Raw genomic sequence first — 67,331 nt, forward strand, 5'->3', positions numbered from 1 at the left:
GGGGTGGGGAGGATGACTATTCTGTATTACCTGGCATTAGTTTCCCCTGTCAACCCAACTGTGTCCTCAGTGAGGACAAGCCCACTCCTGCTTGTGGGCAGTTACGTCTCCAGAACCTAGGCTCCTGGCTGGCATGGGCTTCTTTAAGAAATGCAAGAATTAGCCTTGAAGTCACCACGTCAAGAAGCAGCCCCTGCTGGGTGTGGGGGCTCACGCCTGTGATCCCAGCACTTTGGGAGGCCAAAGCAAGGGATCACGAGGTCAGGAGATGGAGACCAGCCTGGTCAACCCGGTGAAACCCCGTCTCTACTAAAAATACAAAAATTAGCCAGGCATGGTGGCTCACACCTGCAATCCCAGCTACTCGGGAGGCTGAGGCAAGAGAATTGCTTGAGCCCGGGAGGCAGAGGTTGCAGTGAGCCGAGATCGCACCACTGCACTCCGGCCTGGTGAGAGCGAGACTTCATCTCAAAAAAAAAAAAAAAAGAAAGAAATGGCCCCTGAGGCCAAGCACCATGTCAGTGGTGCCCAGCCTCTTCTGGGGTTGTGCGTGCACAGCCCTGAGCTGCTTGCACAGCTGGGACCCCCAAGCTAACCCCCTAGTGCTACTTCACCCCTCCTTGAGCGGAAATGTCAATGAACTCAGCCACATTTACGCAGAAGCCACAGGCGGCCTCTCCAGAACTGGGGCTTCCTGCATCAGAGCACTCACCCAGTGAGAGGGCGGAGAGCGCGGTGGCCACACTGAGTGGAGACAAGAGCACATTGGCCGTGGGGCTCATGCTGGATTGCACCCGGTACAAGTCATAGCCAAAGTTGGAGACTGCTGCTGCCAGCTTGTTCACAGGGACCTTGAAGAAGGGATCCTCCTCTTCCACCGGCACCCCTGTGCTGTCGGGGTCTGGGGAGTCCTGGCAGAAGACGGGAAGTCTTGGGTTTGAGGACAAGGACACGTGGAGATAAACAGTGAATGACCACCTCCTCGTGGCTTTCTGTAGGGTGGTGGTTCTGGCCCCTTGGACCGTCCTTCTTAATTTTTCTGTGTTGGCCTAGTACTGGAATGAGTGTACTCTGATTGTGCATGAGCTCTCTGCGGGGTGAGGGAGCCCAGAAGAGAGATTGGCTGGCCAGGTTCTTTGTCTTTTTTTTTTTTTTTTTTCTGAGATGGAGTCTTACTCTGTGGCCCGGGCTGGAGTGCCATGGCATGATCTCGGCTCACTGTAACCTCCGTCTCCAGGTTCAAGCGATTCTCCTGCCTCAGCCTCAAGTGGCTAGGATTATAGGCCTGAGCCACTGTGCCTGGCCTGATGGCCAGGTTTTAACACTTGTGACCTGTAAGCCACAAACCTATGACACACTTTTTAAAAACTGGCAGCCAAGTGACTCACACCTATAATCCCAGCACTTTGGGAGGCTGAGGTGGGTGAACCACTTGAGGCCAAGAGTTCGAGACCATCCTGGGCAACACAGTGAAACCCATCTCTACTAAAAACACAAAAAAACTGCTGGGCACAGTGTCTCATGCCTGTAATCCCAGCACTTTGGGAGGCTGAGGCAGGCAGATCACAAGTTCAGGAGTTTGAGACCAGCCTGGGCAAAACAGTGAAACCCCACTGTTTCACTGTTTTATATTTTAATTTTATATAAAATATAAAATTTATATTTTAATTTTATAAAAATATAAAATTTATATTTTAATTTTATAAAAATATAAATAATTAGCCAGACATGGCAGTGTGTGCCTGTAGTCCCAGCTATTTGGGAGGCAGAGGTTGCAGTGAACCAAGATTGCACCACTGCACTCCAGCCTGGGCAACAGAGTGAGACTCTGTCTCAAAAAAATAACTGGGAGTGTTGGCACACACCTGTGGTCCCAGCCTCTTGAGAGGCTGAGGCACAAGTATCGCTTGAGCCTGGGAGGCAGAGGTTGCAGTGAGCTGAGATCGTGCCACTGTACTCCAGCCTGGGTGACAGACTGACACCCTGTCTCAAAAAATAAATAATAGACCAGGCGCAGTGGCTCATGCCTGTAATCCCAGCGCTTTGGGAGGCCAAGGTGGGCAGATCACCTGAGATCATGAGTTCAAGACCAGCCTGACAAACATGGAGAAATACCGTCTCTACTAAAAATACAAAAGTAGCTGGATGTGGTGGCACAAGCCTGTAATCTCAGCTACTTGGGATCTCAGCTACTTGGGAAGCTGAGGCAGGAGAATCGCTTGAATTCGGCAGAGGTTGAGGTGAGCTGAGATCACGCCATTGCATAAATAAATAAATATGAAAATAAAAATCGGGAGCTGGGTGCAATGGCTCATGCCTCTAATCCCAGCACTTTGGCCAAGATAGGTGGATCGCTTGAGCTCAGGAGTTTGAGACCAGCCTGAGCAACATGGTGAGGACTTGTTTCTACAAAAGATACACAAAAAAAGTAGCTGGGCATGGTGGCATGTGCCTGTGGTCCCAACTACTTGGGAGGCTGAGGTGGGAGGATCACTTGAGCCAGGAGGCGAAGGTTGCAGTGAGCCATTATTGTACAACTGCACTTCAGCATGGACAAAAGAGTGAGACCCTAGCTCAAAAAAAAAAAAAAAAAAAAAAAAAAAATTGGTAAGGAACCCTCCATCCCAAGCCCACAAAAACCCTGTGTTCAGGCCTCTGCCTCACCCTCCTCTCAAGCCCTCCCTGTCTTCCATGCCCTGGTGTCTCCTCCATCCTGAAGGGACCGTTGGGGTTTCTGACCTTATTGCAGAGTCAACCACACTTACTAAGCGCCCACCATGTGCCTGGCTCTTTGCTAGTTTTCTTTATTTGAAGTTGCTTCATTTTATATTTGTTGATGCATTTGTCCAATACCCCAAAAGACTAATATCTCAGAAGACTGAGTTCCTTGAAGAAGGCAAAAAGTGAGGTCGGGCGCAGTGGTTCACGCCTGTAATCCCAGCACTTTAGGAGGCTGAGGCAGGCAGATCACTTGAGGTCAGGAGTGTAAGACCTGCCCAGCCAACATGAAGAAACCCTATCTCTACTAAAAATACAAAAATTACACAGGCATGGTGGAACACGTCTGTAGTCCCAGCTACTCGAGAGGCTGAGGTAGGAGAAATGCTCGAACCCAGAAGGCCAAGGTTGCAGTGAGCCGAGATCGTGCCACTGCACTCCAGCCTGGGTGACAGAGCGAGATTCTCTTAAAAAAAAAAAAAAAAAAAAAAGTTTAAAAAAAGAACCGAGTTTCTCTGAGACAGGGTCTGGCTCTGTCAACCAGACTGGACTACTGTGGCACAATCATGGCTCACGGCAGTCTCTTTTTTTTTTTTAAAGACAGAGTCTGGCGATGGTACAATCTCAGCTCACCACAACCTCCACTGCCCTGGTTCAAGTGATTCTCCTGCCTCAGACTCCCGAGTAGCTGGGATTACAAACACATGCCACCACACTCAGCTAATTTTTTGTATTTTTAGTAGAGATGGGGTTTCACCAAGTTGGCCAGGCTGGTCTTGAACTCCTGACCTCATGATCCACCCTCCTTGGCCTCCCAGAGTGCTGGGATTACAGGCATGAGCCACCACACCAGGCCAAGAAAAGATCTTGACTGAAGGGAGCAGCCCTGGGCTTGTTGAAGTGCTTTGGATTTTCACTTTTTTGGGATCTTACTCTTGTCTCCACTCCGTCCCATGAAAGGTGAGGCAAAACATTTTCTTTGTTTTGCTGCTGGAGAAACTCCGACCCTGGAGAAGTAAAGGCCAACCCTGGCCTGGAACCCAGGACTCGGTTCCCTGTCCTGTCTCCATGCTGCCTGCCAAGGAGTGGCCAGGAATGTTGAGCACGCCCTTCCCACCCGCCTACTGACCTCCTCCGGGCGGCCCGAGGGGTTCTGGCAGCTGCTGTGCCCGAGGAGGGCTCCAATCCAGAGGAGAAGCACCAGGGCCTGCATCCTGGGGCCTGCAGGAAAAGCTCGAGGCAGCAGCCTGGCTCTCACCTTCTGCGCTGGCCACTCCAGGCAGGGCACAGACAGTGGGCAGGGGGGAAGGCACTTTCCCCTGTCATGCCCCCCACCTGGAAGTGGACCCCCAGCAAGTTTCTCCCACCCTCCCCCCCACCTCGGGGCCCATAGTCACACCACAAGCTTGGGCTTTTGTCACACTGTCTGCATCAGGGGACCCTCCTTTGAACCTAAAGCTTTTATTTATTTATTTTTGAGATGGAGTCTTGTTCCATTGCCCAGGTTGGAGTGCAGTGGAGTGATCTCAGCTCACTACAACCTCCGCCTCCTGGGGTCAAGCAATTCTCCTGCCTCAGCCTTTCGAGTACCTGGGATTACGGGCATGTGCCACCATGCCTGGCTAATTTTTCATATTTTAGTAGCAATAGGGTTTCACCATATTGCCTAGTCTGGTCTCAAACTCCTGACCGCAGGCATTCTGCTCACCTCAGCTTCCCAAAGTGCTGGGATTACAGGTGTGAGCCACTGCACCCAGCCCCTGAACTGAAAGCTTTTAAAGATCCAGAGCAGGCCAGGTCCAGTGGCTCACGCCTATAATCCCAGCACTTTGGGAGGCCGAGGCAGGTAGGTCACGAGGTCAGGAGTTCGAGACCAGCCTGACCAACATGATGAAACCCCATCTCTACTAAAAATACAAAAATTAGCCAAGCGTGGTAGTGTGCGCCTGTAATCCATGCTACTTGGGAGGCTGAGGCAGGAGAATCAAGTGAACCCATGAGGCAGAGATTGCAGTGAGCCAAGATGGTACCACTGCACTCCAGCCTGGTCTACAGAGTGAGACTCTGTCTCAAAAAAAAAACATCCAGAGCAGTGGGGCCTCACCCCAGCAGGGCTGCTCTGCGTGGAGTGTGGCCGGGCACAAATGTGTACCAAGGCTTGGCCCTGGAGGCAGCCAACCTGCTCCAGTGATCAGACTTGGGGCAGCCGCTCCCAGGAGAAAGGGGCAGAACCCAGATCTCCTCCATGGAATCACAGGACACCAAGAATGGAGGCATCCAGTCTGGCACCTGCTAGCCCTCCACACTCTCAGACTGCCTTTGGAATTCTCCAGTCTGGAACCTGCGGCCTCATGGGAAGCTCATTCCCTTCTCCAACAGTTCCCTTTCAAAAGCTCTTCCTCCCTTGGCTGTGTGCGGTGGCTCACGCCTGTAATCCCAGCACTTTGGGAGGCTGAGGCAGGTGGGTCACAAGGTCAGGAGTTTGAGAACAGCCTGGCCAAGATGTTGAAACCCCGTCTCTACTAAAAATACAAAAATTAGCTGGGCATGGTGGCACACACCTGTAATCCCAGCTACTCAGGAGGCTGAGGCAGGAGAATCTCTTGAACCTACGAGGCGGAGGTTGCAGTGAACCGAGATCATGCCATTGTACTCCAGCCTGGGTGACAGAGTGAGACTCCACCTCAAAAAAAAAAAAAAAATTCTTCCTCCCAAGGTTAGGAGTACAGGGCCTAGGGTCTGAGAGCCTGGGTGCACATTTCAATTGTGTCCTTTTTTTTTTTTTTGGAGTCAAGGTCTTGCTGTGGTGCCCAGGCTGGAATGCAGTGGCTATTCACAGGCACAGCCATAGCACACCACAGCCTGGAGCTCCCACCCCACATGATCCTCCTGCCTCAGCCTCCTGAGTAGCTGGGACTGCAGGCACATGCCACCACACACCATCTCAGTTCTGTGTCTTAGTAGCTCTCTAAATCACCATTTTTTCTCTTATTAAATGGAAATAAAATAACCTACTGTTAAAATAACTGCTGGGCACAGTGGCTCTTGCCTGTAATCCCAGCACTTTTGGAGGCTAAGGCAGGCAGATCACCTGAGGTCAGGAGTTCAAGACCAGCCTGGCCAACATGGTGAAAGAAAGCCCATCTCTACTAAAAATGAAAAAATTAGCTGGGTGTGGTGGTGCGCGCCTGTAATCCCAGCTATTCAGGAGGCTGAGGCAGGAGAATCACTTGAACCTAGAAGGCAGAGGTTGGCAGTGAGCTGAGATCATGTCACTGCACTGCACCCTGGTGACAGAATGAGACTCCATCTCAAAAAGAAAAAGTATAATCTGAATGACCTTGTGTCCCCTGCCCTCACCACCCATGCAGCACGCATGATCCTTCACACGTGCTGGGATTACAGGCATGAGCCACCACACGAACATCCGTCCACATGGCACAGACTTTTTGACTTCCCAGAACAAACTAGATCAGAAAATTGGGGAGGACATTGTGTGACTGTTGGCTCTAGTCCTTAAAATTAAATCTGATAATCCACTGGACAAAATTGCAGGATGAAGATTGTCTGAGTTTGCTGAGCTTCAGCCTGGCTTGCTTTCTAAACCCGACCTCGAGCCACGTCTCTGGCGAGAGTTCTGCAGACCCCGTGTTCCCAGCCAGCTGCTCTTGCACGAGCTGCGCTGACATGCAGGGAGAAGGCTTTCATGAAGACAACAGGAAAAGCTTTCTGCCAAGCAAGATAGAGGCTCTGCCACCACCCAGGCCTGCAGCCAGCCCCACCCAGCTGGCAGGAGCCTTCCCACCCCAGCCTCTGTAGACTGCTTTATTGGAGACCAAAAATGCAGTGAGGCATGTAGGAGGCAAGACGAGAGGAAACGCTGTTCGCTCTAGTTCCTCTGGCCGAACTAAGGAATTGAGGGAGGAGACAGGCTCCTTGGCAATTGTTTTGTTTTGTTTTTGAGACGGAGTCTTGCTCTTGTTGCCCAGGCTGGAGTGCAGTGGCGCGATCTCGGCTCACTGCAACCTTCACCTCCTGGGTTCAAGCAATTCTCCCACCTCAGCCTCGAGTAGCTGGTATTACAGGTGCCTACCACCACGCCTGGCTAATTTTTGTGTTTTAGTAGAGACAGGGTTTCACCATGTCGGCCAGGCTGGTCTCAAACTCTTGACCTCAGGTGATCTGCCCACTTCAGCCTCCCACAGTGCTGGGATGACAGGTGTGAGCCATTGTGCCCGTCCATTATCCTGGCATAGTATTTAAGGATACTAAAGTGACAAGGACTTGAAGGTGGGACTTTAGCCTACAGTCTAAGCCCAAACCCCAGATCAGGGGACAGATCATTGTTACAATGTGGGTAGGCTGAGGTGAGGTGAGGGAACGTGGCAGGGAAGGGACATGGGTGCAAAGGTGGCCTGGAGCTCAACACAGGGGCTGGAGTGTGAATGACAGGCCGCATCCTCCACCTGAAGCCATCTAGATAAGGGACGAGGAGAGATGACTGAAAACACTGCAAGGCGGTGAGAGGCAGAGGGTCGGGTCTGCACGGGGGGCCTCGGCACACTCGAAATACGCTTCCACGGTGGCCATTCATGGCTGAGCAGGCGACTTGGCTGGCTGCGGCCACAGGCAATGATGCCACCCTGTCCAAAGGGCACTATCCAAGCCCGACTCCTGTCCTCACCAGTTGGGGAGGGCTCAGGGAGAGGCAGGTCCCCGGATGCTGCACCAAGGTCAGGCCTTATTTTCTGACAATTGCCCAAATCAGGAAACCGAGAAACTGGGATTTTTGCGACCTTGCCTCCAAGTTAGGCGGATAACAGGCAGACAAGCTCAAGCCAAGACATGTGTTTCAGATTAAAGCCAGTTCCCAGAGAAACCCCTCCACTGCCGCCTCCTCCTTCCCAGAACCACACAGCCCTCACGCCACATGGCAGTGGGCCTGGTAGACAATGCAGGGAGGGCACCTCCCCCTTTCCCTAGCTCTCTGGGGGGATTCTGAGGGGTCTTCTCTGGCCTACCACCTGGGGACCGGCTGCAAACAATGTTTCCTGCAGTCTCGGAACCTGAACACATCCGTCAGCCCAGGGCCCCGTGGAGTTGCACCTCCCACACCCCAGAAGAACCAGCCCCCAGAACAGGACTCCCCGCCCCCAACCCCACTGAACCTGGGGGGTCACTCCGGGTGGAGGGCCTCCGCTGGGCAGTGGTGGTGTTTCTGAGAAACCTGCAGCTTTTCTTTTTGGCTTAGACCACCCCTCCCGGGGCTCGCCACGGGAAGCAGGAAGGGTGCCCCCAGCACTGCCCCTCCCTGCAGCGCCTGAGACCGGGTCCCCTGCCCTGCACACCTACATAGTGGGCACTGTTTGCCAGAGGCCATAGCCTCATCGTCTCCCAGCCTTTACTCACGGCTCATGTGGCCAAGGAGAGTGGTGGGGGCCGTCCAGAAGGACCCAGCTGTCCTGCATCCCAGCCTCAGGCAGGGCGCCGAGGCCAGCTGCTGGGTGGTGCTGGGAAGTTGCTTTTGCCGTCAGCACCCGTTGATTTTGAGAAGGCAGCAGGGAGCCCAGGGAGCAGAGGCCAGGGCTGGGTGGCAGGGGACGCCTTCCTGACTGCCTTTGCTGGAAGCAGCTGCCTGAAAGCCCCCTTCCCTCGCGGCTCCAGCCCCTCCGGGTGCCGCTCAGACCTGACCCCACAGCTTAGCTCCCCTTTCTTCCCATGACCGCCCCCTCCGCTGTTTCCCACTCACTTAATTAAAAAGTCCTTCCAGCCTCTTCCATAGGTGCAGTGGGATTTGGGGATCACTGGGTCCCAGCCTTTTGCCTTGCCCCCACTCCCTCTGCCCTTGCTCATCCACTCAGCCCCATGCCCAGAATTCAGGGGCTGCCATCTCCCCACTTCTGTCCTTTGCACCCCTCTTTTCTGTTCCCTGGGGTGCCCCTGCCTCTCCCGTGTCCCCCCAGCCCAGGGGAGGCTCTCCCGTCTTCCCCAGCATCGGAGCAACCAGGGAGCGACTTTACCTGCGGACGCTGCAACTCCACTCCCAGCCCTGTCCCTCTGAGCCTGCACGCAGAGGGGCTGCAGCCAGCACAAGAGCTTTTTTGCTGCTTTCTAATCCAGCGTCCAGCAGGCTTCAGATTACAGCTACTCCTTTCTTAAAGCGACCTGCACTCAGTTTGGATTCTGTGATTGCATCACTATCTGGTGTTAACTTTAACCCGCTACTGCACTGCCATCCCGTACCCCAAGGCATACGCATTTCCACACCTTCCTCTTCCATTAGATTTTCCTTAAGGAGCCAGGTGCGGTGGCTCACACCTGTAATCCCAGCACTTTGGGAGGCCAAGGTGAGCGTATCAAGAGGTCAGCAGATCAAGACCAGCCTGGCCAACATGGTGAAACCCCATCTCTACTAAAAATACAAAAAAATTAGCCAAGTATAGCGGTGGGAGCCTGCAATCCCAGCTGCTCCAGAGGCTTCGTTGATGTAGGAAGTGTTCCTTCGTGATTCTTCATGGCTGTTGACTGTTTCCCACTCCTCATCTGGTCTCCAGCTGATGGATATTCAGGGAGCCTCCATTATTTGACACTACCAACGATGCCCCTCTGACGTTCTTGTATTCACTTCCCTGGGCACATATGTGGGAGTCTTTTGAGCTGGCATTGTTAGACGTGGAATTGCTGAGTTCCATTTTGGGGCTTGTCCATATTTATCTTCCAGGGCTGTATGTCATATGCAACTCTGCACAACCTTGACACTCATTGCCAGATTGTTCTTCAAAGTGGCTGTATTAGCCGGGTGCGGTGGCTCTCGCTTGTCAACCCAGCACTTTGGGAGGCTGAGGCGGGCGAACTAACTGAGGTCAGGAGTTCGAGACCAGCCTGACCAACATGGAGAAACTCTGTCTCTACTGAAAATACAAAATTAGCCAGGCATGGTAGCACATGCCTGTAACCCCAGCTACTCCAGAGGCTGAGGCAGGAGAATTGCTTAAAACTGGGAGGTGGAGGTTGCAGTGAGCTGAGATTGCACCATTGCACTCCAGTCTGACAACAGTGAAACTCTGTCTCCCAAACTAAATTAATTAAAAAAATAAAAAGTGGCTCGGTGAGGTGGCTCATGCCTGTAATCCTAGCACTTTGGGGAGGCTGAGGCAGGAGGATCACCTGAGGTTGGGCGTTGGAGACCAGCCTGACCAACATGGAGAAACCCCGTCTCTACTAAAAATACAAAATCAGCTGGGCGTGGTGGCACATGCCTGTAGTCCCAGCTACTCGAGAGGCTAAGGCAGGTGAATTGATTGAACCTGGGAGGTGGAGGTTGCAGTGAGCCGAGATCGCGACACTGCACTCCAGCCTGGGCAACAAGAGCAAAACTCTGTCTCAAAAAAAAAAAAAAAGAAAATTAAATTAAAAACACAAAAAGTGGCTGTGTCAGTAGATGCCGGTAGGGCAAGAGACTCACTGCTTCTGTCCTCACCCGCGCTCGCTGTATTGTCAGACATTTAAATGTTGCCCACCTGATGCGTGTGAAATAGATGTCTTGTCCTTATGGTTTTAATTTGCATTTCCTTGATTACTAGTGGGGGTGAAACATATGTTCATAGTTTATTGGCCGCTTAGGGTTCTCCTTCCGTGAATTACCTGGGCCTGTTCTTCTGTTGTGCTGCTTTTTCTCACTGACTTCTAGTCCTTTCTGGATTGCAATTGGTGATCTTTATCAGCTGTCTGCATTGCAAACATTCTCTCCCAGCGTGAGGCTTGTCTTCTCATTTTGTTTTATGGCGGGGTGTTCAACGTCTCGGCTTCCCTGAGCCACACTGGAAGAATTGTCTTGGGCCACACATAAAATACACTAACACTAATGATACCTTATGAGCTAAAAAAAAAAAAAACTCAATGTTTTAAGAAAGCTTTTTACGAATTTCTGTTGGGCTGCATTCCAAGCCATCCTAGGCTGCATGGGGTCTGTGGGTCGTGGGTCACACAAGCTTGTTTTATGGTGTATTTTCATGGAAACAAATGTTTAATTTTAATGCCAGCAGGGTCAGTCTTTTCTTTTATAATTTTTGCTTCTTTTGGTATTTTTTTTATCTTTTTATTCTTTTTTATTCACCTGGGTACAGGTGGACTAAGGCCGAAAAGGGCGTTAGCCTCTTTCGGTATCTTTTAAAAAAAAAAAAAAAAAAATCTCTTCTTCCCCAAGATCACAAAGAGATTCTATACTTTATTCTAAAATGTTTACAATTTTAGCCCAGGTGCGGTGGCTCAGGCCTGTAATCCTAACACTGGGAGGCTGTGGTGGGCTGATCACCTGAGGTCAGGAGTATGAAACAAGCTTAGCCAACATGGTGAAACCATGTCTTTGCTAAAAATATTAAAAATAAAATAAAATGTTTACAATGTTGCCTATTGTATATGTATGTTTGTATTAGCCCTTTTTTTTTTTTTGAGACGGAGTTTCACTCTTGTTACCCAGGCTGGAGTGCAATGGCATGATCTCCGCTCACCACAACCTCCGCCTCCTGGGGTCAAGCAATTCTCCTGCCTCAGCCTCTTGAGTAGCTGGGATTACAGGCACACACCACCATGCCCAGCTAATTTTTTGTATTTTTAGTAGAGACGGGGTTTCACCATGTTGACCAGGATGGTCTCGATCTCTTGACTTCGTGATCCACCCGCCTTGGCCTCCCAAAGTGCTGGGATTACAGGCATGAGCCACTGCACCCGGCCAAAAAAAAATTTTTTTTTTAATCAACAAGAGCTTGTTATGTTGCTCAGGTTGGCCTTGAACTCATAGCCTCGCCTCCTCAAGCGCCAGGACAACTGGCCGGAGCCACCGTGGCTCCCTTCTTTTTTTTTTTTTTTTTTTTTTGAGACAGTCTCGCTCTGTCGCCCAGGCTGGAGTGCAGTGGTGCCATCTCAGCTCACTGCAACCTCTGCCTCCTAGGTTCAAGCAATTCTCTTGCCTCAGCCTCCTCAGTAGCTGGGATTCCAGGCACCTGCCACTAGGCCCAGCTAATTTTTTTTTTTTTTTTTTTTTTTTTGAGACGGAGTTTCGCGCTTGTTACCCAGGCTGGAGTGCAATGGCGCGATCTCGGCTCACCGCAACCTCTGCCTCCTGGGTTCAGGCAATTCTCCTGCCTCAGCCTCCCGAGTAGCTGGGATTACAGGCACGCGCCACCATGCCCAGCTAATTTTTTGTATATTTTTTAGTAGAGACGGGGGTTTCACCACGTTGACCAGGATGGTCTCGATCTCTTGACCTTGTGATCCACCCGCCTTGGCCTCCCAAAGTGCTGGGATTACAGGCTTGAGCCACCGCGCTCGGCCAATTTTTTTTTTTTTTTTTAAGTACAGACAGGGTTTGACCATATTGGCCAGGCTGGTCTCAAACTCCTGACCTTAGGTGAGCCCCTGCTTCAGCTTCCAAAGTGCTGGAATTACAGGCGTGAGCCACCACACCTGGCCTATATTTGCTTTTTAAAGTATAACACTATCTCGAAAAGGAGACAAGGAAGAGATTAAAAAACGCTGTATCCCAAGAGTGGAATCCGGTGACTGGAAATCAGAATGAGAGGAAAGCTTTGCTGCATTTGAGTTGTGAACCAGGTGAACAAAATATTCACAAATAAGTATACAATTTAAATAAATCCTTAGTAAGGGTTCTGGGCCAGGTGTGGTGGCTCATGCCTATAATCCCAGCACTCTTAGCCCAGGAGTTGGAAATCAGCCTGGGCAACATGGTGAAACACTTGTCTCTATAAAAAATAATAAATACAAATTTTAAAATAACATAAAGAAGATTTCTCTTTTGTTCAGCTGCATCCTGTTCCTGGCAGGGGCTTCACCCCTGCAGGCAGCCCCTCTCCTGCATGACCAGCATGTCTGCCCTGAAGGCTCCTTCCTCAGCCCTCAAACTTCCTCCATTCCCCAATTTTTTTTTTTTTTTTTTTTTTTTTGAGACAGAGTCTCACTCTGTTGCCCAGGCTGGAGTGCAGTGGCATATTCTCGGCTCACTGCAACCTCTGCCTCCCGAATTCAAGGGATTCTCCTGCCTCAGCCTGCCAGGTAGCTGGGATCACAGGCATGCACCACCATGCTCAGCTCATGTTTGTATTTTTAGGAGAGACGGGGTTTCACCATGTCAGTCAGGCTGGTCTTGAACTCCTGACCTCAAGTGATCCGCCCGCCCCAGGCTCCCAAGGTGCTGGGATGACAGGAGTGAGCCACGCGCCTGGCCCCCTGCTTCTTTAACAGACACTTCCCTGATGCTGCACCCCCTAAAGCCCTGCCCATTCCCAGTGCTCCTCGGGGCTGCTCTGGAAGGAGCAGTTAGTTTCCTCTTTGGTTGACGCTGCCTTGGCTCCCATCCCCACCAAGCCCAGACTTGTGTCTGTACCACTTCTCCCCTGAAATCGCTGTCTCCAAGTTCATGGGTGACCTCATGTGGACTGGCAGTGGACGCCTCCGTCCTTGGCAGGAGGCAGGGGTGTCCCTCCCTGACACCCTGGCTCTCCACACTCTACCCCTTTTCTGCCAGCTCGCACACCTTACCTTTCCTGTCTCCTTTGCTGGCTTGATCTTGGGACCCCTCTTCTCTTCTATGCCACCCCTTCGGTGATTTCCACCAGTTCCATGACTTCGAGTGTGTCTATGTACCCCACGTAGACAATTCTATCCCTGGTCGGAATATTCAGCTGCCTACTTGGCATTAAAGATGAATAGATGCCAAGCACAGCGGCTCATGCCTGTAATCCCAGCATGCGGGAGGCCAAGGCAGGAAGAGGGCTTGAGCCCAGGATGTCAAGGCTGCCGTGAGCTGTGATTGCACCACTGCCCTCCATCCAGCCTGGGCGGCAGAGCAAGACCTTGTCTCTTAAAAAAAAAAAAAAAAAAAGTGGCCAGGCACCGTGGCTCATGCCTGTCATCCCAGCACTTTGGGAGGCTGAGGTGGGCAGATCATGAGGTCAGGAAATTGAGACCATCCTGGCTAACACGGTGAAACCCTTCTACCAAAAATACAACAATTAGCCAGGTGTGGTGGTGGGCACCTGTAATCCCAGCTACTAGGGAGGCTGAAGGCAGGAGAATTGCTTGAACCTGGGAGGCAGAGGTTGCAATAAGCTGAGATCACACCACTGCACTCCAGCCTGGGTGACAGGGAGACTCCATCTCAAAAAAAAAAAAAAAGCCCAAACCCATAACTCTGGCCATTCTCCTCCTACCATTTGACATGGATGCCAAACAGGGAGGATAAACCTATAAATTATCACCCAAATATGAAGATTTCTTCTTTCTTTTAATAGAAACCGAGTCTTGCTCTGTTTCCAGGCTGGTCTCCAGTCCTCCCCGCTCAGCCTCCCAAAGTGCTGGGATTACAGGCATGAGCCACCCCACCTGGCTAACACAGACATGTCTAAGAGCTAAAAGGAGGGTTGTTGGTTTTTTTTTTTTTTTTTTTTTGAGACAGGGTTTTGCTCTGTCACCAAGACTGGAGTGTGGTGATGTAATCACGGCCCACTGCAGCCTCAACTTCCCAGGCTCAAACGATTCTTCCTCCTTAGCCTCCTGAGTAGCTAGGACCACAGGCATGCGCCACCATGCCCACCTAATGTTTTTGTATTTTTGGTAGTGACAGGGTCTCACCTTGTTGCCCACACTGGTCTTGAACTCCTGAGCTCAGTTATCCTCCTCTCAAAGTGCTGGGATGACAGGCATGAGCCACCGTGCCCAGTCAGCAGGGGTTCTATTAGTTAAGCTAAAACCACAGACACAACTTGAGCTGTCCTGCACAAGCTGGGATGTGTGATCATCCTGTATTAGTGCGGCGTGTCCACCATCACATGCCCACATGACATCCTCAGTGCACTCTAAAATCTGCCCCCACTCTTCTCCCCATCTCAGTAAAAGGCACTGGTACCTACCCATTTCCTTTTTCTTTTTTTGAAATGGAGTCTTGCTCGTTACCTAGGCTGGAGTGCAATGGCGTGATCTCAGCTCACCATAACCTCCACTTCCTGGGTTCAAGCAATTCTCCTGCCTCAGCCTCCCAAGTAGCTGGGATTACAGGCGCGTGCCACCACAACTGCCTAATTTTGTATTTTTAGTAGAGACGGCGTTTCTCCATGTTGATCAGGCTGGTCTTGAACTCCTGACCTCAGATGATCCGCCCACCTCAGCCTCCCAAAGTGCTGGGATCACAGGTGTGAGCCACCACGCCCAGCCCCTACCTCCCGATTTTCTCAAGACAAAAGCACAGAAATTTAAATAATAAATCCCACGGTCCTAGAGTGTCTCTCATCTCCCACACAATCTATCCACACATGTTATCATATTGATGTGCAAAATGCATCTGAATTCCTACCGGCTTCCCCCATTTCCGCAGCCAGCACCCTCGGCCGCGCCCCTAAGTCTCTTGCCTGTTCCCACCTTTGACCTTGTCCAGTTTGTTCTCCCAGAGCTTGGCTCAGATCACCACACTCCACAATTAAAAGCCTTTTGTGGCTGGGCACGTGGCTCATGCCTGTAATCCCAGCACTTTGGGAGGCTGAGGTGGGTGAATCATTTGAGGTCGGGAGTTTGAGACCAGCCTGGCCAACAGGTGAAAACCCATCTCTACCAAAAATACAAAATTAGCTGGGCGTGGAGGCATGTGCCTATAATCCCAGCTATTCAGGAGGCTGAGGCAGGAGAATCACCTGAACATGGGAGGTGGAGGGAGGTTGCAGTGAGCTAAGATCATGCCATTGTACTCCAGCCTGGCAACAGAACAAGACTCCGTCTCAAAAAAAAAAAAAAAGCCTTTGAATTAATGAACTATCACCATCCACAATAACACAGATGAGTCTCACAAGCATAAGGTTGAATGATAGAAGCCAGGCATTAGAGAGCATGGACTGTATGAATCCTTTATAGAAAGTTCAGGCCGGGTGCGGTGGCTCGCGCCTGTAATCCTAGCACTTTGGGAGGCTGAAGCAAGAAGCAAGATTCCATGCCAGGTCTCTCCGACTTCCAGGCACTCACCTGAGGTCAGGAGTTTGAGACCAGCCTGACCAACATGGAGAAACTCTGTCTTTACTAATAATACAAAAATTGGCCGGGCGTGATGGTGCATGCTTGTAATCCCAGCTACTCGAGACAGAGGCATGAGAATTACTTGAACCAGGAGGTGGAGGATTGTGAGGAGCTGAGATAGTGCCATCATACTCCAGCCTGGGCAACAAGAGTGAAACTCAGTCTCAAAAAAAAAAAAAGTCCAAAAAGAGGTGCTCACCATGGCAGCACATACACTGTCATTGGAGTGATATAGAGAAGATGAGCCTGGGGGCTGTGCAGGGGTGATGTGCAAATTCGTGAAGCCTTCCATACTTTTATTTCACATTGCCTACCTGTATCAAAACATCTCATGAACTCTATAAATATATATACTTATTATGTACCCACAAAATTTAAAGAAACGAAAGTTGGCTGGTTCAGGCCTGCAATCCCAGCACTTTGGGAGGCCAAATCGGGTGGATCACCTGAGGTCACAAGTTCAAGACCAGCCTGGCCAACATGGTGAAACCCCGTCTCTACTAAAAACACAAAAATTAGCCAGGCGTGGTGGTGCACACCAGTAATCCCAACTACCCAGGAGGCTGAGGCAGGAGAATTACTTGAACCTGGGCAGCAGAGGTTGCAGTGAGCCGAGATCGTGCCACTGCACTCCAGACTGGTCAACAAAGCAAGACTCCATCTCAAAAAAAAAAGTGGTGGGAGAGAAAGTTCAGGCCAGGCACAGTGGCTCACACCTGTAATCCCAGCACCTTGGGAGGTCAAGGCAGGTGGATCACTTGAGGTCAGGAGTTCAAGACCAGCCTGGCCAACATGGCAAAACCCTGCACAAAAATTAGCTGAGGGTGGTGTAATTTAGCTGCACTTGCCTGCAATCCCAGCTACCCGGGAGGCTGAGGTGGGAGAATCACTTGAATCTGGGAAGTGGAGGTTGCAGTGAACTGAGATCGTGCCATTGCACTCCAGCCTGGGGGACAGAGTGAGACTCGATCTCAGAAAAAAGACAGACCTGACAAGACAAAAGCCACAGGGTTTACTGTGCCCCTAGAACCTCCAGGATCTGTCCCCAACTCCTCTCTGATGCCCTCCTCCTGCTCCTCCTCAGTCCCTCCACTCCAGCACCCCCATCCCTGCTTCTCCGGAGCTCCTCCGCAGGCCCTTTGCACAGGCGGCTGTTCAGCCAGGCCGCTCCTCACCGGGACCTCCCGAGTGTCCTCCATCATCCCCTTCAAGTCCCTGCACCCAGGTCACCTTCACACGAGGCTTTTCCTCCCAGCCCTGCCCCTTCCCTGCTTCACTCTTCAGCATAGCTCTTCCAGCTCATCCTCTGATACACCATGCGTTTCTCTTTGTTTATTCAATATCCATCTCTCCACTTGCTCGTTTGCAAGAAGCAAGATTCCATGCCAGATTCCATTCCGACTGGCTCTTAACCACTGCACATTAGGGCTCCAGGTGGCTGTGCCTCCAGGGAAGCGTGCCACCCACACGGACACCCACTCTGCCCCAGCTCCTGGGCTCTGGCACAGAGGAAGGTGTCAGCCCTGTGCCAAGGTTTCCCCACCTGCTCCCCCCAAATCCTCAGGCACTGACTGTCTCCACCTGGAGCCGGGTATTCCCAGCAGCCTGCCCCCGGCTGGCGGGCGCCAGCTCCTGGCAGAGAGGCTGCTGTGTAATTAGAAACTCCGCAAACTCCCTAATTGCCAGTTCTTCTCCGCGGGAGGCTGGCGCTATTCTGAGCTGCTCCTGTTGCCGCTGCCCAAGACAAAGAGAGAAGAGACCAGGAGCAGAAGCAGGCTGGCCTGGAGGGGTCCCTAGGGAGGGCCGGTGAAGTCAGAGGGGACCACGAGTTGGAGAACGCCTGGAGAGCGGCCAGAGGCCCAACGTGGCATGGAGCAGGCTGCTGCCCCTGCTGGGCCCAGCGTCCCTCAGCACAGCCCACCCTGTGGCTGCCTCCCTGCCTTCCCGGCCTGTCCCTACCCATGCCCAGAATGGTGATATCAAACCAGCCAAGCCTATGCATTCTTTATTCAGGTGGCATAAAAATCCTACAAAAACCTTACAAAAGAGCCTCAAGGAGCCTGTGGGGCCTTTCCTGCCTCAGTCCCTGAGCTCCTGTGCAGAGGAGGGAGACAGGAGAGGAAGGAAGGGAATCCCGGCAGTGCTGGCATCTCAGGGGCCAAAGGCGTGGGTGGGGTGGAGGCCAAGGGGCGCTGGGCAGGTTAGGCCCTGGCCAGGCTGTGCAGGACCCGAGTTCCACACCGAGCGAGCCACCCCCAGGGCCTGTTGCTCCTTGCCCTGTCCTGGGTCTCCTGGGACAAGCCCAAAGGCAGCCCTCTCCCCCTCCCTTTCTCTCTGGTAAACAAAAGTGGGGTGTCCCAGCTGACCTGGGGGGCAGCTCACCTGTCTCCTGGGAGAACTAGAAGCACACCTCCCTCCCTCCCACCCAGACCCTGGCATAGGACACCCTCTGGGCTCCTCCCTCCCATGCTCCAATGCCTGCCCTCCTCCCGGCCCCCCACCTCAAGCTCCCCAAGAGGTGTCAGGAAAGAATGGCCTCTCTCAAACTGTCCCCCCAGGCTCCCCAGCCCCTGCCCCAGTGCCACAAAGCAGGTTGGAAAAAGTCACATGAGTGGAGAGGCTGGTCCAGGCCAGGACTCTGGATGCAGTGGCCACGGCCCCTCACTTGGGGTTGTGAAGCTGGGGGTAATCCTCCTCAAAGCGGGGCGCAAGTTTCAAGTCGGGACCGAAGGCCTTGTCCCGGCCTGGGGGGGAGTCCTTGCTGGCCGGGGAATCCTGCTGCTCCCTGGGCTCCCACGGTGCGCTGGGGTTGGGGTTCTTCACGCTGCCCACGAAGAGGGGAAGGCCCATGGTATCCTCGAAGATGAAGAAGAGGAAGGGGCGGTTCACACTGAAGGAGGACACGGACATGCGGGACATGGCGATGCTGGTGGCTGCGGCTGCCTCCACGCCGACCTCGCCGAGCTCCAGGGTGGACTGGTGCTGCACGCCGGACACCACCAGGCTCTGGTCGGAGATCCCACGCAGGTCCGGGGTCTGGAACAGCTCCTGCAGGCCTGCCCGGGGCCAGAGACCGCTGGTCAGAGCTCGGCTCTCAGGCTCCTGGAGCTGCTTGGGAGGGTGTCTGACATCCTGGCCAGCAAACACCTTGAACTCACAGATCCCGGCTTACTTCCTATGTAATTTCCAAGCCTCAGCTTCAACACCACTTCCTCTAGGAAGCCTTCCCTGATCTCCAGCTCCAAAGTCCAAGCTAGGTACATCTTCCGTGTCCTCCCGGGTGAACTGAGAGAAGCCCTCGCTGTCTCATCACTTATGCAGCTGTAGGTACCTGATTATTCGTCCACCCGCCCCATTAGACTGAGCTGTGTGTACTGGTGGGGTCCCAGTGCCTGCTACAGTGCCTGGGATACAGCAGTTGCCTAGCAAATGGCTAAAGGATAGATGCTTTATTTATTTATTTGTTTGTTTGTTTATTTATTTTGAGACAGTCTCACTGTGTCGCACAGGCTAGAGTGCAGTGGCCTGATCTCGGCTCACCGAAACCTCTACCTCCCAGGTTCAAGCCATTCTCCTGCCTCAGCCTCCCAAGTAGCTGAGACTACAGGCACCCACCACCACGCCCAGCTAATTTTTTTTTTTTTTTTAGTAGAAACAGGGTTTCACTATGTTGGCCAGGCTGGTCTTGAACTCCTGACCTCCTTGAACTCCTAATCCACCAACCTTGGCCTCCCAAAGTGCTGGGATTACAGACTTTAGCCACTGCACCCAGCCTAATGCTTATTTATTTATTTTAGTTATTATTATTATTATTTTTTGAGATGGGGTCTCTATCACCCAGGCTGGAGTACAGTGGCGCAATCCCGGCTCACTGCAGCCTCAACCACCTGGGCTCAAGAGGTCCTCCTATTTCAGTCTCCCGAGCAGCTGAGACCACAGGCATGCACCATGCCAGCTGATTTTGGTATTTTTTTGTAGAGACGGGGTTTCACCATGTTGCACAGGCTGGTCTCGAACTCCTGGGCTCAAGCAATCCACCAGCCTCAGCTTCCCAAAGTGCAGGAATTACAGGTGTGAGCCACCACACCCAGCATTTCTTTAACAGCACGACACCCCAGCTTCTCCTCCCTCCCCATCCAGGACAGCTGGGGAGGCTCGCATGCCACCCAGGCTCTATCCAGACTCTCCTTGCAATGCTTGGTCATGGGCAGCAAGGCAGATCCCCATTCACTGGTCACCCAATATGCCCTAGGGGCCAGGTGTTCATATTCAACCCTCTCCCACTCCCGAAGCCCTGGAAAAGAGCAGAACACAGGCCGGCTCTGACCCAGCCCCACTGCCAACCACAGGCTTCCTCCTCCCCCACCCTGCCTAGCCTGACCTCGGCGGCCGGCCTATACCCTCCTCCTTACCCAGTTGGCTGAGGATGGCCACCAGGTCCATTTGGTGTTTCAGATACAGCTTAGGCAGCCAGACCTTGGTGGGCCTCTCCCACACCGAGGGTGGGTGCAGGGTGTCCCAACTCAGGTTGGCCAGTACCTGGGACACGTTCCATTCAAAGTGGGTGGGTATGAGGACCACAAAGCTCATGTTGTTCTTAAAGGGGAAATGAGCCACCTGCAGATAAGGAAGGGAAGAGCCTGAGGACCAGAAAGTGCAGAGCTGGGCAAGGGCGAGCCAGCAAGTGCTCCCGCACCAGGCAGACGCTGGGGCTGCTGGTCACCCTGCCGGCCTGTGCCTGGACCGCACTACACTTCCTCTGCGAGGCGGAGTCACACCACCTGTCCACTGCAGGTGGACATGGAACTGAATGAGATGCTTTTAAAGTTTCTAGCAGTGTGGCCGGGAGGTGGCTCACACTTGTAATCCCAGCACTCTGGGAGGCTGAGGTGAGTGGATCACCTAGGTTAGAAGTTTGAGACTAGGCTGAGCACCGTGGCTCACGCCTATAATCCTAGCACTTTGGAAGGCTGAGGCGGGCAGATTACCTGAGGTCAGGAGTTCAAGACCAGCCTGGCCAACATGGTGAACCACCGTCTCTACTAAAAATACTAGCCCAGCGTGATGGTGAGAACCTGTAGTCCCAGCTACTCAGGAGGCAGAGGCAGGAGAATCACTTTGGCCTGGGAAGCAGAGGTTGCAGTGAGCCAAGATCACACCACTACACTCTAGCCTGGGTGACAGAGCAAGACTCTGCCTCAAAAAGAAAAAAAGAAAAAGTTTGAGACCAGACTGGCCAACATGGTAAAACCCCGTCTCTACTAAAAATACAGAAATTAGCCAGGCATGGTGGCACTGTAATTCCAGCTACTCGAGAGGCTGAGGCAGGAGAATCCCTTGAACCCGGGAAGTGGAGGCTGCAGTGAGCCAAGATCACACCACTGCACTCCAGCCTGGGTGACAAGAGTGAAAATCCATCTCCAGAAAAAAAAAAAGTTTCCAGCAGTGTCTATCTCATAGAGAGTGCTCAACACATGTGGGTTTCTCTCTTCACCTGCTACCAGCCAGCTGTGTATATATGTTGTGATTTGGCTTAAGATTTCTTTTTTTCTGTCTTTTTGAGACGGAGTCTTGCTCTGTCACCAGGCTGGAGTGCAGTGGCGTGACCTTGGCTCACTGAAACCTCTGCCTCCCAGGTTCAAGAGATTCTCCGGCCTCAGCCTCCTGAGTAGCCGGGATTTCAGGCGCTCACCACCTCACCTGGCCAATTTTTGTATTTTTAGTACAGACAGGGTTTCACCATGTTGGCCGGGCTGGTCTCAAACTCCTGACCTCGTGATCTGTCCACCTTGGCCTCCCAAAGTGCTGGGATGACAGGCGTGAGGCACTGTGCCTGGCCATTAGGATTTCATCTGGAGGGATACTGCAGTGAAAGCTGTGTGGGCACCATGGGGCTGGAGGGCATCCTACAGCTGTGACTCCCTGGGTTCCAGGCAGAGTGCCTGTGTGCAGAACCTCCGCCCACAGGAGGATAAGCATGGGGTTTGGCTGTTTGGGCCTGCCTGCAGAGGGCCTGAGGAAGAGGAAGGCGGAGGGGCCAGGGAAAGGAGACAGAGCATAAGGAAGAGTGCACAGGGCACAGCGTGGAGAAAAAAGGAAGCAGAAGGAAGGGTGCGCAGGACACGGTGTGGAAGGAAGAAGAGGCAGGAAAAGAGGGGCAGGTGGGGCGGTGAATCAGACCTTCCACAGTGAGCTGGAGGGAAGCTAGGACACTCTGCCCAGGCCCCACTCCCCACAGCCCCTCCCAGGAGGGCTGCCCAGGTGGCTTCGGCTCCTCCCTGCAGAAGTGGCCGTGCTCTGTGTCACACTTGCCTTGTGAAGCTAACAAACACTGCCATCTCAGCCACAGCTGTCCTGCCCAGGGCTCAATGCCCAGGCCAAGGGGACTACAGTTAGGCTAGAAGCAAGGGAGGCAACACCTGAGACAGCTCGGCACAGAACTTTATCTAATCAGAGCCGGGCGCAGCGGCTCAGGCCTGTAATATCCCAGCACTGGGAGGCCAACACGAGATCCCTTGAGGTCAGGAGTTCGAGACCAGCCTGGCCAACATGGTGAAACCCCATCTGTACTTTTAAAAATACAAAAATTAGCCAGGCGTGGTGGTGCTGTAGTCCCTGCTACTCAGGAGGCTGAGGCAGGAGAATCGCTTGAACCTGGGAGGTAGAGGTTGTAGTGAGCTGAGATCACACCACTGTACTCCAGCCTGGGGGATAGAGCGAGACTCAGTCTCAAAAAAAAAAAAAAAGTGTATAGAATCAGAATGTTCCACACAGGATGAAGGAAATCCAGTCCAATTAGATCCTCCCTTCTAAGGACACTGTGTGAGGGCCTTGTATGAACCCTCATCAACGATGGTCACCTGAGTCTCAGTTCAGTGCCCCTCCTCAAAGAATCCTCCCTGACCACTCTAAACTACCTAAATAAGGCGAGATGTGGTGGTTGTAACGTGCAATCCCAAAACTTAGGGAGGCTGAGGTGCTCGGATCACCTGAGGTCAGGAGTTTGAGGCCAGCTTTTTTTTTTTTTTTGAGACGGAATCTCGCTCTGTTGCCAGGCGCACAATCTCAGCTCACTGCAGCCTCTGCCTCCTGGGTTCAAACAATTATCCTGCCTCAACCTCCTGAGTAGCTGAGACTACAGGCACCCTCCACCACGCTCAGCTCAGTTTTGTATTTTTAGTAGAGATGGGGTTTCACCATGGTGGTCAGGCTGGTGTCAAACTCCTGACCTCATTATCACCCAGGCTAGAGTGCAGGCACAATCTCGGCTCACTGCAATATCTGCTGCCCAGGTTCAAGCGAGTAGCTGAGATTATGGGTGCTCGCCACCACGCCTGGCTAATTTTTGTATTTTTAGTAGAGACGAGGTTTCGTGTCTTGGCCAGGCTGGTCTTGAACTCCTGACCTTATGATTCACCTGCCTCGGCCTCCCAAAGTGCTGGGATTATAGGCATGAGCCATCGCTCCGGGCCAAAATCACCTTCTCTTTCAGCTTTCCCTCCATAGTGCTTCCACTGTCTGGAATTCCTGTGTTGATGGACGTTTACTGTTGCCCTGTGGATCTTGCCTCCCAAGAGCAGAGGCCCGGCCTCCCTCATGCTCCACAAAAACCCTAGTGCTTACAACAGTGTCTAAGCACACAGCAAATGTCCCCTATATTTTCATTGAATTAATGAACCTCAAAGAGCCTGGAGCCTCAGTCCTCCTGCCAGGTAGGAAGAGGGATGTGGAACCTTTTGGAACTGCCTGCCCCTGAGAAGTGGCAGCAAGGAAAGCGAAACACCCACCACCCAGCCCTGTGTAGGCTCCACAGACTGTCCCCTCCACTCCCAGCCTCCCAGCACTCAGGCCCAGCCTGCTGGGGACAACCTGGATCTCAGGCTGCTCCAGTGAGAACCAATGCAGCGGGTACGTGGGGGCATGCATCATCTCCACGGGCACCGTGAACTGCTCATCCAGGTGGAAGAAGCCTCTCTTGGTGAGGCTCGGGTCAAACTTGTTCCTCCAGAAACCTGCAACCAGGCAGAGGCAGGGGTCATGGAGATGGGGCCCAGCCCCTTGCCCATCCCACCCAGCACCCATTCAAGAGGTGGAGAGCGGTAGAGGCCAAGACCCCAGGGAATGTCGGTGGCATCCAGTGGATTGAGGTCTCTTTCCTGCGGGGTTTTGAAATCTGGGTTCATGCTTCCCCGCTACCCCAGCAATGCCCCCAGGAATCTCCCCTGGGTCTTTACAGACCATCTGTTCCCAGGTACTCCCTCTAGGACAACCTCATCTGGCTCCTGGGCATCCGCCCCCACCACACCCAGATGCCCCCTGCCTCATGGCCCAGACAGAGGAGAAAGGGGACCCTCAGAACAAAGCCTGTATGGCCGGGGGCTGTGGCTTACGCCTGTTATCCCAGCACTTTGGGAGGCTGAGGTGGGCAGATCACCTGAGGTCAGGAGTTCAAGACCAACCTGGCCAACATGGTGAAACCCTGTCTCTACTAAAAATTAGCCAGGTATGGTGGCACATGCCTGTAATCCCAGCTAATTAGGAGAATAGCTTGAACCCAGGAGGCAAAGGCTGCTGTGAGCTGAGATTGTGCCATTGCACTCCAGCTTGGGTGACAGAGCAAGAATCAGTCAAAAAAGCGGGGGCTGGGCACGGGGGCTCACACCTGTAATCCCAGCACTTTGGGAAGCCAAGGCGGGTGGATCACCTGAGGTCAGGAGTTTGAGACCCTCCTGGCCAACATGGTGAATCTCCATCTCTACTAAAAATACAAAAAAATGAGCTGGGCATGCTGGCAGGGCCTGTAATCTCAGTTACTCGGAGGCTGAGGCAGGAGAATCGGTTGAACCCAGGAGGCGGAGGTTGCAGTGAACTGAGATCGCACCATTGCACTCCTGGCCTGGGGAACAAGAGTGAGGCTTGTCTCAAAAAGAAAAAAAAGCTTGCACATCCCAGCTCGGCCTATGGCATGGGTGATGCCAGGTGGGGGATGTATGAGGAGGAGGAGCGCACCCTGAAAGTGGATGGCATTGAGGAGAAGCAACACCGTGTCTTCTGGTAGCTGGGAGAGGAACTCCGGAATTTTCCCCTCCGTGGCCTCCTTCACCCACTGGTTGATGTTTGCCAGGTCATCCTCCTGCTTTCCCGTCAGGCTCACAGGCTTTGCACCAAATATCTGTTCTGATTGTTCCAGGAACTCTTCTTTGATGGGAAATCCTGCACACAGGGAGCACAGGCTGTCCCTGGGACTCAGGCTCCACGGTCAGCCATGCTCCTACCCGCTGCCGGAGGCCCAGCCCCTGTCTCTCACCCTCCTTCACCCCAGGTCAGGATGGAGGGTCCCCGGCCTCAGCACCCACCTTTCTGCAGGTACATCCTGGCGGCCAGTCGGAAGGTGCCGGTGCCCAGGCCCTGGCAGAGGCGGCTCAGCTGATGGGGAAGGCAGGGCCCAGGGCCGGCATGCAGCACCTGGTGCAGCCTCTGCAGCGTGTGGTTCTGAGCACCTGGAGGGCAGTGCACCGGCTGAGGCCTGCTGGGGCCCTTTCTCACCCCCACTGCCTGCTCCAGTCCCTCCTGGATACCTGTGATGAGCATGCCCACAGGACCGCACAGTGCCCTCCCACAGCCACGGTTCTGCTCTGCATGACTGAGTCTTTCCCCCGTGGCTGACAGCCTGGGTGACCTCACGTCTCTCAAGTGACCTTCCCTCTCTGGGCTTCCGTTTCCCAGAGCAAAACCCTCCAGCACAATGGGAGAGAGTACAGCTATCAAACTGTCACGTAAAAATCACCAGGAGAGGCCAGGCACAGTGGCTCATGTCTATAATCCCTTCAGGAGGCCGAGGCAGGTGGATCACCTGAGGTCAGGAGTTTGAGACCAGCCTGGCCAACAGGGTGAAACCCTGTCTCTACTAAAAATACAAAAATTAGCCTGGTGTGGTGGCAGATGCCTATAATCCCGGCTACTCTGGAGGCTGAGGCAGGAGAATCACTTGAACCCAGGAGGCGGAGTTTGTGGTGAGCCAAGATTGCACCATAGCACTCCAGCATGGGCGACAGAGCGAGACTCTGCTCAGACAAACTAACAAACAAATCACCTGGAAGACTTGTAAATAAGCAGATTCCCCTGCCCAGTCCCTGAGATCTGATGCACACAGACCGACGGGTGGGAGCCTGGGAATCTGCAGTTTTTAACCCAGCAGCCTGGTGGAGGAGGTACCCTTGGAGAACCCCTGGAGTACCATGTTCCTACTGGCCTCCCATCTCTCTTTGTCTGGACAAGTGGTTCCAGGGTACCTAGTGCCAGGTGAGACAGCGCCAGGGCCACACTGAGGGGTGACAGGATGAGGTTGGGGCTGGTGGAGGTTTCAGCCACCAGGGAAAACAGGTCAGCAGTGAAGGCCATCATGGCCTGGGCCAGACTGTGGGTCTGCTGTGGGGTGGGTTCTCCGCTGCAGTCTCTTGGGGGACTCTTAGGGGCAGTCCGGCCACCAGGCTCCTGCGGGGACAGATGGGGGGCAGAGAGATCAAGGGGTCAGCTCCAGGTTCTGTGTTGCAGGTCCTGAGGACAGTAGGGCCTGGTCACAGCCCAAGGGGAGAGGGGGTGTCTGACGGAGGGCACTGGCATTCTGGGGCCTGGCGCCCACCTATGGTCCTCCCCACCCTCTGTCCCTCCTGGCCTCCAGATTCCAGAGCCTTGGCCTTGGTACGCCCGCCGCCCTGCTGCTGCGGCTGCCTTCCGCTAGCCCCGCCCACTCTTCCCCAGCCCCACCTGGTTACCTGGTTGTCCAGCTTGAGGAAGGTAAGCGGGAGCACCTTCTTCTGGGTTGGCCCCATAGTTAGCTGCAGAACGGAGGAAGCAGCTGGAGTGTGACCCTCCCACAAGGCCCCACCCTGCCCAGGCCACTGGTGAGACCCCAGGGCCTTCCCCGTTAGGGCTCCTCGCTTCCCAGTACCTGCTGGCCCACGGGCTCCATGGCGCTCACAGGGGAGAACTGTAGAAAAAGGGGTGAGGCTAGGAGGGCCCCCTGGAAGCCAAGCCCTCCCTCCACACAAGTGCCCCTCTTCTCCCCCTCCGCCCGCCCCACCTGGACGTCAGCCCAGCCTCACCATGGAGCAGGAGCTGAGCAGCAGGAGCCCCCAGAGCAGCACCATGTTCCTGTGGCAGGGACAGAAGGTATGTTACCATCTCTGTCCCCACGCCCGCCAGGGACTCCTACCCACACGCTCACAGACACCGAGTCACCAGCGCCCAGGGGAAGAAGCAGGTTCCAGAGTGAGAACAGCACTCATGCAGCGGCTCCCCTCCTGTGGGGCAGGACAGCCCTCCCAGCTCCTTCCCCCTTAGTTTCTGGTCTTTCACATTCCGTGCACTAAAAGTGTTTTGGTTAATAGGAGGGAAATAGCAAAACAAAAACGTTCCCCTCCTTCCAGGCCCTGCACTGAGCAGACTTGCATCTCAATCCAGACTGCCTCTTGCAAAGGACCTCGGCACTCCCTGTAACCCCACCAGGCTTGGCGTTACCTTTAAAATGGTGGCCTGAAGGCCAGGCGAGGTGGCTCATGCCTATAATCCCAGCACTTTGGGAGGCCGAGGCGGGTGGATCACGAGGCCAAGAGATTGAGACCATCCTGGTCAACAAGGCGAAACCCCGTCTCTACTAAAAATACAAAAATTAGCTGGGCATGGTGGTACGCACCTGTAGTGCCAGCTACTCAGGATGCTGAGGCAGGAGAATTGCTTGAACCCAGGAGGTGGAGTTTGTGGTGAGCCGAGATCACGCCATTCACTCCAGTCTGGGTAACAACAGCGAAACTCTGTCTCAAAAAAAAAAATAAAATAGAATAAATAAAAATAAAAATAAAATGGTGGCCTGAGTCCCTCAGTCCTCTCGCATGCTCGGTGAGGACCAAAACAAGGCCGTCTGTGTGGCCGGGCACGGTGGCTCACGCCTGTCATCCCACCACTTTGGGAGGCTGAGGCAGATGGATCACCTGAGGTCAGGTGTTCGAGACCAGCCTGGCCAACATGGAGAAACCCCATCTCTACTAAAAATACAAAAATTAGCTGGGCGTGGTGGCATAAGCCTGTAATCCCAGCTACTCGGGAAGCTGAGGCAGGAGAATCGCTTGAACCTGGGAGGTGGAGGTTGCAGTGAGCCGAGATCACGCCACTGCACTCCAGCCTGGATGACAGAGTGAGACTCTGTCTCAAAAAAGGAAGATAAAATAAGGCTGTCTTTGTAAACTGTGAGCACAATGCTTGGCACTCACCGATGGCTGGGTTCGGCTTGGCTCAAGGCCGCCTCTTCCGGGAAGCCTGCCCTAAAGCCTCCACCCCAGAGCTCCCGCCCAACCTGCTGTGTCCTCTGAGCCAGTCTTTTCAGGCCCATCAGGTCTTGCCTACAAGGCTGGACATATTTCTGAGGCCCTGAGGTCTCAGCAGGGCTGGCGAGGCGACTGGAGAGCTGCCTTCTGACCCAGCAGCAGAGCCCAGTGAATGACTCCGGCCAGAGCCGCCTGTGGACTTAGGAGAATCACAGACCGTGACCCTGACCATGCTGGCTCTGGGAAGGGCAGGGGTGGGTCTCAGGAGGACAAGCCAGAGCAGGTGTTACAGCCTCCCCCCAACCCCATCTCAGGGCCAATCCTTCCGAGGGTCCTTCTGTGGCCCCTGGCCCCACCCCTATTGCACACAAGCGCTCTGACCAGGCACCATCTCGGACCTGGGCGTTTGAATCTTCTTGCCAAGAACAGGCTCCAGTGTTTTGGGTCCCAGAGGTACTTCTCCCGGAGCCCCCGCCTTGGCTCCGCACTGCCAGAGGAGGCTGGGGAGTGACAGGCCGGAATCAATCCAGCCCAGACCCCTCAGTGGGGAAGACAGCTCCCTGCCTCCTCTGCCGCCCAGGGAGCAGGCCGAGCCACCCACCTCCCCCGTACCTCTGCCGGCTCCTTGCTGCTGCACTCGAAGTTCCTCTGGCCCCACTTGGGTGCTCCCCACCCTCTGCACAGGCTCCGGCCGGCCCGGCCCACCCCTCCGCCCACCGGGACCTTTACTCTCAGCCAACCCCGTGGAGAGTGCTTTCTCTTCTGGTAAACATTGACTGGCACATCCGGTTAAACATTGATCTTGAAGCCTGAAGCCCCTTTCCCCCAGGCGTGTGATCCTGAGGCAGGACCCCATGGATTTGGGTCCCACCTGAGCCTGGAAAGAGGTTCAGGAGGAGAGAGATGAAGAGGCTGGACCTGGGTGTCCACCCACCCCCACCTTACAGACCCGGGATAGAATGCCCACCCCCACCTTACAGACCCGGGATGGGACGCCCACCCTCACCTTACAGACTTGGGATGGGATGCCCACCTTACAGACCCAGGATGAGATGCCCACCTTACAGACCCGGGATGGGATGCCCACCTGACCTTATGGACCCGGGATGGGACGCCCACCTTACAGATCCGGGATGGGATGCCCACCTCACCTTACGGACGTGGGATGGGACACCCACCCTCACCTTACAGACCCAGGATGGGACGCCCACCTCTTCTTACAGATCCGGGATGGGACGCCCACCCCCACCTTACAGACCCGGGATAGAATGCCCACCCCCACCTTACAGACCCAGGATGGGACGCCCACCTCACCTTATGGACCCAGGATGGGACACCCACCTCACCTTATAGACCTGGAATGGAACGCCCACTCCACCTTACAAGCCCAGATCCAAGTTGGCTGCCTTCAGACCAAGCCTGGAAGGCAGGGGTGAGGGAGGAGAGATGGGAGGGGTCACCTCTCTGTGTCCTGCCTCCCCACAGCAGTGTCTCTTTCCCCTAACCCAGAGTGAGGGTCCTGGAAACACACCTGAGTAGGCTGCATGAACCAGAAGGCTTGCAGCCCATGCCGATCAGGCTGCCTCCCACCCCCATGGGCGGCTCTTAACTGCCCTGGAAACTGCCAGGTCTCCCCTTGCCCACCATCGAGATAAGCCTCAGGCTGGGCATGGTGGCTCACACCTGTAATCCTAAGTTTGGGAGGCCAAAACGGGAGGGTCGATTGAGCCCAGGAGTTGGAGGCCAGCTTGGGCCACATACCTTACAGACCCGGGATGGGACGGTGAGGCTGCAACTCTTGGAAAAACACACAAGACAAGCCACAGTTCATCCCATGGCCCTTCCAGAGGATTTATTGGTCATATTTACATCTATTGCAAATTGTGAGGAGGCAGCAGGTGCCATCCCAGGCTTCAGCTCCATTCTCGAATGTGAGGCTGAGGCACAGAGATGGTTCTTCTCACCCCTCCCCTCAGGGTCATGAAGCCCAGCAGGATTTCAGGGCCCAAAGGCTGCCTCCTCAGCTCAAGGCACAAACACTGTGGTTAGGGGTGAGAGGCGAGGCATGGGCTCACTCCTGGAGGCAAAGGGCCGCTGGCAGAGGGCACCTTCTCTTTCCTCCTTCCCCTCCTGGTCCCACCATGGCCAGACCCTGAATGGGTGAACACTTGAACCGCAGACCAAGGCGCTTAGCTCCTGGACTGTGGCCAGCCTCCTCAGGCTGGAATCCAAGCACCATCAGTACCCTGGACTGGGGCAGCCCCCCGTCCTGGAGGGATGGGGCAGAGAGCACCCAGCAGGGGCTGAGGGGCTAGAGACTGACCAGGCAGGGCCAAGCTTCCCTGTCCTCACGTGGACCACAGGGCAGAGCTGGGGAGAAGTGAAGGCGGCCGTCCTTCCTCCTGCTCTCACTTCCCGCTTGCTAGGAGCAGTGTGGCCCCAGGCCATGAATGAGACCCCTCTGGCAGCCTTGCTGGCTCTGGCGATTCAGGGGTCAGGACTCCCAGACCCCAGTTGGGGGTCCTGGTTGGCAGGCCATGTGAGCACCCAGGGTGTGGGGCCCAGCGACTCCCTGGAGGGAGCTGCTGCTGGGAAACAGGGCGAGCATTCACCCCGCCGGGGGATGCCTTCCCCACCCTTGCCTGGCCAGCTCTGGCCCCAGCCTATGCCAGGAGGCGGATAACCCCGTTGTCGGAGCCCAGTAGGAGGTGGCGTTTGGTGGGCAGCAAGGCCAGGCTGGTGAGCGTGCCACGGAAGTTCTCAGAACTGAGCTTCGTGGTGGCCTGGGAGGGCGGCTCCAGCAGGGAACAGACGCCTATCTTGTTGGACACGGTGCCAGTGACCACCTCGCTGCCGTACAGATCAAAGGTGTGGATGGGGTCGGACGCCGACTTGTAGTGATGCGTGGGCTTCTGCTCCAGCTCTTTCCAGACAGTCAAGGAATGGTCAGAGGAGGAGCTGACCAGGACGCTGCCCTCCACCGCCTGTCCCAGGAGAGGGGAGCCTCAGCCCAGACCCCGGTCCTTCTGCATACCCCAGAGCCCTGAGACCTTCATTTCCCTCTGCAGTCTCTCTAGGAAGACAGGCCGTCCTGGGTGGGTGACAGGCTGCCACCCTCCCATGCCATACTCAGCCTGGTTCATTTGAACACACTCAGCGTCAGTAACCCAGTGGTCACTCTAACTTGAGAACTATTTACAAGCACTGTGCTGAGCGAGCACGTGACCACACGTGACCTTCATAGCAACCCTATGCGGTGGGTGCGGCCATTGTTCCCATTTTACAGAGAGGAAAACTGAGGCTCAGAGACGTGACATAACCACATCATGGTCATGGGGCCAGGAAGCAGCAGAGCCAGGATTAACACCCAGGCTGACCCCAGAGCCTCCTGACACACTCTTGGAAAGTTAGAATTTAGAGGCCCCTGGAGCTCAGGGTTCCCAGGGCCCGGGAGGGAGCCAGCCACAGCCTGTTGTAAGTGGGGCCACGCACGTTGCCTGGCCTCCAGCCACGATGGGAGGAAAGCCCCAGCTGTCTGCAGAAATCCTCCCCTCCTGGGCCTCCCTGAGCAGCTCCCTGAGGCCTGTGATTGAGAACGGGGGTGGGGGAGGGGAGGAGGCAGGGGCAGGATCCCCATACTCAGGTGTACCCCTGCCTTCGCCGGGGTGGCCCAGCAGGCCGTGGACTCTGCTCAGTGGTCTGTGGGCAGTAAACAGCCTCCCAGCTGAGCTTATTTAACCCGAACTGGGTCACGGACAGGGCCTGACCCCTGATCCTCCTAACAAGACAAATATGGACAAGGGTTACTCATTAGAACATCTGACAGGGTCAGCTCAGCCCCTGTGGCTCCTGCCCCCACGGCCTGCCACCTGCCGAGCCCCCTGCTGCAAGACCTGCTCCTCCCTCCCTGCCCATTGATCCTCCGCCAGGTATATAAGACACACCGGCTGGAGCCTGTCCCCAGGCAGGCAGGCCCCAAGCAGGGGTGATAACCGGACAGGGACGGGGGCTGGGTGGTAAGGGGAAGGGGACCCAGCCCATCACCTTGATCTGCAGAATGTCCCCTTCATGGGCTGGCCAGCCTCGCAGAACCAGGCCTGTTCGGGTGTCCAGGAGCACCATGAAGCCCGAGGAGAAGCCAGCCACGATGCTCCGGCCACTGGGGCTGACTGCCAGGGAGCGGACAAGCCCAGTGTTCAGCCCACTGCCCAGGCGGAACTCATGCTGCAGACAGAGGACGATTGAGCTGAGGCCTGACCTTCTGACCCCCTCCCCGAGGCCCTGCCCACCACCGCAGCCCACACGGCAGGAAGGCCTGACCTGGGACCCTCATGGAGGGACAGGACAAGCCAGAACCCCACCCCCCTCACAGGCCGGGGTCCTGCCCCCCAGGAGGTGCCGCTATGGGTGAGCTGGCACCAAGGATAAAGTAAAGCGCCCCAACAACATCCTGGCTTTCTGTTTTTGGGGAGTCTCTCCTCCCTGCCAGGTCCCCAGAGAACCAGGCGAGAGCTCAGGGCCCTGGATGCCCCCTGACCTGCAGGCCAGGCTTCCTGCAGTCCACAAAGCGCAGGGTGGAATCGGAACTGGCCATGGTGATGCTGGTGTGGGGGGCGGGCATGACAGCCACTGCCGTGAGGGGCACCCGGCTGTCCAGCAGCTCCACTGCGCGAAGAGTTTTCCCTGGGGAGGAGAGGCCAGTGGATCTGGGGCCAGCAGCTGCTGGAAGAGCTCCAGCCGCTTCTAACCCCCCAGCTCACCCCAAACCTGCCTTCCAGCCCCCAGAGAGCCTTAGGAAATGCTGAAGACGGAGTCTTGCTCTGTCGCCCAGGCTGGAGTGCAGTGGTGCAACCTCGGTTCACTGCAACCTCCACCTCCCGGGTTCAAGCAATACTCCTGCCTCAGCCTCCCAAGTAGCTGGGATTATAGGCACCCAGCTCCATGCCCCACTAATTTTTTTGTATTTTTAGTAGAGACAGGGTTTCACCATGTTGGCCAGGCAGGTCTCAAACTCCTGGCCTCCCAAAGTGCTGGGATTACAGGTGTGAGCCACCGCGTCTGGCTTAAACATGTTTCCTAACTCTCCCCCTCCTTCCTGCCTCCATGGCCAGGCCAGGCTCCCATCCCCAAAGCAACCTCCTCTCTCTGCACAGCGCCGCTGACCCAGTGCCCCCTCCCTCTGTCTGCCCCGACACTACCCCTTTCCCCCTTTTAACCTTATTTCTTCCTATGATGATGCCAAAAAATAAGTCACCATTGGCAAAATAAATACCATCTGCCACACCTGAAGCCAAAACCCTTCGTGAGCTCTCAGCTTAGACGGCAGCGGACGCTTCAGCAACAGGCCCTCGCTCGGGGCCACTCAGCAGCTAAGCCAGTGGAGCCGACACAGACCCAAGCAGAACAGATTCTGAGCGCTAACTGTTCTTCTAGGCAGACTCCGGGGCATAACACCCCCACCCCCGGGCCCCCTTCCCAGAAGCCTGGCAGCCACAGGAGCATCCCCAGAACAGGCCGCAGCTGGGCCTGCTCACCTGTGAAGGGGTCCCAGACGTGCACAGCCCCGTCACAGCTCACCACATGCTGCAGGGCCTCGAGCTGGTCCACGAAGAAGACACTCTTGCGGTGCTGGGTATAGACCAGGCGCGGGGCCGTCTCGCAGGTGCCGTCCCCGTAGTTGTACAGCGGCCAGAGGCGCACAGTCCGGTCCTTGCTGCCACTCAGGAAGAAGTCCTCGCCACTCAGGGGGGCCACACACTTGACAGCCCCCGAGTGCCCTGGGAAGCTCTGCAGGCGGATCTGGTGGAAGTGAAAGTGGGCATCCTGCTGGCTCACGCCGATCTCGTACTGCCAGTAGGCCAGCCAATTTCCACTCAGCCCGTGGGCGCTCCGAGGCAGCTCCTGCTTCAGGGCGTTGTCCTCACTCCCGCTGCCCGCCCCCGAGATGGGGCCCAGTGGCCCGGGGCTCTCGGGCTGAGAGTCAGCGGGGATCTGGATGCGATTCCCCACCAGGACGCTCCCAAAGGTTCCCGAGTGGCCGTCGTCCTGGGGGCAGCGTCCGCCCTGGGGGTCCCACTCAGGGCCCATACTGGGCACGGTGGGCTCCACACTGGCAGGGCTGTGGCTGCTCGGGCTGATGCTCTCCAGGTACAGCCCTGCCAGCTCCCCAACCAGCTCGTGGTTGGGGATGATTTTCCAGATGATGTCACCTGGATGGGAGTGGTACAAGTTCTGAGATTAGGGAGGACGGCGGGTGGCAGCCATCACCCATCCGAGGACTCGGGAACCACAGAAGATGGGGCAGGTACTGGCTGTGCAACTCTGGGCAAGTAACTGTGTCTCTGAGCCTGCTTCCTCTCCAGTGAAATATCGGTTCATTCTGTTGTGATATACACATGAGCGTCTTCTATATGTGCTGTGCCACACTGGGCACTAGAAATAGAACACAGAACAAGCCAGGTGGGGCACTGCCCTCCCAAAGCTTAGATTTCAGTGTTGGGGCGATCACACGTCTAACCACAGGGCTGCTGGTCCTCTCCGGGGAGATGATACACCCTGCACCAATCAGCACAGCACTCAGCAGGCCCGGGGAAGCTTCAGAAACAGGAGGCCACTCCTTCCGTCTCACCCACTCCCAGAGACCGCCAATCCACCGCCCTGCCTCTCCTGCCTTCCCCAGGGACACTGCAGGCCAACTCCTAGGCCCCTCTTGCTAGCTAATGCCCAGTCCCTGTTTGTATGTCCCCTTGGGGGTAGGAGTCTGAGGCCAAATCCCTTTGCTGTCACCCAAAAAGCTGCTTAGAACCCACTGTGGACTTTGGGGGAAGGGCAGAGAACAGGGCCTCCCAAGGGAGGAGCCAGCCACAAAGGCTGAGTAAGGGGACGCAACGGGGTAGTACCCAACAGGCAGGAGAAGGGCACGTAGATTGTGTACGCCATCTGCAGGGTGAACACCTTCTCCAGCTCGTCCAGCAGGGTGGGGTCCACAGGCCGCTGCTGCCCATCGGAGAAGACCACCTCTGGCAGCTGGCCCTCACTGCGGCCTGTGGGGTCCAGCTTCAGATCCTGTAAACAAGACGCACGGGGGTTGGGGGTCAGCCGGGTCCATGGCCCCACCCCGGCCCGCCTTGCCTCGCAGGTCCGCACACCTGCTGCCGAAGCTCATGCAGCTGAGAGAAGACCTGAAAGAAGGCGGCCACCGGCTCGCTCAGGTGCTGCTGGACCATCTCCTGTCCAATACGCAGGCAGATGAGAGCGATGAGGCTGATGGTTTTCACACACAGGATGGTCCGCGCCTGGGCGCCGCTTGGGAACCTGGAGACAGAGCTCATGAGCTCCAGCCCCCAGCTCTGCAGGACGTGGCCAGAATCTATCAAAACCTTTACTGATTGATTGACTGAGATGGAGTATCGCTCTGTCACCCAGGCTGGAGTGCAGTGATGGGATCTCAGCTCACTGCAACCTCCGCCTCCCAGGTTCAAGTGATTCTGCTGCCTCAGCCTCCCAAGTAGCTGTGACTACAGGTGCTAACTTTTTTTGTATTTTTAGTAGGGATGGGGTTTCACCATGTTGGCCTGGCTGGTCTTGAACTCCTGACCTCAACTGATTCACCCACACTTGGCCTATATTCTTAGAGATGAGATCTCACTTTGTTGCCCAGGCTGGTCTTGAACTCCTGGACTTAAGCAATCTTCCTGCCTCGGCCTCTCACAGTGCTGGGATTACAGGCGTGAGCTACCTCACCCAGCCATATCAAAAGCTTTAAATGAAACAAGCTCAAAGACCAACTGGTCTTTGAGGAAACTGAGGCACAGGAAAAGGGTGTGGCTTGCTCAGGGTCACACAGTCGGGCTCAAAACCAGGACTCCTGCTGCCTCGCCCAGTGTTGGCTCCTCTCCACTAAGCTTCCCATCCCCTCCCGGGAGCCCCTCCACTGGGCAGCTCCCCCTGCATCGGGTGGGGCGGGGCCTACCCTGTGACGAGGGACGTGAGGAAGCTGAGCACGGGCAGCAGGACCTCGTGGCTGATCCGGGGCAGGATGTCCATGAGCGTGGTGTCCGAGAGGTACACAATGATCTTCTGAGTCAGCGTCACTGCGGCCAGCAGCCCTGCCTCCTTACGGCTGTTGAGTCGGCTGGGGCCTGAGGCGCTCCCTGGGGCCACCTAGGGCCACCGAGCAGATGAGGGCCAGGCAGCCCCACAGACCCCTGGGACCCCAGAGGCCCCGGGCTGGCCCTCAGGTCCTCAGCCTTCCCAGCCCGGGCTGCCCAGCCAGCAACTGACCAGGTAGCTGATGTAGGGCAGGTACTGGTAGGTGAGGACGGGCTCCCCATACAGGTGCGCAAGGTGCAGGAGGCAGCTGAGCACCGGCCCTGACGCCACGTCGCCCAGCACTGGCCGCTTCTGATAGATGTTGCCGGCGCTCAGTGAGGGGCTGTCGCCACTGCTGGCAGTGAACTGCTGCCGCGTGGGCCCTGCCGAGGAAGGCCCAGCAGCCCTGAGTCGCCAGTGGTGGGCGGGAGGGGCTGGCCCTGCAGAGCTGTGCTGGCCACGTGAGCTCCACCAGCCTGTGGTCTGCCCCAGCCCTACCCAAGGTGGCCACTTACAGACCGGGACCCAGGACCCGCCAGGAGGTGGTTTGAGGGAGGGCTGGGAGGGATCCCCGCTGGAGAGGGCTGGAGATGGGCAGAGGGCCGGGGAGAAGCCCCGTCTCCAGCACCAACCGCAGGCCTCCTTACCAACATAACAAGACGTCAGCAGGCGCAGCAGGTTCCGGGCCACGTGGCGGGAGGCCACTGTGGGGCCGAGCTTGGCAGACAGCCAGCGGACCATCTTGCAGGCTGTATCTGGGAGCGGGAGCAGGCCTTGAGCACCTCAGATAGCAGGGCTCATCACCCCTGCCACCCCGCCCCACGGCACCCCACTCAACCACCCCGGCCGCAGCTGTATCCAGAGCCCAGCCCAGGCAGCGGCCCCACATCACCCCCTTCACGCAACAGCGGCAGAGCTGCCCAGGCCTGGCCTCCCCGCCTCAGACACCACGTGCAGCACGTTTCCTTCCAGTGGGTCTTCTGAAGCTCCTTAACAAGGCCGGGCTGGCCGTGGCTCCCTCCCTCCAGCCTCTCTTCCCTCCACTCCCTCAGTCTCCCCATACTGGCCTTTCCCTGCTTCCCCTCTTTAATGGAACGTAACCACCTCACAGCCTCACACATGCTGTTCCCTCGCCTTCAGAATTTTTTTTTTTGCCCGTTTTTGCCTTCCTACTTCTGACTCCTGCTTGAACCTCAACTGTCCCTGTGTTTAAGGAAGCCTGTTCTGACCCCTGAAAACCAGACGGAACAGCAGCTTTTTTTTTTTTTTTTGGAGTCTCACTCTGTTGCCCAGGCTAGAGTGCAACGGCACAATCTCAGCTCACCGCAAACTCCACCTCCCAGGTTCGAATGATTCTCCGGCCTCAGCCTCCTGAGTAGGTGAGACTACAGGCACCTACCACCACACCCGGCTAATTTTGGTATTTTTAGGAGAGATGGGGTTTCACCATGTTGGCCAGGCTTGTCTCAAACTCCTGACCTCGAGTGAACCTCCCTCCTCAGCCTCCCAAAGTGCTGAGATTACAGGTATGAGCCACCGCGCCCAGCTGAAGAGCACCAAGTTCCACTCCCTAGTAAGAACGCAGCCGTGTTCTTTATGGCACTAACATAACACACGTGCTTAAGACCGCCTACACTGCAGCCTCTCGTCTGCTGGGTGTGAGCTGCTTGAAGGCAGGCCTGCATCTGTGTTGCAGGTAGACCTGGCTCGATCCACTGTTTGGCACAGAGTAGGTGTTCTGCAAGGGTGCAAGGAGAAGTAGGAGGTATTTTGGCAGACACCCCCCAGACCGGGGAACTCACCAAGGAGGATCTTCTGCTCTTTGCCTTCTGACTGCTCTGGCAGCGGCTCCTCCTGTCCTTCCCCGTCTCCCCCACTGCTGCCGGCCACAACCGCCTCCATGGACAGCACCGTGTCGGACAGAGTGAGCTCAGATGCCCCAGTGACCTCCTCCTGCTCCCCCTCCTCCTCCTCTAACAGCACGCAGCCGTCCTCCTCCTCTTCCTCCTCTGAGCCCTCGCTTTGCTTCAAGTCCTGGCTGCTGTCGCCTGATCGGAGGCTGCTCTTGTCCATGGGGGCAGCCCCATCGTCTGGAGCCCGCTCCTCACCCAGGGAGGTCTCGCTGGTGCTGCTCTTGTCACTCAGCCGGCCCAGGCTCACAGCCTCAGCCTCCTGGGGCTGGGGAGACTCAGTTACATAGAGCCCGGCTTGGAAGTCCTCTGTCTCAGGGAGGTCAGCCTGGTCGTGGAAGCTGACGCCAGACGTGTAGTCTGGGAGCCCCAGGCCCGAGGAGGCAGAAGGCTCCCCATCCATGGGAATCTCCTCCCCAAAAGCACAGGATCCTGGCCCGGCCCCGGGCAGCCCGCTTTCCTCGTCCTCAGCAGCCGCCACCAGGTCCTTGGTCTCCTCCTGGGAGGCCTCTGTGCCTGCCAGCACCTGCAGGACGTGGGGCAGCAGGTGAGTGAGGAAGGCCTGCAGCCCCAGCCGCACCATCAGCTGGGCCACAAAGCAGTCAGTGTACAGGTAGAAGCGGCCGTGGAGCTGGCAGGGGCTCTCATAGGCACCGATGAGAGGCTTCAGGAGGTACTTGTTGGCATTTTTGGGGCCCAGTGCCTTGGCAACCGGTTCGAACAGGTACCAGGCAGTGTACACGGCCGTGTGCTCCTCGGACATGAGTGACAGCACAAAGGGCAGCAGGATCTCCAGGCCCTCAGGGGTGATGTCACTTAGCACTGCACCCAGCTGCTGCCACAGAGTGAACACCAGCTCACGCCCCTGTGCCTCGTCCTCCACACGCCTCGTCTGGTACAGGAGGATAAATCTGTGCAGCGCGGGGAAGTAGGGCGGGAAGGGAACCACGGAGCTGAAGGGGCTGAGCAGCTGGCCCGGGCAGGGCGGAGGCAGTCCCTGGGAGACAGGCCTGTACTCGAACAGCCGGTCCAGCTTGCCCCTCTCTGCTCCCAGGGGGCCTTCGGGGCCACTCAGCTGCAAGAGTATATCTAGCACGGGCTGCAGAGACACAGGGACCTCCCTAGGGTGGCGCGTGCAGAGTCCCCGTACGGCCTGGAAGCGCACCCACAGAGGTGCATCAGGCTGCAGCGTCCGCACCCTGGAGGCAAACACCATCTCTGCCAACAGGACTCCCAGTGCCTGCATGTCCCTGTGGAACAGGTGCTGCAGCGGCATGGCTGGCCGACCCTGGGGCTGCTCAGGCACCTCCCACAGGCCCCCGAGGCCCTTGGCCAGGAAGTTGCCTGTTCTCTCCAGCTCCTCCAGGGCCTGCATGGGGTGGAAGCCCTCGGGAAGAAGAATCCTTCCCTCCTCACCCTCCCCAGGGTCTGCCCCAGCAGCTTTATTCCTTCGGCCTGGACGAGAGGCTGAGGCCACCGAGAAAGACAGAAGGCTAGGGGCTGCCTGGCCGGAGGAGGTGGCCAGCTGGTCCCCCGATTTCCCAGCAACGGAAATGGAATCCAGAGCCTCTGTGGCCTGCTCCAAGTCCTCTTCTCCTGCCACTGGCCTGTCTCTGGCCCAGGTAGCCTCGCAGGGAATGGCCTCTAAAACTGGCTGGCCCACCCCATTTGGAAGCTGTCCCGGGTCCTCCCGGCCCTCTGTCTCCTGGATGGTCTGGATTAACAGCCTGGGGATGAGTGGAGGCTCCGGCAGGAGGGCAAGAGTCCCGGCCAGGCGCTGCGGATGAGGCTGGTCAAAGAGCTGCACCACCCCGTAGCTGGCCAGGTGCGTGTGGGCGTCCACCAGGTGCAGACACACGTTCTTCTCCTTGACCGCCTCCTTGCCCTGGAGTTTGTAGCCAAACGTAAGGTCGATCCAGTGGTGCAGGTCCTGGGACACCTCCCAGCTCTCCAGCAGGGCTCGGTGGGCAGCCACGAACTCCTGGCTGGAGCCGCACCAGGACGGCACGTCCAGGTCAGGCATGTCGGGGTGGATGGAGTGGAAGATGGAGGGGTCGCTGTAGAACTCGGGGATACACTCGTCGGGGGTCCAGCTCTGCATCCGCTCCATGCTGGCCGGATACTCATGCGGCTCCCACTGCGCCCGCACGTGTCCGCAGAGCACAGCGCGAGGAGTGCGCCGAGCCTTGTATACGTAGTATGTGATGTCTGACAGCACGTCCGAGATGTGGTGGGGAACGTGGGGGGGTTCCCCGCCGCCCGTGCCCCCTGCCGCAAACGCCTGCCGCGTCATCTCGTAGGTGAAGTCCAGCTGCTTATCCCCCTTGTTGAGACGGAACTTGGACTTGCGCAGGTCTCGGAAGCGCCCATGTGGCGTGGTGAAGTCCACCACCCAGGGCAGCACGGGGTGGTAGTTGGGGTCTCCCGGCCTCCGGCCGGCCAACCGATTCAGCTGCATGAGGTAGTGGAAGTTGCTGATGCGGCCGTGCACCCAGTCTAGCACCAGGCCACCAAGTTCCTCCTGACAGGGGGGTGGCCCAGGCTGCCCTGCCCGCTCCTCCTCAGACTTCCTGCCCGCCTCACCCCTTGCCACTAGGGCCTCCTGGCTCTCATCCTCCTCGGGCCTCTCATAGGCACTCAGGTCCAGCCGCAGCTGGCTGCAAAGCTTCTCATCCACCGCGATGTGGTGCAGAGACAGGGCCCCGCACGCCAGGCCCTGGCGGTGACAAGCATCCATGGCCCTCAGCACACGGAAGAGAATGAACAGCACCTTGGCCTGGCTGTTGGTCAGCTTGGCGGGGCTGAAGGTGACCACGTCATGGAGGGAGAACGGCAGGTGAGGGTGAACCACATACAGCATCTCCGGAGACTCCAGCAAGGCCTCAGCCCGTAAAAGACTGGGGCAAGCAGGGCCGCCCCGAGGGGGGCAGGGACCTTCTCTGGCATGTGATGGGCACTGGGTGGCTTCACCCACTGGCAGGAAGGAGCAACCGTAGACCCTCTGCAGAGCCTGCCGTACTGACTCCAAGGCAGGGGCTGCCGAGGGCGCAGGGCTGCGACTGTAGGGCTGCGCGTACCTCTGGTATGCGTGGCGCCACAGGTTGCGGTAATTCTGGGCAGCGACGTCCTGCATGAAGCGCATGAGAGTCTCGGGGCTGCAGGACCCGTCCTCCGAGGCCAGGCCCCCTCCCAGAGGGTAGGACAGTCTCCGCTTCCGCAGCCCGTGCACCTCCACGCGCGTCCAGCCGGGGGGCAGCCTTTGCACCGAGCGCTGCAGGAGAGTCCGGACTTCCGCTTCTGCCAGGCCCTCGGCGCGGGGACAGGGGCCCGGGGGCAGCCGGCGATCGCGGAGGCTGGCCAGCCAGCGCGCAGGCACCAGGGCTACCACGTGGGTGCCCCTCAGGGCCGGCGCCAGCTGCCGGGGATCGATGCTTAGGTCCCTCTCCACGCTCCGGAGCAGCTCCCGCATGTCTGGGCCTGGGAGCGGGTACCAGCCCCCGGCCGGGGTGCTCGGGGTGCCTTCCCGCCCCCCGCTCCCTTGGGCCATCTCCTCCGGGCCGCCCGGGGGCAGCGCGGGACTGCGCCCGGCCACGGCGCTGCTGGCGACGGCTTCCGGGTGCCAGGCCCGCAGGGCTGGGGCGGGCGCAGGGCGGCGGCGGGGGGCCGGCGATGAAAAGAGCGGGGCGGGGCGCGCTTATCCTCCGCGGGTCCTGCGCTCGCTCCGGGCGCGGCGGGGCAGAGGCTGCCGGGCGCGGGCACCGGGCTCCGCCGTGACGGGTCAGCTGACGCGGGTCACGTGACTGCCCCGGCACGGAAACATGCGCACGTGGCTCCGGGGGCTGGGGCGGGCCGGGGCGGGCCGGGGCGGGGGCCCCAAGGGGCCCCGTCCCCCGTTCCGCTTCCTGCCCGCGCCCTCTCGCGCTGTTCCGCCAGGCTCCCCTCTCCCTCCCGGGGCCGCGCGGGTCTCCCGGCAGCTCCAGCCGGCCTGGCGGAGGGCGGCGCCGCCTTTCCACCCCTCCCTCTCCCCTCCAGCTAGCGCCGGCGCGCGGGTCGGGGAGGCTGTGCCCGGAGATGCCAGCCTTTACTGAAAGTGCTAGCTGCGCAACCAGGGGCACAACTGGTTTTCTGCAGGATTTCTGCGGGTTTTTGTTGTTGTTGTTGTCTTTGGTTTTTTTTTGGTTTTTGTTTGAGACTGAGTTTGGCTCTGTCATAAGGCTGGAATGCACTGGCCCGATCTCGGCTCACTGCAGCCTCCACCTCTCGGGTTCCAGCGAGTCTCCTGCCTCAGCCTCCCAAGTTGCTGGGACAGGCGCCCGCCATCACGCCCGGCTAATTTCTGTATTTTTTAGTAGAGGAGGGTTTTCACCCTGTTGACCAGGCTGGTCTCGAACTCCTGACTTCAAGTGATCCACCGCCTCGGCCTCCCAAAGGACTGGGATGACAGGCGTGAGCCACCGCACCCGGCCCCAACTGGGACTTTGACATGGAATCCCCTTGGCGCCTCCATGCCGCCTTCCACAGGAAGGAGCTTATTAATCTTCCCAAGTACTTCAACAGGAACAAACCATTTGGCCCTCCCAGCACATTCTGTGAAGCAGTGGGGACAGTTATTACTGTTTATATTTTACAGGTATTGACCAAGAACTGCTGAAGAGGCTTGTCCGTGTGGCAGAATGGAGACTCAGAAGCTGGTGTCAGACTTCTTTCTGTTCTGGAGCACTCCCTCCTGACAGCCTTCCTACTGCCTTTAAAAAAACAAAACCCTGAGATGTCTGAGGGAGAGAAATGGCCCAGGCCCAGAGGCCTGGCGTTTTGGGGAGGAAACGTTCCCCAAGACTTCCTGCTGAAGATGGTCTCTGCTGTACCACTGAGCCTGCCAGCTGCGGTCAGAGCCTTGCAGATGGCACTGTGGCTGGGGGGAGGGCGAGGCACAGGACACGGAATAGAAACCAGAGAGCTGGCACCAAAACTGCATGGTGGCAGTTGTGACTCATCTGCAGGACAGATAGACCATTGTCTACAGCAAAACCACTGGCCCTGTTTCTTTTCTTTTTTAGAGACAGAATCTTGCTCGGTCGCCCTGGCTGAAATGCAGTGGCACGATCTTGGCTCACTGCAACCTCCGCCTCCCAGGTTCAAGCAATTCCCCTGGCTTAGCCTCCCGAGTACCTGGATCTACAGATACACACCACCATGCACCGCGAATCTTTGTATTTTTAGTAGAGACAGGGTTTCACCATGTTGGCTAGGCTGGTCTCCAACTCCTGACCTCGTGATCCACCCTCCTCAGCTTCCCAAAGTGTTAGGATTACAGACGTGAGCCACTGAGCCCAGCCTGGCCTTGTTTCGTTGTCTCCCTCTTAGGAGAGAGTTTGTCTCTTGTAGGAGTTTGGTGTACAGGTGTGAAGATCCCAGAAAGGCACTTAAGAAAACAAAAGGCCTGATGAGGGAGAAAACAGGAATGGCTCCTGCAGGATGTGATTTCATCTGTCTCCTCTTTCTTCACGGGCAGCTGGAGCCTCTGATGTGCTTGGTCATATGACCTTGAGCAGTAATAACTTACAACCAGCATGTATGGGAGCATTTCCTAGGATCCAGTCACCTCTTAGCATTTTCCACCTGTTTTGTGTAATCCTTACTACCCTTTTAAGAAGATTTGTTTTAGGCTGAACGTGGTGGCTCATGCCTGTAATCCCAGCACTTTGAGAGGCTGAGGCACCTGGTTACTGAGTGAGACTGTCTCAAAAAAAAAAAGATTTGTTTTTTTCTTTTTTCTTTTTATTGTTTTTCATACAGTCTCACACTATTGCCCAGGCTAGAGTGCAGTGACACAATCTTGGCTTACTGCAACCTCCACTTCCCAGCTTTAAGCGATTGTCCTGCCTTAGCCTCCCACGTAGCTGGGATTACAGGCACCCGCCACTAGCTAATTTTTTGCATTTTTAGTAGAAATAGGATTTCATTATGTCGGCCAGGCTGGTCTCTATCTCCTGACCTCGTGATCTGCCCGCCTTGGCCTCCCAAAGTGCTAGGATTACAAGCGTGAGCCACCATACCTGGCCATTTTGTTTTCTGGGTTTTTTTTTTTAGGTTCACAGGTAGAACAATTTTTTTTTTCTTTTTGAGACATAGTTTTGCTCTTGTTACCCAGGCTGGAGTGCAATGGCGCGATCTCGGCTCACCGCAACCTCCGCCTCCTGGGTTCAGGCAATTCTCTTGCCTCAGCCTCCTGAGTCGCTGGGATTACAGGCACACGTCACCATGCCCAGCTAATTTTTTGTGTTTTTAGTAGAGAGGGGGTTTCACCATGTTGACCAGGATGGTCTCGATCTCTTGACCTCATGATCCACCCGCCTCGGCCTCCCCAAGTGCTGGGATTATAGGTGTGATCCACCGCACCTGGCCATGTTTTTATTTTTTTGACCCAGGATCTCACTCTGTTGCCCAGACTGCAGTGCAGTGATTTGATCACAGCTCACTGCAACCTCGACCTCCCCAGGCTTAGGTGATCCTCCCACCTCAGCCTCCCAAGTAGCTGGGACTACAGGCGGTGGCTAATTTTTTGTATTTTTTATAGAGACAGGATCTCCCTGTGTTACTCAGGCTGGTCTCAAACTCCTGGGCTCAAAGTGCTAAGATTACTGGCATGAGCCATCGTGCCCAGCATAGGAAGATACGTTTATGTCCATTTTAGGATAAGGAAGATGACTGACTACCTTAGGTAACTCACTCAAGGTCATGTAAGAAGATAAGAAGCAATAGAGCCAGGACTCACACCCAGGCCTGTCTGATTCTAAAACCAGTATTCTTGGCTGGGCACAGTGGCTCACGCCTGCTATCCCAGCATTTTGGGAGGCTAAGGTAGACAGATCACTTGAGGTCAGGAGTTCGAGATCAGCCTGGCTAACATGGTGAAACCCCATCTCTACAAGAAATACAAAAATTAGCTGGACATGATGGTGGGTGCCTGTAATCCCAGCTACTTGGGAGGCTGAGGTAGGAGAATTGCTTGAACCTGGGAGGTGGAGGTTGCAGTGAACCGAGATCGCACGCACACCAGCCTGGGCAACAGAGCAAGATCCATCTCAAAAAATAATAATTTAAAAAATAGGCTGGAGACGGTGGCTCACGCCTGTAATCCCAGCACTTTGGGAGGCTGAGCCGGTAGGATCACCTGAGGTTGGGAGTTCGAGACCAGTCTGACCAACATGGAGAAATCCTGTCTCTACTAAAAATACAAAATTAGCTGGGCCTGGTGGCAGGTGCCTGTAGTCCCAGCTACTTGGGAGGCTGAGGCAGGAGAAGCGCTTGAACCCGGGAGGTGGAGGTTGCAGTGAGCAGAGATCACACCATTGCACTCCAGCGTGGGCAACAATTGCAAAACTTCATCTCAAAAAAATAAATAAAACGAAATGAAACCAGTGTTCTCTGGGCTCCTTGGTTGTGCACTTTTTTTTCACCTGGGGAATGAAGTTTCCTGTCACAATTGCACAACCCCAGCTTTGATTTTGGTTTTTTCTTTTGAGATGGAGTCTCTCTCTTGTCACCCAGGCTGGAGTGCAGTGGCATGATCTCAGCTCACTGCAACCTCCACCTCCCGGGTTCAAGTGATTCTCCTGCCTCAGCCTCCAGGGTAGCTGGGATTACAGGCATCCACCACTGCACCAGCTAAGTTTTGTATTTTTAGTAGAGATGGGGTTTCACCATGTTGGCCAGGCTGGTCTCGAACTCCTGACTTCAGGTGATCCCTGGCTTTGGCCTCCCAAAGTGCTGGGATTACAGGCTTGAGCCACCGCGCTCGGACCAGAGGATATGTTTTTGATGGTCAGGAGGTAGTGTCTGCTTCTTAGTACCAATAGAATTGGCTGGGTCTATCTGTTCTTTGCACTGGTCTCAGTTTACCTAGATTGAGCAGGCACTACTTTTTCTGTCTGCAAGTCTGTGTGTGCCCTGCCCTCTAGTGGTTTTGGGGTTACACTGCAGCAGTGAACTTGAGTGTACCTAATTTTACCTCTTGCAATTCTCCTTTCCTCTCTAACAGAGATGTCCTTGCAACATTAGGAACTGGTGCACTGGAATTCCTGGGGTATTCAAGGGCAACCCTAGCCTGATCTGAGCCCTAGGGCAGTAGTTTTCAAACTTTAGGGCATAATTTTTTTTTTTGAGATGGAGTCTTGCTCTATCGCCAAGGCTGGAGTGCAACAGCCCCCGATCTCTGCTCACGGCAACTTCCGCCTCCCAGGTTCAAGCGATTCACTCCTGCCTCAGCCTCCCTAGTAGCTGGGATTATAGGTGCCCGCCATCACGCCTGGCTAATTTTTGTATTTTTAGTAGAGATGGGGTTTTGCCATGTTCGCCGGTAGGTCTCAAATTCCTGACCTCAGGTGATCCACCCACCTTGGCCTCCCAAAGTGCTGGGATGACAGATATGAGCCACCACACTCAGCCCTTTAGGGAATAATTCTAATTCCGTAGTCTGGAGTGAAACCCAGGTATCCACATTTGTAACAAGTCCCCAGGTAATTCTGATGCAGCGATCTTCAGGCTACATCTTGAGAAGTAACGTTCTATAACAGCTCTCCTCCAGAATTTCCCTCACACTGCCCCCAGTAAGAGTTTTCCCTGAGTCCGAGTGCAAGCACCCTTGGGGTTTGGGGAATCTCAGACCAAATGAGCCCCTCCCCTTGGCCAACTCAGTGTCGGGTTTCCAGGAGACCACATCTTGGAGAGTCAGGTATGGAGGATGCAGCTGGCCAGCAGTCACCCGTGTTGAGTGGGGCCAGCTTTTGCTAGTCTGGCAGGGAGAAAAGTAAAGGAAGTTAATAGTGCACCAACTGCCGACCAGTGTGGCAGGTACTGTGCTAGGTGTTTTCAAATTAAAAATGTTTTATTTATTTTTGAGATGGAGTCTCACTCTGTCACCCAGGCTCACCGCAACCTCTGCCTCGGCCTCCTGAGTAGCTGGGACCACAGATGTGCACCACCACGCCTGGCTCATTTTTTGTATTTTGGGTAGAGACAGGGTTTCATCATGTTGCCCGGCTGGTCTCAAACTCCTGAGCTGAAGCGATCTGCCTGCCTCAGGCTTCCAAAGTGCTACAATTACAGATGTAAGCCACCTCGCTCCACCATTAAAAAAAAAAATTTTTTTTTGGCCGGGCAAGGTGGCTCACGCCTATAATCCCAGCACTTTGGGAGGCCGAGGCGGATGGATCACGAGGTCAAGAGATCCAGACCATCCTGGTCAACAAGGTGAAGCCCCGTCTCTACTAAAAAAAAAAACACAAAAATTGTAACAGAAGTTATAGTTGACGGCGGTTTTTGCAAGCTGGGAGGGGGCCGTAGGGTCTGCAGTCATGAGGTTGATCAAGGTCAGTTACAAAGTCCAATGGCCTTATCAACTGAGGCGGGAATAAGGAGCCACAGAAGACTGTCTAAAGTTAATTAGGTGCTGCAGAGTTGGTCATTCTTCCCCTCTTCATGGTCTTCCAGTTATTTTAATTTAGATTTTCTGCTTCCAGGAGGCCATCCCAGGGTATCCTTGCCAGTCACGGGGGTCGTCATGGCTCCACCTAGGGTCTGGCCTATGGTGCAGCCATTCAAAGAAACTTGCGAATGCCAGTGGGTGCTGAGGTTGAGAAACCTGGACTCTTAAGCCTGTGCTTTTGGCCTAGAGGGTGGGATCTGTGTGCAGAAGAAAATGGAAAAGGGCCACCCCAAGGGCCTTGAGCGGGAAGGGGATGGGATTGCAATGCTTAGGGTAATAGAGAATTGGGGCTCCTGGTGAGGCATCTTTCTTCCAAGCTTGGCCCGGGCCCTGCTCCATTTCTCCCAGCCTTGCCAAGTCAGCCTAGGACTTCACACTAAGCTTGTCCTGGTGTGACCCCGACTCCCAACTCAGGGTTGGGGCAAATATTTACCTGGGTCTTCCTGCAGCACTTCCCAGCCTATGACACTGGCTTCTGCAGCCAACGTGTTCCTCCTGGAGTCCTTCAGCAGTTGCCCGTTAGCAATTAGGAGCCTTGCTCTGGGGGGTGGCTATGTGGGCAGGGCACCACTGAAAGCAAAAACAGAGCTGCTCAGGGAGCAGGTGGCAGCTGAGAACAGTTAGAAGTGGAGTGAATGGGCAAAACCAGGAGCATCCCATCAGCAGGCCCCTGTCCAGGGAGGAATAGAGCAACTCTGAAGCAGGAAAGGCCGCAAACAAGCCTCTGGAACACCAAACTGGGAAGGAAGTGGTGGTTTACTCGGCTGGGAGCTGAGGTGGGCCTGAATGCCCTAATAGCGCAGATCCTCAGCAAAGAAAATCCTTGCCCTTTTAAAGGCTTACAGCTCTAGAAATTACACGCGAAAGGGTCTTGATCCGTGAAGTAGGCGTGGGGTGTGTGACTTAGGTGGGTGTGTGATCATGTTTAAGCAAAAACAGTGTCTTCCAGAAAGATTTCTCCACACCATACCTGTGATGTATGGATGGGATGGTGGTTAGTGGTTAGCAGTGAGGGTTCTTATCCTTAACCTGGCTGGCGGCACCCACCAGTTGCTCCTCTGGCTGACTTCTAACTTCTTTTGAAATGTAATGCAGAGAGCTGAAGGGGAAAGGGCCTTAGAAGCAGAAGAGGCCCGGCGCGGTGGCTCACGCCTGTAATCCCAGCACTTTGGGAGGCCAAGGCGGGTGGATCACGAGGTCAAGAGATCAAGACCATCCTGGTCAACATGGTGAAACCCCATCTCTACTAAAACTACAAAAAATTAGCTGGGCATGGTGGCATGTGCCTAAAATCCCAGGTACTCAGGAGGCTGAGGGAGGAGAATTGCCTGAACCCAGGAGGCGGAGGTTGCGGTGAGCTGAGATCGCGCCATTGCAGTCCAGCCTGGGTAACAAGAGCAAAACTCCGTCTCAAAAAAAAAAAAAAAAAAAAAAAAAGCAGAAGAGGATTGGCGGTCTCCTTCCTCAACTCGAGTAGGAAGTGGGGGGGGGCACTGGCCTGGGAAGCAGCATTCTGAGCCGCTGGTTTACATCCCATAGGCATTCCTCCTCCCTAAGCTGGGTCCTCAGGTTCACAGCACCCTCCCCAGCCCCAGCCGCCATTCTGAACCTCCCCAATACTGGCCTCCCCCTCGACCAGGGAGAATCTAGCCCAGAGGGTCTGAACTGACAGTGCCAACAGGAAATAGGTCTTTCCAAGCCCAGAACCTCTGAAGCTCTGAGGAGCAGATGGGGGCTGGGGTTGGGGGAGACAATCTTGGAGTGATGGGGGAAAAGAAAGATTATACAAACAATCACATCCCCCATGTTCTTCTTTCCTTCGCCACCCATGGGGGTGGATCAGGGGATGGAGGAGGGTAAGCAAGGAGGAGGATGTGGTAACAGCTGATTCGTCCCAAGAGGTCACACTTTCCAACAATCAGCTGTTACTGGGGCGGGAGGCAGGAAGTTTCCTTAAAGGCGAAATGTTCTGAACGCAGGCTCAGAATTCTGGAGCTCCGAGGAACTTTATCAATTACCTGATGGAGAGAGTATTTATCAGAGGGAACGATCTCACCCTCCAGGCTCATCTCTCCTGCTCAGTTACTCTCAGACCCTCTTTGGAGCTTAAGGAAAAGTCACGGATTTCAGTCCACACGTTCCTCTTCGGGGGTCGCGGGGAGTGATGAGGTGGGGCAGGTCTCAGGCTTCCCCTTTAAAAAAGCGGACCAGCAGCTTTTGCCAAGTCATTGGGTTCATTTCAGTTTGTGCCCATCCCCCGCTCACCTAGACTCTGATTGGCCCCTGGGCAAGGAGCAGCCTGCTCATTGGTCTCCACCTTTGAAATCTCTTCCCTAAGTAGGCCTGAGTCAGTGAAGAGCTTTGGAGGGCGGGACTGAATAGGGGTTAATCAGAGGATGCGACTGCTGACCATTTGCAGTTTGGCATGGTCCATCCCCTAATTTCTGACCAGAAGCCCTCCCTCTACCTTAAGGTGAGGACTGTGCTATGAATCTTTTGTTAGAAAGCTACCTCTTGGGAGGCTGGAACTGGGAAGAGAGATCCAAGAAAAAAGCCTCCTCTGGTTAGGAAGGACTCCCAGGAGGAGCGGGCTGGGCTGGGCTGGGCGAGGTGGGCATCCGCCCTCCTCCATAAGCCACAGATTCTGCCGCCCTGGGCGCTGATGCTCTGCCCATTCCTGCTCTTGGGTCAGCTCCACCTTTCCTTAAAGAGCTAGAGCGTCCTGCGGAGGCCGGCGAGTCCGTTTGGGGGATGTCTAAAAGAAGCACTCACAGCTCCAACACAGAGGGGCAGTCGCCCTTTAAGGACTTCCCTGGGCTGGATTCCGAGCTCAGTTTAAAAATGCCAACTCACAGAGCGCGCTGGGTTCTGGGAATGAGGGTGTCGGGCTGCGAACTACACGGACCGGCATGCACTGCAAACGCAGACGCCGTGACTTCCGCCTGCTTTTTAGGAGTCTCGTTTGACGTAGCGCTTTTCTAAGCAGGTCGCTGACGCGAAAGGCTGGGCCACGACCTTCCGTCTATTGGCCGGCTCCGGAGTTTGTGGGCGTGGCTTGGTGCAATGCCGCCTGGCAAAGGGGTGGCCTCCTTGCCAATCAGAGCCGGGGCTCCCAGAGAGGCGGGATCAGGGCGAGGCCCCGGCGCCCCCCGGGTGGGCGTGGCCACGTTGCCCAACAGTGGGCAGTGATTGGCCCCGGACGGCTCTTTCGCAGCTTGTGCGTCACGACGCCGCCAGCTGATCGGAGCCTGGAGCCGGTGTGTGCTGGGCGCCGAGGAGAGACAGCGCCGCCGGCCGTGGGGAGCGGACGCAGTGATTTGCTCCTCTCCGCGCAGCAGCCCCCACACCCAGCACCAGGTGGGTGTGAGCTGACCATCCGGCCACGCAGGGGGAAGCCGCGGCTACGGGGTGGAGGGCGAAAGTAGGGTGCGGGCGGCCACACCCTGCCCTTCCTTGGAGGAGAGGGGGGCGGCGGAGGCAGGGGCGCTGCGGGGAGAGGGGCCTGGACTGGCAGGGCGAGTGTGTCAGGAGCGCCGAAGAAAGAGTCCGGGGTGGGAGTCGTGGCGGAAGGGCTGAAGGAGTAGCCGCCGGGGACGTGGGCGAAGCGCAGGGGCCGGAGGGCCGGGGGCGGCTCACCCGGCGCCCCCCGGCCTGAGGATACGGGAACCGGCCATCTAGCCTGGGGAGGGTCTGGACCTCCCGAACAGGAGGCGAGGAGGTTCTCTGCCGTTATCGGCGTTCACTGGGTCAGGGCCAGTTCAGCGCCGTGGCAGGGAAGGGGTCTCTGGGCGGGCCGGCCCCTCCTCTCGTTCCCTCCCGGGGATGTTATGTAAGGGGGGAGGGGAGGCGAGTAGGGGGCGGCGGTGCCGGGGCCTTATGCAACCCAAAGGTTAGGGTTTCACCGCGGTCGGGCGGGGGGAAGAGGGCAAGAGGAGGGCCTGGAAACTCTAACCCCCTCTCCCCAGACTAACTGGCTGTCTTGGGCCGAGAGAAGGTCACCTCTGCACCTCCCCCCAGCCTGTCCTGTCGTGAGGCCCCTAGCCCAGGCCTGGCCCCGACTGCCTGGGAAGCCGGCTGGCTGGGTGGGGCGCCTGGGTTAGTCATCACTGGGCTGCCTCTCTCCCCACCTCCTGGCCAACTCTTGGCCCCTCCCCATGGCCTAGGCTGTCGCCCCCACGTCCCTCCGGCCCTGGTTCCAGCCTCCAACTCTTTTGGCCTGTCATCCTGGCTGTCAGACTGGACTAGGAGCTGTCAGAGTGCCAGGGGTTTGATGGAGCAGCTGGTCAGAGGGTCAGTGCCCTGGGCCCACCCCACCCTGTAGCCAAGGGCACCTGCTTGGCACAGACTCTCAGCAGCTGCCGAGTCCTCTGGGCTGAACGGAGCCATCTCAGACAGAGGAAAGTCGGACAGAGTTGGACTGGTCACCTAGGGGAAGGAAGACACCACAAAGTGCACGCCTCCCAAGAGGGTTTCGGAATTTCAACCGCGCCCCGTATCCCCAAATCTTTCTTACACTCTGAGTGTAGAAATTCCAAGGCAAGACCGCCCGGACCCCTCTGCGCAGTGTGGGCCATGCCCTTGGACCGAGTGTCGGCACACACCCGCCCTCCCCAGCACATATCCCCTGAGCCTGCCACGCCCCCAGCCCCCTCCCTGGGCCATGCTGCAGGGCCCGGCTTTTCCTGCTGATTCATGCGTTGGAACTGTGGGGGCGGGGCTTGCAACTTGGAACAAAGTTCAGACATGGAGGGGCCGGCAGACAGCCTGGAATTCATACCAGATGTACCCGGAATGCGCAAGCGGAATGCCTGGCATCTGAGAGGCCTGGGGAAGCTGCCCAACCACCCTGCCTGTCCCTCCCTCCCCTCCAGCCTGTGGTCCCCTGTCCGCCCCCTCACAGCCCCAGGAGCCTCTGCTGACCTTCTTTCCAACGCTAGACTTCCTCCCTTCCTCGCTCTTCCCCAACCCAGGGCCCCAGCACTCTCCTTCCAGCTCAGCTCCCTGGGAACCGTCAGTTGGGCCGATCCCTGAACTTACGTTTCTGGACCTGAGGTACCACACATCTAGCACCTGGGTGCTAGTGGGGTGTGTACAGGGTCTCAGGCCCGGCCCTGCCTGAATGCTGAGGAGGCTGGGCCCTGGGGGCTGCTGGGGCAGGGGAGGGCAGAGCTGGACTGGGTTTGTGTAGACTCCAGTTCTGGAAAGAAGAGCAAGGGATCTGTTAGAGCTGCCTTTTGCCGCCCCCCGGAGTTAACAGCTTCTGCAGGCCCAGGTCAGAGCTGCAACCCTTCGCTAGAAGCTTGAAGGTCTGTCTGCTGGGTGGGACTCCGATGGCCAGTGGGTCAGTGACCCTGAACCGGCCTTGCTCACGTGGTTCCCGTTGTTCCTCCCTCTCCCTCTAGGAGCCGGCGCCTCTCACACCCTCACCTGGCTGAGCCGCAGTAGTTCTTCAGTGGCAAGCTTTATGTCCTGACCCCGCTAAAGCTGCCAGTTGAAGAACTGTTGCCCTCTGCCCCTGGCTTCGAGGAAGACAAAGAGGAGCTGCTTTCCCCAGCATCTGGAAGGTGACAGAACCAGGGCTGGGAAGGTCCGCACGGCAGGGTTGGTGATACATTTTGGGAAAGCTGGAGAGCCTTTGCCCAGATGGGCCCCCGCAAGGAGCAGTTTTAGATTAGCGACACTGGCTGGAGGAGGAGAAGGCTCAAACAACCCAAGGTTAGTTGGTCTTTGTGTGACAGTGGGAAGGTGTGGAAAAAAGAAGACTCTGTCTACCCGACTTCCTTCTTGATCCTCCTTCCTTATCTTCCATCCTTCCCCACTGGCCTTTCCAGATGGAGGTCCAAAAGTAAGTTCACTCTTCAGGGAAAAGTGACGCTAAAACTCGGGTGTGAGCAAGTATCCTTCTGCTCTTACTTTTTTTTTTTTTTTTACATGGAGTCTAGCTTTGTCGCTAGCTTGGAGTTCAGTGGCATGATTCCGGCTCGCTGCAACCTCCGTTTCCCAGGTTCAAGTGATTCTCCTGCCTCAGCCTCCCGAGTAGCTGGGACTGCAGGCACGCAGCACCACGCCCAGCTAATTTTTGTATTTTTGGTAGAGACGGGATTTCAGCATGTTGGCCAGGATGGTCTCAATCTCTTGACCTTGTGGTCTGCCTGCCTCGGCCTCCCACAGTGCTGGGATTACAAGTGTGAGCCACCATGCCTGACTTTCTTCTGCTCTTTCTTTTCCCTGCATTTCCTCAGGCTGTCCCAGACTCTAGACTTGTGGGCGTTTACCTGTATCTGGGACCCTTAGATCTCCTATCTGTTTCTCCACCTGTGAGATGGAGAGTCACACAGATGAGTGGGCATGAGGGAATCAAGCCCACCTTTGTAGATTCAGAACCTGGGCTCGCCTCCCCCTGTGGGTGGCAACAGAACACCTTTTTATATAAGCTGTTGTCCCTCCCGGATCCCTGACACCATCACCCAGGATCTGGGGAGTAATGGGGAGCTGGAGGAAGACACCACAAAGTTCACACCTCTGAAGAGGGTTTCGGAGTTTGGACTGCACCCTGTGCCCCCAATTTTTCTTACACTCTGAGTATAGAAATTCCAAGGCAAGACGGCCTGGGCCCTTATAGTTAGACAATTCCAAGGAGCTAGGAGAAGCTCATGAGGTCCCCCACGCAAGGGCGGCCCCATACTTCCCCTGCCATCCAGGGCAGGACAGCAGCCCCAGGGGGACTGTACCTGCTGCTGCTCTGCCGCTTTCCTCACTTTGCTCTCCCGGGTGGTATGCAGTCCCCAGCTCAGGCCTGTGCAGACAGGAAATTCTCCTCTCCAGCCAGCGGGGGAGATGGGTTATGCGATGTGACCTCCTGGGTTATCAGGCAGTGTGAACCTGCCACTTCCAGCTCTGATCCAGTCTCACTCAAGGGCTACAGGAAGCTGTGTGTTCGCTTTGGTGGGAGGAGAGGTGCAGGGAGCTCTGTCTTTTCCACCTGTGAAAAACTGAAGGATGTGGAGAAGAGTAGACCACAGAACCCTGCCTTTATGCAGCCGAGCTGAGGGCAGGCTGTGTGGGGGCAGTGTCGAGAGGGTGGATGGACTGGTAGGCTGCAGCAGAGGCCGCTCTGTCCCTGGACATTGCCTCCGTCCTTTCTTCTCGTTGCTTCACTGGCCACAGTGTCTCCCTCCAGCCCTCGACATGTTCTTCTACCATCATCACCTGTCATGGAGCAGAGGTGAGGAAAGGCAGCTTGGGAACACAGAGACCAGTGAGGGACCAGGCCTGGACAGCACAGGGTCCTCCCTGGGCATCCAACAGAGGCGCCCACAAAGGTCGGAGCACTCCAAGAGGAGGGAGGGAGCACAGCCAGCCTCCATCGACGGCAAGCCTCCAGCCCCTCCTACTTTGATCACTATTTCTTTCCAGTCTTTCTGCCTCTGACATGGGGCACAGTCGTGCAGGCTTCAGCGCCCTACTTCCTCCTCCCAGCCTGTAATGTTTATATAAGCAGCCTCAAGGACCAAGAGCCAGCAGTGGAAGGACACACACAAGAAATTCATAAAGGAAATTCAAATGGCTAAAACCCTGAACAAAATGTATGCTTCATTAGTAATTAAAGAAAAGCAAATAGAGCTGAAAGTGTTTTTCCCTTAGCAAACCATCACAAAAAAAATAAGACCCAGTACTGGCAAAGAAACTGCTAAAATAACATGCCCATACATTTCGTGTGGGAGGATAGATTGGTGCCGGCTTCTTGGATGGCAGTTTGGTGATATGTGCCATGTAGCCTAAAAGCTTCCATGTCCTTTGACCTACTAATTCTATTTTTGGGAATTTATCCTAAGAAAATAATTAAGGATTTAGTTAGTTATAAGATCATCCCAGGCTGGGCGCTGTGGCTCAAGCCTGTAATCCCAGCACTTTGGGAGGCCGAGGCGGGTGGATCACGAGGTCAAGAAATCGAGACCATCCTGGTCAACATGGTGAAACCCTGTCTACTAAAAATACAAAAAATTAGCTGGGCACGGTGGCGCATGCCTGTAATCCCAGCTACGCAGGAGGCTGAGGCAGGAGAATTGCCTGAACCCAGGAGGCAGAGGTTGCGGTGAGCCGAGATCGCGCCATTGCACTCCAGCCTGGGTAAGGAGCGAAACTCCATCTCAAAAAAAAAAAAAAAAGATCATCCCAGCGCTGCAATGGAGAAAAATGGAAAGCATTGGTGTGGTTGGGAATTCATTCCTTTTCTGCTGTAATGAAAGTTTGCAATAGGGGATTGCTTAAGTAAATGATTGTATATCCATCCAGATGGTGGAGTACTGCACACACACTAAAAGTCATGTAAAAGAACATCTGACAGAAAAACGTTCCTTGAATATTAAAGAGGTTGTAAAAATAGTGCATGTTATGTGATCTCAATTTTGTTTTTTAATATCTGGGTTTATACTTACTGTTTACATTGAACAGATAAAGACTGAAGGCATACTAAAAAATGTTTAGTGGTTATCTTTGGATAGTGGAATAAAATTGTGATTTTCACCTTTGGTTTTTCTGTAATTTCCAAATTTTTTACATGAATGGTGTATGACTTTCATATAATTTAAGAGATCAGTGTTATTATTTAAAGCTTTGGAGAAGTGGGTGTAGAAGAAGGAAGAGAAGACCTCAGCTTTCTGGTGAGGTTTGGTTGGGGTGCCTCCTGGTTGATGAAGTTCATTCTTGGAAGTAGCTGGAATCCTCCCTCAGCCTACAGGAAAACAGCGCTGTATTGCTGGCTGTTGGCCAGGTAAAGAGGGGTGGAGTGGGGTAGGTGGAAGGAAAGCACAGACCTGTAGCTCTTCAGGTGGTGAGGGGCTGGGGGGCTCTTCCTCTTAAGGCTGGGTGGAGGGTTCTAGAATCCTAACAGTCCTGCTACTGAAAGCAGGACAGCTCTCTCTCCTAACTGCCCCGGCCTTGAAGGGACCCTGCGTCATCTTTTCTTGCCCTCGGATTGAAAGGTATCCTACCCACCCACCTGGTACCAAAGCCCCTGGGGAAGGGGTGCTTTTCAGGACTCTGGTAGCCAGCGGTTCCCTTTTGCCTCCTCTTCCTGATAAGGCTCCTCTGTGGGGCCGAAAAAAATGCGGCGGGGCGGGGTGGGGTCCAGTGGGTCGCTTCTCCAACAGGGGGGCTCCTGAGGATTGTGGGGGCAAACTCCTGGAGTTAGAAGTTTGCTGGGTATGTTATAGGCCTGGAAACCTCAGGAGACAAGGGGTGGCTCCAAGAAAGCGCGGCGCCCAGTCCCCACCCCCGACGCTGGGAGGGAAGGGCGGGGCGGTGGCCAGGCTCGGGCAAACCTCCGCCTCCCAGGTGGCTGTGGCTGCTGATGACGCTCAGCAGGTGAAAGGCGCGGGAGTGGGGGAAGAGGAGGTCAAGGGTCGCGGGGTGGGGCCGGAAGTGTCAGGTGAGGTGGGACTGGAGACCCTGGTCTGCAGCACAGAGCGCTTCAGGACGCACGTGGCTCGGGAGGACGAGCTGCAGCGCTCGGTCTGGTGCCCGGAGCCCCCGAACCGCTCTCCCGAGCTGGGGCGGGACGGCGGCCCCGCGGTTGCTCCAATCACCGCCCGGCCCGAGGAACGGGGCGTGGACCCGGGGAAAAGTTCCTGCGGATCCCGAAGGCGGGGCGCGGGGGAGGGCGCCCCTAGCGCCCCTCCCTGCCCTTCCTGGTAGTGGGTTTCCAGTCCCCGCGGGGCCGGTGCTGCTTCCCGGCCGAGAGCGCGGGCGCCGAGGGGACCTACCCGGACCCTCTCGCCGGCCATTGCGCCCCCGGGGCTCCTCGTGACTGGCGTTCCGGGGGCTGCGGCTGCTGCCCAAGCCGGGACCCGCCGCTTGGGACGGCTGGCGGTGGCGGAACCTCTGCATGTCCTTGGTGCACAGCCTGCTGTCGGGGATCGCGGCGCTGCTTGGGTGCGGCTTTGGGGGTTCGAGGCGCACCGGGCGAGGGTGGGGGCGGAAGGCTGAGGTCGGGAGACCAGGAGTGGAGACTGGGCTGGGGGCGCGCGTGGCAGGAGGGCGGAGCCGGGGCTTCGGAGAGGCCGACCATGCCTCCCCCGTGTCCCCAGGCTGACCCTACACCCTTAGATGGCCGCCGACCCCATCCAGAGCCACCCGCGCTGGGCCCTGGTGCTGGTAGCGGTGTCTATAGGTGAGTCTGCTGGGAAGGCTGGAGGGTTAGGGGGAGGGGGCAGCCTCTGCCGTCCTTCTATGTCCCTTTCCCCCTCCCCCATGGAGGTTAAACGTTCCTGAAGGCTTTACCCAGGGAAACTTAAGAACTGGGAAGCGGGGGAGGCTGGAAATCCACTCTAAGCCACCCAGCTCTGGAGAAGCCTAAGCCCCCATCCCCTCGCCCAAAGGTTATTTCCTGGCCAATGGAGCTGACCTGCTGTGGAACCAGCCCCTGGGCAAGACGTGGGATCTCCTCTGTTATCACTTGGTGGTGAGACTCTGAGGGGAGAAGCCAGACAGGGGTGGGAGCCCTGTCCAGCCTGAGGTTCCCAATCTCTCTTCATTCCTTTTCTTTTTTTCTGAGATGGAGTCTCACTCCGTTGCCCAGGCTGGAGTGCAGTGGTGGGATCTCAACTCTGCAACTGTCGCCGCCAGGGTTCAAGTGATTCTCCTGCCTCAGCCTTCCATGTCGCTGGGATTACTGGTGCATACCACCATGACCAGCTAAGCTTTATATTTTTAGTAGAGACAGGGTTTTGTCATGTTGGCCAGGCTGGTCTCAAACTTCTGACCTCAGGTAATCTGGTATAGGGTGTGGGTATGGGGCATAGAACCCCAGGAATGGGAAGTTAAGGGGGTTGAGGGGGCGAGACAGCCTCTCCCTGGGCCAAGCCTCGTTCCATCTATGGAAGGGTTGGGTTTTTTGTTGTTTTTTTGAGACAGTGTCTCGCTCTGTCGCCCAGGCTGGAGTGCAATGTCATGATCTTGGCTCACCACAACCTCTGTCTCCTGGGTTCAAGCGATTCTGCTGCCTCAGCCTTCTGAGTAGCTGGAATTACAGGCATGTGCCACCATGCCCGGCTAATTTTGTAGTTTTAGCAGAGACAGGGTTTCTCTATGTTGGTCAGGCTGGTCTCGAACTGCTGACTTCAGGTGATCCGCCTGCCTCAGCCTCACAAAGTGCTGGGATGGCAGGTGTGAGCCACCACGCCTGGCCAGAAGTGTTATTTTAAGGCTGCTCAGGGCCCCAAGATAAGGGTAGGCATAAAGGTCAGGTGTTTGTGGAGTCCCACAAAATGCATGGAAGCCTCTTTCTGACGCCTTGGGCTATTGGGACATAGTGGCCAGCAGGTCTTGGGGTCCTCTGACCTCTGACCCTGGCTCCCAGGTAGTAAGCTGCCTCAGCACTGCTGTTCTGTCCAGCCAGTACATGGGCTTCCCCATGGTGTCTCTGCTGCTGGAGCTGAACTCTGCCTGCTTGCAACTGCGGAAGCTGCTGCTGCTGCTGCTGCTGCTGCTGCTTTCTCACCAGGCCCCGTCCCTGGCCTTCAGCATGACCAGCTGGGCCTCCTTGGCCACCCTGGCCCTCTTCCACCTGGTGCCGCTGGGGTTGATGAGTCTGTGGCTGCTCCAGCAGCGCCACTAGGTTCCTCTTGCTCTGGTCATCCTGGGTGGAGTTGGGCTGGCCACTGTGGACGTCATGAGCATCCTATTGGGTATCCGCATCCTCGTCAGTGACATTCTGCGGTTTCAACCCCATTCATCCATCCCCGGGCATGAGAAAACCAGGAGGACCAGGACATGTGGTGATGATGGACCCGTCACTAGGGACAGTTCCACTTTCAACCTGAAAGACTAGAGAGAAGCCATGGCCGCTACCTGGGGGAGATGAGGCCAGGGCCAGGGCCAGGAGATGACAGTCTTCAGTGCATAGTCCCCATCAGGGTGAGGCCCACTGACTATCAGCATCTCAGTGCATCTTCCCGCTAACTCACATCCCTTCCCCTTCTTAGGATCTAAGAAGAAATGCTGATGTTGGGCCAGGTGCGGTAGCTCACGCCTGTAATCCCAGCACTGTGGGAGGCTGAGGCCGGCGGATCACCTGAGGTCAGCAGTTCAAGACCAGCCTGGCCAACATGGAGAAACCTTGTATCTACTAAAAATACAAAAATTATCTGGGCAAGGTGACTCACGCCTGTAATCCCAGCACTTTGGGAGGCTGAGGTGGGCAGATCACCTGAAGTCAGGAGTTCAAGACCAGCCTGGCCAATATGGTGAAACCCTGTCTCTGCTAAAAATACAAAACTTAGCCAGGCATGATGGCTCGAGCGTGTAGTCCCAGCTACTCAGGAGGCTGAGGCAGGAGAATGGCTTGAAACCAGGAGGCAGAGGTTGCAGGAGCCGAGACTGTACCACTGCACTCCAGCCTGGGCGATAGAGCAAGACTCCATCTCAAAAAAAAATAAACTGATGTTGGATGGGTGGGAACCTGGGTTTGTGTTCACTGAAATCCCTCATCAGATGAGGACCCTTTCCAGCAAATATACTCGAGAGGCACAGCTGGAGCTATTAATAAGGGGTGACAGGAGGCATGAAGCTAGAAGAAACTGCCAGTGGAGACAGAAGCTCTTTGCTTTAGCCGAGGGACAGATGAGGGAAGGCGAGGTCCTACTAGGACCAGTGAGATCTGGTATGGAGGGGCAGGGTCAGAGAGAAAACAGTCTCACCTATAACTGAACTCTGGCAGTGGGAGGAAGGCACAGGTGATACTATCTGTAGCCAGCGGAGATGGACGTGATAGTTGACAAGAGACAGAACCTGGACCACAGCAAATGCTGCTGATACTTCTGGTTCTCAAACCATGCTCCTGTTTGTTTGCTCTTTGAGATGGAGTCTTGCTCTGTAGCCCAGGCTGGAGTGCAGTGGCGTGATCTTGGCTCACTGCAACCTCCACCTCCTGGGTCCTGGTTCAAGCAATTCTCCTACCTCAGCCTTCCAAGTAGCTGGGATTACAGTCACGAACCACTGTGCCCAGCTAATTTTTGTATTTTTTAGTAGAGACAGGGTTTCACTGTGTTGGACAGTCTGCTTGTGAACTCCTGACCTCGTGATCCGCCCGCCTTAGCCTCCCAAAGTGCTGGGATTACAGGCGTGAGCCACCACACGCGGCTTTTTTTTTATTTGACAGAGTCACTCTGTCGCCCAGGCTGTAGTGTAGTGCCCCAATCTTGGCTCATTGCAACCTCTGCCTCCCGAGTTCAACCTCTGCCTCCCAGGTCCTGCCTTAGCCTCCCAAGTAGCTGGGGATTACAGGCACGTGCCACCAAGCCCAGCTAATTTTTGTATTTTTTAGTGGAGACGGTGTTTCGCTACGTTGCCCAGGCTGGTCTCGAACTCCTGACCTCAAGTGATGCGCCTGCGTTGGTCTCCCAAAATGCTGGGATTACAGGCGTGAACGACTGCGCCTGGCCCACACTCCTGTTTTTCTACTTAACCCTGGTCCTACTGTGTCTAGCCTTTTAATTTTTTTTTTTTTTTAGTATCTTTTGACTTTTTTTTTTTTTTGAGACAAGTTCTCCCTTTGTAGCCCAAGATGGAGTGCAATGGCTTGATTTCAGCTCACTGCAACCTCTGCCTCCCAGGCTCAAGCAATTCTCCTGTCTCCCGCTTCAGCCTCCCAAGTAGCTGGTACTACAGGTGCATGCCACTGCACCAGGCTAATTTTTGTGGGTTTTTCTTTTTTTGAGATGGAGTTTCACTCTTGTTGCCCAGACTGGAGTGCAGTGGCACGATCTCAGCTCACTGCAACCTCCACCTCTTGGGTTCAAGCGATTCTCCTGCCTCAGCCTCCCTAGTAGCTGGGACTACTGGTGAGTGCCACCATGCCTGGCTAATTTTTGCATTTTTAGTAGATTTTACCATACTAGCCAGGCTGGTCTTGCACTACTGAACTCAGGTAATCCGCCTGCCTTGGCCTCCCAAAGTGCTGGGATTACAGGCGTAAGCAACTGTGCCTGGCCTCTTTTGACTTTTCAAAGAAAATTCAGATTCTTAGAGAAATGAGCACAGGGTAGGTCTGTCTTAGTGCGGCGCTCAAGTACAGAGTCACAGAAAGAACTCCGAGCACCCACTCGGGTGCGCAGTATAGAGCCTTCCCAGGCCCAGGCTTTTGTGGACAAATGAGGTCAGAGGCAGAGCATGTGAGGGAAGGCTCCCATGCAGCTGCAGGATGTTAAAGGTATAGCTGGCCCTCTGGCTGGGTACGGTGGCTCATGCCTGTCAGCCCAGCACTTTGGGAGGCTGAGGCAGGTGGATCACAACGTCAAGAGATCAAGACCATCCTGGCCAACCTGGTGAAACCCCGTCTCTACTAAAAATACAAAAATTAGCTGAGTGTGGTGGCGAATGCCTGTAATCACCTGTAATCCCAGCTACTTAAGAGGCTGAGGCAGGAGAATCACTTGAACCTGGGAGGCGGAGGTTGCAGTGAGATCATGCCATTGTACTCCAGCCTGGTGACAGAGCGAGACTTCGTCTCAAAACAAAAAACAAAAAGAACCAGAAAAATAGAAATAAAGGGCAACGAGAAGAGACCCCTAGATGGAAGGCACAGAGGGTCTAGACAGTGACATAGTAAGAGTGAGTGACAAGGAGGAACAGCCGGGCTCAGGAGTGATGTAGGAAATCGTGGCAGATAGATCAGAAGAGCAAGGGGAGAGGCAGAAACAGAAGAGGGGGGATCAGTCTTGGGAGCAGAGAAGCTTCAGAAGGGCAGAAGGCTGAGGAGGCCGTCAGTGGGAAGATTCACAGACAGAAGAGACCAGGAGATATGGGAACTGGGAGACAGGCAGAACGACAAAGGACAAACAGCTACAGTGCAAAACGCAGAGATGGAGACTGACAGTATCTGGTAGGCAGAGGCTGGTAGGAAGATGAGGACAAGTCAGAATCAGGGATGTCACTAGATGGAAATGTAAGCAAAGGGGCTAACAAAGAATCACAGAAATAGGCCGGGCGTGGTGGCCCACGCCTATAATCCCAGCACTTTGGGAGGCCAAGGCGGGGCGGGTGGAACATGAGGTCAAGAGATCAAGACCATCCTGGTCAACAAGGTGAAACCCCGCCTCTACTAAACATACAAAAAATTAGCTGGGCATGGTGGTGCGCGCCTGTAGTCCCAGCTACTCGGGAGGCTGAGGCAGGAGAATTGCTTGAACCCAGAAGGTGGAGGTTGTGGTGAGCCGAGATCGTGCCATTGCACTCCAGCCTGGGTAACAACAGTGAAACTCCCTCTCAAAAAAAAAAAAAAGAATCACAGAAATAAAAGGAGGAGAGCACAGAACAATTAATTATAGATCCAGGCCAGGCGTGGTGGCTCACGTCTGTAATCCCAGCACTTTGGGAGGCTGAGGTAGGAGATTGCACCACCGCACTCCAGCCTGGGAGACTGAGTGTGCCTTTGTCTAAAAAATAAAAAAATAAAAAAAAGCGAAACTCCATCTCAAAATAAAAGAAAAAACAAATACAAAAAAAAAAAAAGGTTCAGAGAGGTCAAATACTTTACCCTAGTTAGTGATAGGACTAACTAGGGTACATGAGTCAAACTCATGTTCTTTTTTTTTGTCTTATACCACCTGTGACCCACATCTGTCATTTTGCGTGCCTGACATTGAAGGAATTTTCCTTTGAAAACCACCCCCTTTTTTTTTTTTCTAATTTGAGGCAGAGTATCTGTCGCCAGGCTGGAGTGCAGTGGCACAATCTCAGCTCACTGAAATCTCCACCTCCCATGTTCAAGCAATTCTCCTGCCTCAGCCTCCTGAGTAGCTGGGATTATAGGCATGCACCACCACACCCAGCTAATTTTTTCTATGTTTAGTAGAGACGGGGTTTCACCATGTTGGCCAGAATGGTCTTGATCTCCCGTCCTCGTGATCCGCCCACCTTGGCCTCCCAAAGTGCTGGAATTACAGGCGTGAGCCACCGCAACCAGCTTAAAACCACCCTTTTCTCACTGCACTGCAGATGGGCATATGACCCAGGCAGAGTCAGCTGGAACACCGTATTCGCTTTCACTGAACTGAGCTCATGACGTGAGGAGAGACTGTGACTTCTGCTAGAGTTTTGGCCAAGATGCACCTTAGTTGTTCTGACCTTGCTAATCCAGATGTAAGAGTGCTTCCCTGGGCATGAAGCCAACACAGAAAAACAAGACTCAAAAGATGGAGGCTGGGAGAGGTGGCTCACACATATCATCCAGCACTTTGGGAGGCAGAGGCGGGTGGATCATAGGTCAGGAGTTCGAGAGCAGCCTCACCAACATGGTTAAACCCCTGTCTCTAGTGAAAATACAAAAATTAGCCAGGCATGGTGGTGGGTGCCTGTAATCCCAGCTGCTGGGGAGGCTCAGGTAGGCGAATCACTTGAACCCAGGAGGCAGAGGTTGCAGTGAGCTGAGATTGCACTACTGCACTCCAGTCTGGTGGCAGAACGAGACTCCATCTTTTTTTTTTTTTTTTGAGTCGGAGTTTCACTCTTGTTTACCCAGGCTGGAGTGCAATGGCACGGTCTCGGCTCACCGCAACCTCCACCTCCTGGGTTCAGGCAATTCTCCTGCCTCAGCCTGCTGAGTAGCTAGGATTACAGGCACGCGCCACCATGCCCAGCTAATTTTTTTGTATTTTTAGTAGAGACGGGGTTTCACCACGTTGACCAGGATGGTCTCGATCTCTTGACCTCGTGATCCACCCGCCTCGGCCTCCCAAGTGCTGGGATTACAGGCTTGAGCCACCACGCCCAGCCCTCGGACTCCATCTTAAAACAAAAAGGGCCAGCTGAGTGGCTTGTAATTCCAGCACTTTGGGAGGCGGAGAAGGCAGACCACCTAAGGTTGGATGTTTGAGACCAGCCTGACCAACATGGAGAAACCCTGTCTCTGCTAAAAATACAAAAAAATTAGCTGAGTGTGATGGCGGATGCCTGTAATCCTAGCTACTCGGGACGCTGAGGCAGGAGAATCGCTTGAACCTAAGAGGTGGAGGCTGCAGTGAGCTGAGATCCTGCTGCTGCACTCCAGCCTGGGTGACAGAGCAAGGCTCGGGGTCGGGGGGCCAGGCGCGGTGGCTAACGTCTATAATCCCAGCACTTTGGGGAGTCCGAGGCAGGTGGATCATGAGGTCAAGAGATCAAGACCATCCTGATCAACATGGTGAAACCCTGTCTCTACCAAAAATACAAAAAATTAGCTGGGTGTGGTGGTGCATGCCTGTAACCCCAGCCTCTCAGGAGGCTGAGGCAGGAGAATTGCTTGAACCCAGGAGGCGGAGGTTGTGGTTAGCCGAGATTGAGCCATTGCACTCCAGCCTGGGTAACAAGAGCAAAACTCCGTCTCAAAAAAAAAAAAAAAAAAGGAAAGGAAAAGATTATGCAGTCTCGTATTTTCATTTTGCAGGGAATTGAAGGAACTGAAGCCTAGAGAGGCTTAGTGACTTCTCCAAGCACACTCAGTGGGTTCATCACACAGCCAGCATGGAAATCCAGGTCTTTGCTTTGGTTCAGGGCTCCTTCCTATACACTTATTTTGCCTCTTTCTTTATAGAAAGGCTGCGGGGTGGAGAAATTTCAAGGTAGAAAGGTAGGAGTCAGCTGACAGCTAAACATTCATCAAGTCAGATAAATTGCCTCTGAAGTGATATTTGTAAGTCAAGGTGTTTCAGTTTAAAGCCAGACTCCTGTTCGTCAAGTATTGATTTCTGCACTTTTCAGGAATAACTGTGGAGGGCAGAGGTTCATTTCAGCTTTACTCTGTAGACATGAACATCACTTAGCTTGGTACTGTGGAACATATTCTTTCCTTGCTTCTAATTTGACAGAAGCCAAGACACCTCTTCCACGCCTTTTGCAGGACCTGGACAGGGAGTGAGCTTTTTATTATTTAATTTATATTTTTTAGACAAAGTCTCACTCTGTCGCCAGGCTGGAGTGCAGTGACGCAATCTTGGCTCACTGCAACAGCCAACTCCTGGGTTCAAGCAATTCTGCCTCAGCCTCCTGAGTAGCTGTGTTTATAGGTGCGCCACCATGCCCAGCTAATTTTTATTTTTTAGTAGAGACGGGGTTTCACCATGTTGGCCGGGATGGTCTCGATCTCCTGACCTTGTGATCCACCTGTCTCGGCCTCCCAAAGTGCTGGGATTACAGGTGTGAGCCACAGAGATGAGGATACAAGCCATGCAGGCTTTGGAAGTAGAATAGTAGGCCTTCCAGGAGAATCTCTGGAAAGGGCTCCCTGAGTACCCACCCCGCTAGAAAGAGACCCTGGAGTTGCGTCTGACATTCCAGAGAGAGTAAATAATTTATTTCTTTTAAAAAAAAAAATAGAGATGGGGTTTCCCCATGTTGGTCAGGCTGGTCTCGAGCTCCCAACCTCAGGTGATTGATCTGCCTCGGCTTCCCAAAGTTCTGGGATTACAGGAGTGAGCCACTGCGCCTGGCCTTCTTTTTTTCCTTGTTAAGTTTTTTTTTTTGAGGTGGAGTTTTGCTTTTGTTGCCTAGGCTGGAATGCATTGCCACAATCTCAGCCCACTGCAACCTCCGCCTCCCAGGTTCCAGCAATTCCCCTGCCTCCGCTTCTGGAGTAGCTGGGATTACAGGCGCCTGCTAACATGCACAGTTAATTTTTTTTTTTTTTTTTTTTTTGTATTTTTAGTAGTGACAGGGTTTCACCATGTTGGTCAGTTAGTAGTGACGGTTTCACCATGTTGGTCAGGCTGGTCTCGAACTTCCGACCTCAGGTGATCCATCTGCCTCAGCCTTCCAAAGTGCTAGGATTACAGGCATGAGCCACCTTGCCCGGCCTTCTTTTTTTTCTTAAGTGTTTTTTCTTCTTTTTTTTCAGGAGAGAGCTGGAGTATGTTGTTTTGTTTTGTTTTGTTTTTTTGAGATGGAGTTTTACTTTTGTTCCCAGGTTAGACTGCAATGGCGTGATCTCAGCTTACCGCAACCTCCAGCTCCCGGGTTCCAGCAATTCCCCTGCCTCAGCTTCCTGAGTAGCTGGGATTACAGGTGCCTGCCACCATGCACAGTTTTTTTTGTTGTTGTTGTTGTTTTTTTTGTATTTTTAGTAGTGACAGAGTTTCACCATGTTGGCCAGGCTGGTCTTGAACTCCTGACCTCAGGTGATCCACCTGCCTTGGCCTCCCAAAGTGCTGGGATTACAGGCGTGAACCATGTGCCCAGCCCATAAATAATTTCTTTAGCGTAAGCTTTGCCCCCTCACTCTGGCCTTCCAGTGTGTGCCCTTAAGAAGACTCCTTCATCTCCTCAACCTTCACTTGGTTGGCATTGCTAACCCTGGGGCCTGAGAGGCTGGCATGGCAGCTCTCTCTGCCCCAGGTCCTAGGTTGGGGCCAGCGAGAAGACAGCAGAGAAGGCTGCAGAACTGGAGAGCCACAGATTTCTGCTGCACCGACACAGGCCAGCCCCGCTACCGAGCTCTTCACTTGCTCCCTCAGCAGCTTGTGAAAACATTGTTCTCTGAAACTCCTGCCCTTCCTTCCCAGCCCCAACTGTGTGGAATCCAAATATTTCCACCTTGACAGCAAACGAGTGGAGTGCTGGGGAAATGGGGGAGATGAGGGAGGGAAACAGGGGAACAGTCTAGGGTGGCTGCAGCAGTATTTCCTCAAAATATATTCAATCTAAAAATTCATATGAGGCTGGTTGTGGTGGCTCACACCTGTAATCCCAGCACTT

The 67,331-nt window shown here is 55.2% G+C and overlaps 4 protein-coding genes, 1 long non-coding RNA gene and 1 other non-coding gene across 13 annotated transcripts in view; 3 read left to right on the plus strand and 3 right to left on the minus strand.

Annotated features, from left to right (window-relative positions):
• Positions 1 to 8,800, minus strand: part of SERPINF1 (serpin family F member 1) — a 15,608-nt gene extending 6,808 nt beyond the window's left edge. The window contains exons 1-3 of one of the 3 annotated variants that reach the window (XM_008996370.5): positions 8,739 to 8,800; positions 3,848 to 3,939; positions 713 to 911 (exon numbers count right to left, since the gene is read on the minus strand). In XM_008996370.5, coding sequence (XP_008994618.1) covers positions 713 to 911; positions 3,848 to 3,931 — 283 coding nt within the window. In that variant the 5' untranslated portion in view covers positions 3,932 to 3,939; positions 8,739 to 8,800. Of the gene's footprint in view, positions 1 to 712; positions 912 to 3,847; positions 3,940 to 8,127 lie in introns of all 3 variants that reach the window. The other 2 variants (XM_035299407.3, XM_078372471.1) reach the window with 2 other exon arrangements.
• A 7,186-nt stretch (positions 8,801 to 15,986) lies between these two features.
• On the plus strand, positions 15,987 to 16,093 carry LOC118154301 (U6 spliceosomal RNA). The gene has a single exon (XR_004744175.1). It is a non-coding gene; the product is annotated as a U6 spliceosomal RNA (small nuclear RNA).
• A 1,691-nt stretch (positions 16,094 to 17,784) lies between these two features.
• Positions 17,785 to 28,768, minus strand: SERPINF2 (serpin family F member 2). 4 transcript variants are annotated; one of them, XM_078372472.1, is made up of 12 exons: positions 28,731 to 28,768; positions 28,517 to 28,618; positions 27,491 to 27,608; positions 26,901 to 26,949; positions 26,747 to 26,785; positions 26,571 to 26,633; positions 26,088 to 26,289; positions 25,152 to 25,295; positions 24,805 to 25,008; positions 23,665 to 23,807; positions 20,208 to 20,412; positions 17,785 to 18,851 (listed from the first exon to the last, which is right to left on the minus strand). In XM_078372472.1, exons 4-12 carry the CDS (start codon positions 26,943 to 26,945, stop codon positions 18,457 to 18,459), a joined length of 1,440 nt encoding a protein of 479 aa, XP_078228598.1. In that variant the 5' UTR covers positions 26,946 to 26,949; positions 27,491 to 27,608; positions 28,517 to 28,618; positions 28,731 to 28,768; the 3' UTR covers positions 17,785 to 18,456. The 4 variants fall into 4 exon arrangements, with proteins under 4 accessions (XP_078228598.1, XP_078228599.1, XP_035155302.3 ...); XM_078372473.1 differs by lacking the exon at positions 28,517 to 28,618; XM_035299411.3 differs by lacking the exon at positions 27,491 to 27,608.
• A 1,176-nt stretch (positions 28,769 to 29,944) lies between these two features.
• Positions 29,945 to 41,921, minus strand: WDR81 (WD repeat domain 81). Of its 2 annotated transcripts, none has more exons than XR_013535426.1 (10): positions 38,012 to 41,921; positions 36,857 to 36,964; positions 36,402 to 36,592; positions 36,091 to 36,281; positions 35,267 to 35,432; positions 35,018 to 35,183; positions 33,696 to 34,327; positions 32,656 to 32,801; positions 32,163 to 32,342; positions 29,945 to 31,102 (listed from the first exon to the last, which is right to left on the minus strand). XR_013535426.1 is itself a non-coding variant. In XM_035299408.3 (10 exons), exons 1-10 carry the CDS (start codon positions 41,664 to 41,666, stop codon positions 30,782 to 30,784), a joined length of 5,799 nt encoding a protein of 1,932 aa, XP_035155299.2. In that variant the 5' UTR covers positions 41,667 to 41,921; the 3' UTR covers positions 29,945 to 30,781. The 2 variants fall into 2 exon arrangements, 1 of the variants encoding a protein (XP_035155299.2); XM_035299408.3 differs by having other exon boundaries at positions 33,653 to 34,327.
• Positions 41,922 to 50,881: 8,960 nt separating this feature from the next.
• On the plus strand, positions 50,882 to 56,137 carry LOC144582537 (uncharacterized). Of its 2 annotated transcripts, none has more exons than XR_013535428.1 (3): positions 50,882 to 50,963; positions 53,009 to 53,610; positions 55,668 to 56,137. It is a non-coding gene; the product is annotated as an uncharacterized LOC144582537 (long non-coding RNA). The 2 variants fall into 2 exon arrangements; XR_013535427.1 differs by lacking the exon at positions 55,668 to 56,137 and adding an exon at positions 54,774 to 55,228 and having other exon boundaries at positions 53,009 to 53,321.
• A 576-nt stretch (positions 56,138 to 56,713) lies between these two features.
• Positions 56,714 to 59,576, plus strand: TLCD2 (TLC domain containing 2). Its single transcript, XM_078375410.1, is given in 7 exon segments — positions 56,714 to 56,728; positions 56,943 to 57,215; positions 57,303 to 57,412; positions 57,414 to 57,539; positions 57,695 to 57,777; positions 57,986 to 58,068; positions 58,966 to 59,576. Coding segments are annotated over 7 exon segments (1,161 nt in total). The 3' UTR covers positions 59,437 to 59,576.
• The last annotated feature ends 7,755 nt before the right edge of the window (positions 59,577 to 67,331 follow it).

Source organism: Callithrix jacchus, chromosome 5 (genome assembly GCF_049354715.1).
Source record: "Callithrix jacchus isolate 240 chromosome 5, calJac240_pri, whole genome shotgun sequence".
NCBI lineage: Eukaryota > Metazoa > Chordata > Mammalia > Primates > Cebidae > Callithrix > Callithrix jacchus.

Excerpts from the sequence above, each read along its gene's own strand:
- SERPINF2 (XM_002747813.6), bottom strand. The coding sequence starts at position 26,945 with ATGGTGCTGCTCTGGGGGCTCCTGCTGCTCAGCTCCTGCTCCATG. Across the intron at positions 26,786-26,900 it reads TGCTCAGCTCCTGCTCCATG|TTCTCCCCTGTGAGCGCCAT; the intron begins GTGAGGCTGGGC and ends CTTTTTCTACAG. Across the intron at positions 23,808-24,804 it reads CAATGCCATCCACTTTCAGG|GTTTCTGGAGGAACAAGTTT; the intron begins GTGCGCTCCTCC and ends GCCTGGTTGCAG.
- WDR81 (XM_035299408.3), bottom strand. The coding sequence starts at position 41,666 with ATGGCCCAAGGGAGCGGGGGGCGGGAAGGCACCCCGAGCACCCCGGCC. Across the intron at positions 36,965-38,011 it reads AGAGCAGAAGATCCTCCTTG|ATACAGCCTGCAAGATGGTC; the intron begins GTGAGTTCCCCG and ends TCCCGCTCCCAG. Across the intron at positions 36,593-36,856 it reads GCTGACGTCTTGTTATGTTG|GGCCCACGCGGCAGCAGTTC; the intron begins GTAAGGAGGCCT and ends CTTCCTCGGCAG.